This window comes from Pogoniulus pusillus, chromosome 14 (assembly GCF_015220805.1).
Source record: "Pogoniulus pusillus isolate bPogPus1 chromosome 14, bPogPus1.pri, whole genome shotgun sequence".
NCBI classification, from domain to species: domain Eukaryota; kingdom Metazoa; phylum Chordata; class Aves; order Piciformes; family Lybiidae; genus Pogoniulus; species Pogoniulus pusillus.
This window is the reverse complement of record NC_087277.1, coordinates 1,611,681-1,674,379: the sequence shown is the minus strand read 5'-3', so window position 1 is coordinate 1,674,379 and position 62,699 is coordinate 1,611,681. Positions and strand designations below refer to the sequence as shown.

The following is a 62,699-nucleotide window of genomic DNA, read 5'->3' as shown; positions in this document are numbered from 1 at the left end:
CTGCTTCACTCATAGGCTTGCTGAGATGTATGAAAGCAAGGACACAAGCACAGATAAGGCAGTTTTTATCTGTCAGAGTCGGTGTCTGTGTTTTCTCCCTGGGCTTCTGCTGCTCTGCCTGGATCTGTGTAACCCAACTAAGCATCCTGCTTCTAACCCTCCTTGCTGATCCTTCCAGCTCACCTTGCACATAAGGCAGGCTCTGGGGTAAGTAGAGGGGGTGGAAAGAAGGTGGAAGGGTGGTTGGGAGCCCCTCCTTGGGACTCTGGTTTCTGGAGGGCTGCTGTGTTTCTGCGTTACCTTTAACTTGTCTGTTGCAGTCTATAGCTGTAAATACTGTAACTATCTGCTTGAGCTAAGCTGTGAATATAAAGCTTCAGTCCTTAACTTCCAGCTGGCTTAGTCTAGTCTGGGTGAACTCTTTGGGGAGGTGGGGAGGTAACTCCCAAACCTTCACAGCTGTGCTTTCAAGTTGAAGTAGGAACAAGAGTAGTTATGAGCTGTTTATTCTTGTCAATCCATTCAGGCATTTACAACAGGGAGAATGAACTACATCCCTTCTACTCTCCCTAACCTGCAGCTTCTCCTGCTAATGTGAACCGTGCTGCCAGCAGCTGCCAGAGTCCTGCAGCCCACAGACCTTTGTGAGAGGCAATGGACAGCTTTGCTGCTAGCAGAGGCCATGCCATTTCCCCAGCAGCAGCTGTCTGCTGTGAGTGGCTGCCGTTCTTTCCACACTGCTGGAAACAGCTTTCATTTTCCAGAGGTACTGACTACAATTTGGTGTTGTTTAACTGATTTATTTTTTTCCCTCACTGTCACAGGAGACTCTAACCAACATAGATAGAGAATCACAGACTCAAGCAGGTTGGAAGAGACCTCCAAGATCATATCAATCATAGAACCAAGCAGTTTGGAGACCTCCAAGCTCAGCCAGCCCAACCTAGCACCCAGCCCTGCCCAACCAACCAGACCATGGCACTAAGTGCCCCAGCCAGGCTTGGCTTCAACACCTCCAGGCACAGCCACTCCACCACCTCCCTGGGCAGCCCATTCCAATGCCAATCACTCTCTCTGACAACAACTTCCTTCTCACATCCAGCCTGGATCTGTCCTGGCACAACTTGAGGTTGTGTCCCCTTCTTCTGTTGCTGGGAGCCTGGCAGCAGAGCCCAACCCCACCTGGCTACAGCCTCCTTTCGGGTAGCTGCAGGCAGCAATGAGCTCTGCCCTGAGCCTCCTCTGCTGCAGGCTGATCTATTTTCTTTAGTAGGGACCCAAATGGACAGCCCTCATTGAAGTTCTGGGGCACTCAATTCAAGTGAGATGTTGAGGTGCTGGAAGGTGTTTGGAGAAGGGCAGCAAGTCTGGGGAGGGGCCTGGAGCACAGCCCTGTGAGGAGAGGCTGAGGGAGCTGGGGGTGTGCAGCCTGCAGCAGAGGAGGCTCAGGGCAGAGCTCATTGCTGTCTGCAGCTGCCTGAAGGGAGGCTGTAGCCAGGTGGGGTTGGGCTCTTCTGCCAGGCAGCCAGCAACAGAAGAAGGGGACACAGCCTCAAGCTGTGGCAGGGGAGGTCTAGGCTGGATGTTGTTAGGAAGTTGTTGTCAGAGAGAGTGATTGGCATTGGAATGGGCTGCCCAGGGAGGTGGTGGAGTCACTGTGCCTGGAGGTGGATCCAGAGCTGGATACAGGACTCCAGGTGGGGTCTCAGCAGAGCAGAGGGGCAGAATCCCCTCCCTGGTCCTGCTGGCCACACTTCTGCTGCTGCAGCCCAGGCTCTGCTTGGCTTTCTGGGCTGCAAGTGCACACTGCTGGCTCAGGTTGAGCTTCTCATCCATCAGCACTTACTTGGAGGATATGTATTTAGTCCATGAGCCACACTCTGAGGACGTCAGCCACAGAAGCATTCTGATTCCATGAAGAGAAGAGGTGGGAACCAGTCCTGTACTTTGGCTCTTGATCAGCTCCAAACACAGGAATGTACAATGCAAGGAGTAATAAACAGACACTTAAAATTTTGTCTTTATTTTCTCTTTTTTGAGGTCCTAATCTTCACTATGCAGATCAAATGAGAGTACAAAACACTCCTGCTAGTCTAGTTTGGCTAGAGCAACATCTGTCCTTATTCCCAAATAAAACCAAGCCTGTTTTGGTTGGTTGCTTGCTTTTTTTTTCCAAACACCAGCTCTGTGCACACATTGTAGAGCTCATTCGTCTCATAAGGCATGAAAATCAGATGTCAGGTCAAACATGAAAACATTTTACACTTGGGTGTCAGAATTCAAACCCACAAAGTAAAAGGGCTGGCCAAAACCAGACCCTCCCCATGCCTGAAGTGCAGAACAGAAGTGCAACACTAAACACACCACAATGTCCACAGGCAGGACGTGCACAAACGACTAGAGGTGTGAAGGAGCAGAGGAGGAAGATCAAAGCCCCCTGGTTTGGAGGTGACCTCATTCACTGAGCTCACAAGAATGCCTGTTTAACCCAGCACTCATCTCTTGCTGCACAGCCATTCTCTTGCCCTGCTTTCTGTTGTTCAGGGCAAACCGACCTGTCAGGCAGTAAAATTTCCTGTCTCCCAGCCAGTGTCCTGCAGGAATGGTGAAGGGATGAAGCACACCGAGGCAGCATAAGGAATACTGGAGTGGAAAGCTGCAGAAGGTCTCTTTGCCTGATGGTGCTAACCGCCAGTTCTCCCTCTTCTTCGTCATCCAGCAGCTGCGTTCTTTTGAGTGATTCCAGTTCTCATCTAGTGGAAGGAAAATGTGCTTGACATGAAGGCAGGCAGAGGAACAGTCCCACCTGTACACTGCACTGGAATCATGGAAGCAGGAGAAAGGGACTTTGCCCCCGTGGGACAGCACACAAACTCACCAGCTGCCAGCAGGCCCCCCAGCAGAAGGCAGGTTGTGTCAGCAGAGCTGCAGAGAGCCTTGGGTGCAGCCCAGGGACACCCAACAAACTAAGTGCAGTAATATCTTTGGGGGAGAGAAAGTCAAATGTCAAAACTCCTGTCACATAAGAGAAGAGATGTCCACAGGTCCCTTAGTTAAAAGCCTTCTAAGGTGGTTATTTTATTTGCTGTATTCAGAGCTGGTTATATTTGAGAGATGCTAAGCAGAGAACAGACTCAAGGAAGGCCACCTGGAGTGAGGGTGTCCAGATGGCTCTTTCAGCTTCCTTCTTCCTCTAAAGCATCTATTTTTAGGACTTTAAACTGTCTTAAGCACTACAGACTCCATTCTGCCACCTTTTATTACCCAGAGTGGTGTGATTATTTTATAAACCACTTCTTTCTGTGGAGGCTGTCTCTAGCAGAAGCAAAGCACTCAGAACCTGCACCTGGCGAGGAATAACCTCCTGCATCAGCACAGGTTAGGGGCTGACCTGCTGGAAAGAGCTCTGTGAAGAAGGACCTGGGAGTGCTGGTGGACAGGAGGTCCACTGTGAGCCAGCAAAGTGCCCTCATGGCCAAGAAGGACAACACTGTTCTGGAGTGCACTAAGAAGAGTGCAGCCAGCAGGTCAAGGAAGCTTCTCCTCATCCCCTACCATGTCCTGGTGAAGCCATACCTGGAATGTTGTGTCCAGCTCTGGGCTCCCCAGCACAAGAAGGAAAGGGAAGTATTGGAGAGAGTCAAATAGAGGGCTGTGAGGATGATTAGGGGATTGGAGCACCTCTGTTACAAGCACAGTCTGAGAGACCCAAGACTTTCTGGCTTGGGAAAGAGAAGACTGTGAGCAGGACAAGGGAGGTTCTTCTGCCCCTGTACTCAGCACTGCTCAGGCCACACCTTGAGTGCTGTGTCCAGTTCTGGGCTCCTCCATTGAAGAGAGATGTTGAGGTGCTGGAAAGTGTTTGGAGAAGGGCAGCAAGGCTGGGGAGGGGCCTGGAGCACAGCCTTGTGAGGAGAGGCTGAGGGAGCTGGGGGTGTGCAGCCTGCAGCAGAGGAGGCTCAGGGCAGAGCTCATTGCTGCCTGCAGCTGCCTGCAGGGAGGCTGTAGCCAGGTGGGGTTGGGCTCTGCTGCCAGGCAAGCAGCAACAGAAGAAGGAGACACAGCCTCAAGCTGTGCCAGGGGAGGTCTAGGCTGGATGTTAGGAGGAAGTTGTTGGCAGAGAGAGTGATTGGCATTGGAATGGGCTGCCCAGGGAGGTGGTGGAGTGGCCGTGGCTGGAGGTGTTGAAGCCAAGCCTGGCTGGGGCACTTAGTGCCATGGTTGCTTGGCCAGGGCTGGGTGCTAGGCTGGGCTGGCTGAGCTTGGAGGTCTCCTCCAACCTGGCTGATTCTATTCCAAGCTGCACAAAATACAGATCTCATCAATGCACAGAAATATCTGAAGGGTGGAGTCATGAGGGTGGGGCAAAGGTTGCAAACTACAGCACAGAAAGGGTTTGCTGAAACTTAAGGAGAAACTTCTTTACTCAGATGGTGACAGAGCCCTGGAGCAGGCTGCCCAGGGAGGTTGTGCAGTCTCCTTCTCTGGAGGCTTTCCAAACCCTCCTGGATGCATTTCTGCACAGCCTGATGTAGGCATACCTGCATCAGCAGGGTGGCTGGGCTACAGCATCTCCAGAGGTCTCCTCCAACCCCTACCACTCTGATTCTGAATGGAACTCTATGTGCAGAGGCAGGATCCACATCTCCACAACTTAGTGCCATGGTCTAGTTGATTGGTTAGGGCTGGGTGCTAGGTTGGACTGGATGATCTTGGAGGTCTCTTCCAACCTGGTTGATTCTATTCTATGAACATGCCCTTAGTTTTACCAAGGTCATTTGCAGCTTATGCACCAAGAACTAAGAAGCCACCCAAGACACCTAACAAATAAGAATACTACAGGTGTTACACAAGAAGGGTTTACAAAGTTCCTTGTAGCTAGACAGGTTTTGTAGCACAGAAGCTGGGTCTCTCTGAATGCCCTAAAGTTAAGTTTCAGGATATGAAGAGGTTTGTGAGACCCTGAAGGAGCTCAGGAAAGTTATCAGGAGCAGACAGAGAGGTCACGCAGGGCAGTCAGGCTTCTACCCACAGCTACCACCCTGCTGTGGGATGTGGTCAACTTAAGCAAGGTCTGTAGCACTGCCCAGATAATTGGGTACCAGGAGCACCTCTTGGCAATCATCCTGTCACATCTCGTACTCTGAACAGCAGCCTCAGAAACTGCCTCCCTGCTGGCATGCAGCTTGGGGCTGCTTCCCTCAGGGGTGTGCTGCACAGCGTCACATGCTTGCTTTTGTGGTGTGACCCAAGCCAGCAGCACACCACTATGAACTCATTCCTCTGCTAGTCAGCAATCACACTGCCAGAGCTCCTCTGCTCTTGCTTCTGCTCATCCTAATGTGCTAGCCACCCAGGGCAACAGCTTCTTACAGGAAGAACCTTCCCTTTTGCCTGCCTTCCAAATCCACTCGACCCTTTCACAGCAGCACTAATCACTTTCTGTGGTGAGTATAATCGACCCTCTCTGCCAGTGCATCCTCGGAAACAGGAGCAGGTAACAGGCCTGGCACACATCTGCAGTGCTTGACCTTCTGCTTTGCACAAGTGACGTGGAAGCCTGGCAGCCTGATGGCAGTGATGCAGTCCATGGCCAGCACAGTGGCTCCCCATCCCTGCACTGATATTGCTCAGCTGCTGCAGCCACTCACTGGCTGGCGTCGGACTGAGTCAGTCCCTTCCTGTCCTGCAGAGCTGCTGGCAGGAAGCCCCAAGCTGGCAGCACATACACAGCCTGCTGCTGTCCTGCCCCCACACCACTGCTTCCACTGGTGTCCAGTCCTCCTATGGAAACCTGCAGCACAGGCTCACAGATGTCAGGGGTTGGAAGGGACCCAAATAGATCATCCAGCCCAGCCCCCTGCCACAGCAGGACCACACAGACTAGCTCAGGTCATAGAGGAATGCATCCAGACAGGCCTGGAAAGGCTCCAGAGAAGGTGTGCTAGTTTGAAGCAAGCTGGAATGTTTTGGTAGAAGAACTAGATAACGGGCAGTGAAATGAAAAACAATTGTGTCTACTTCTCTCACAGTCATGCTGAGAACTCTGGGAAGAAGAAAGACTTTTTCTCCATTTTGTTTCTCACTCTTGCTTTTGCCTTAGACCTGGTCACATCTCATTAACCCTGCTCCTACTAACCTTGCTCCCTAACCTCTTGGCTGCACCTCTCTTCTTCCTGAGAACTGGGGTAAGGTTGAGAGGGCCGGGGGGAGGTGTTGGGGTGGTTTGAGAGCCCCTCCTGGGGACTCAGGTTTCTGGGAGGGGAGTTGTGCTTTTGTATTGTTTATCCTTTGTATATTTCTGTATATAATTGTATATAACTGTATAGATTGTAAATAGCTGCTTGTAAATTCTGCTAGCTGTAAATAAATTGCTTCATCTATATTCCCAGGGTCCGTCTGAGTTAGCTGGGGGCAAATACAAAGTGTGGGGGGGCGGGGTAACCCCCAAACCATCACAGAAGGAGACTCCACAGCCTCTCTGGGCAGCCTGTGCCAGGGCTCTGGGACCCTTCCAGTCAAGAAGTTGCCCCTTGTGTTGAGCTGGAGCCTCCTGTGCTGCAGCTTCCATCCATTGCTCCTTGTCCTATCCCAGGGAGCAGTGAGCAGCTCCTGACCCCCAGCCCTCAGATATTGATAAACATTGATTCAATCCCCTCTCAGTCTTCTCTTCTCCAGACTAAGCAGCCCCAGGTCCCTCAGCCTCTCCTCACCAGGCAGTGCTCCAGTCCCCTACTCATCCTCATAGCCTTCTGCTGGACTCTCTCCAGCAGATCCCTGTCCCTCAAATTGTGGACCCCAAAACTGAAGGCAGTACTAAAGATGAGGTCTCCCCAGGGCAGAGTAGAGAGGGAGGAGAACCTCCCTTGATCTGCTGGACACACTCTGCTTAATGCCACCCAGGACCCCACTGGCCTCTTGGCCCCCAGGGCACATTGCTGTGCCATGGATGTTCTCCCCCAGCACTGCCAGGTGCCTCTGCACAGGGCTGCTCTCCAGCAGTCACCTCCCAGCCTGGACTGCTGCAGTTTGTTATTCCTGCCCAGGTGCAGACAGGATGGAATCATTCTTGTAGCCCTCCACTGGACTCTTGCCTGCAGATGCCTGCCCCTCCTAACCTGGGGGACCACTCACCTGGTAACACTGACCTGCAGAAAGCTTAGCACAAATTCTCTGCCCCCTTGGGGGACATCCAAACACAAATATCCCTCACACATCTGCTACTTGAGCTGACTCCAGCTTTCATGGAATCAGAGAACAACCAGGTTGGAAGAGAGCTCCAAGCTCATCCAGCCCAACCTAGCACCCAGCCCTGGCCAATCAACCAGACCATGGCACTAAGTGCCCCAGCCAGGCTTGGCTTCAACACCTCCATGTTTATCACAAATATGTAGCTTAGAGGAGTGTAGTAAAAAGGAAGGTGAAAGATAGAAGAGGTAAATTTACTTCCCTCTCACCAGACACAGGTGAGTATCCTCAGAGGGCATTTTTAAAGTAATTCAGTTAAAGTTGGGAAGAAAATCCAAGTATGAACTGTAAAATTCTTTTTACACATAGGCAAATAAAGTGGCCTGGAGAAGAGGAGGCTCAGGGCAGAGCTCATTGCTGTCTGCAGCTGCCTGCAGGGAGGCTGTAGCCAGGTGGGGTTGGGCTCTGCTGCCAGGCAGCCAGCAACAGAAGAAGGGGACACAGTCTCAAGCTGTGCCAGGGCAGGTCTAGGCTGGATGTTAGGAGGAAGTTGTTGTCAGAGAGAGTGATTGGCATTGGAATGGGCTGCCCAGGGAGGTGGTGGAGTGGCTGTGCCTGGAGGTGTTGAAGCCAAGCCTGGCTGGGGCACTTAGTGCCATGGTCTGGTTGGTTGGCCAGAGCTGGGTGCTAGGTTGGGCTGGATGAGCTTGGAGCTCTCTTCCAACCTGCCTGATTCTGTGAATCTAACACAACCAAGCAGCCAGAACCCTCACTGCCAGCTCAGACCAACAACTTCATGATCAGTATGAAAGCCTCTGGGGTCGAGATCCAATTTCTGTCTATGCAGAAAAACAAAAGTAAGTAATTAAAGGAGTAATACATCAAAAGGTTACCTTATGACTCAGCTGCATGTGACTGATGGATGTAACTCAGAAGAGATGCAGTGGCAGCCATCTCTGTGTCTCTCTGAGATCTCTGGCTTTCAGCACTCCAGGTGAGCTCTGTGGGTTCCAGCAGGCACATGCCAGGCCCTTTGTGACCAGAACCGCAGATTCCTTTGTTCCCTTCCTGGTTTCAGTTGCCATGAACTGTGTCTCTCATCATCCAGCCTCATCCCCTGTGGCAGGGGGTTGGAATCTTTGAGGTCCCTTCCCGTCTAAAGCATCCTATGACTCTATTCTACGCTGACGGCAGTGCCGAAGAGGACATCCACACGGAGGCAACACAGGGCTCAGCAAAAACCAAGCGGCAGGAACTGGGCTGCCTGTCTGCACAGTGCCACTGCTCCAGATGAAGGACTGCTGAGCCTCCTACAGCGTCTGCACATCCTGCTGGCTCCTGCGAGGCGCTCGGGAAGGCACTCAGCAGCTGCTGCCTGCCGTTTGCAGCGTGGGACGCTCGGAGACCAACCTGCCTTTAGCGGGCGATGGCATTTCCAGCGCAGCGAAGCCCTGCTGGCTCCCTTCTCTCCTCTGCTCTCCTTTGTCAATTGACACAGCTCTTTGCTTTCCTTCTGTCGCTTGGTCTGATGCCTTTGGTGACATTAATGGTGACTTCTTTGGTGATTTTCGGCGTGTCCCATTTACTCTGGGGAAGTTGTAAAGAGGGAGAGTGAGTGCCACGCCGACAGGACGAGAGGCATTAGCTATTGGCCCCTCTGGGTGGCACCCGACAGGGCGACTATTAGCTGCCAACGGATGGAGATGGCTCTGCTCAACAGCCAGAGTGCCCCCAAGCACTCCTCACGGAGCAGGCTGGTGCGCAGCCACATCTCATTCAGCACCGAGAGAAGGCTCTGCAGCTGCAGTGAAGGCTGCCGGCACCAGGAGGCTGCGGCTCAGCCCCTCCAGCTGTAATTAGCATCTCTGCAGGTCTCCATTCTACACGCAGAGCAGATCAATCTGCCTACGGTCCTGAACTGGAAACCAGAGGTTGCTTTGGGTGTCAGTGGGAATCACAGAGTGGTTTAGGTTGGAAGGGACCTCAAGGATCACAGTATCACAGTATCACAGTATCACAGTATCACCAAGGTTGGAAGAGACCTCACAGATCATCAAGTCCAACCCTTTACCACAGTGCCCAAGGCTAGACCATGGCACCAAGTGCCACATCCAACCTTGCCTTGAACTGCCAGTTCCAACCCCTGCCACAGGCAGGGACACCTCCCACTAAAACAGGTGGCTCGAGGCCTCATCCAACCTGGCCTTGAACACTTCCAGGGAGGTTGTGAAGCACAGAATCACCCAATGGGATCAAAGATCACAGATCTGTGCTCCACAACCTCCCTGGGCAACCTGTGCCAGTGTCTCACCACCCTCACTGCAAACAACTTCTTCCCAACATCCAGTTTCAATCTCCCCTCTGCCAGTTCAAACCCATTCCTCCTCATCCTGTCATTACCAGACCTTGTCAATAGTCCCTCCCCAGCCTTCCTATAGCCCCCTTCAGATCCTGCAAGGCCACTCCAAGCTCTCCTCCAAGCCTTCTCTTCTCCAGGCTGCACAGCCCCAACTCTCTCAGCCTGTGCTCAGAGCAGAGCTGCTGCAGCCCTCTGAGCATCTTGGTGGCCTCCTCTGCACTGCCTCCAACACTTCCACGTCCTGCTTGTGCTGGGGGCTGCAGAACTGCCCCCAGGACTGCAGGTGGGGTGTGAGGAGAGCAGAGCCAAGGGGCAGAATCCCCTCCCTTGCCCTGTGCCCACACTGCTCTTGCTGCAGCCCAGCACAGGGTTGTGTCTGGGCTGCACTCACCCTGCAGGCTCCTGTGGAGCTTTGCATCAGCCCAGACCCCCAGGGCCTGTTCCTCAGGGCTGCTCTCAGCCATTCCCCACCCAGCCTGCAGCTGTGCTTCAGATTGCCCTGACCCAGGTGCAGGACCTTACACTTGGCCTTGTTGAATGCCATGAGGCTGACCTGGGCACAGCTCTGCAGCCTCTGGATGGATCCCTGCCCTCTAGCAAGTCGACTGTGCCACACAGCTTGGTGCCATCTGCAAACCTGCAGAGGTGCACTGATTGCTCTGTCCATGGCACTGCCAAAGATGTCACACAGCACTGGTGCCAGCACTGACCCCCGAGGGAGCCACTTGGCACTGTCTCCAGGTGGACACTGTGCCCTTGCTCACCACTCTCTGCCTGCCACCATCCAGCCAATTCCTCACCCAGCAGTGCTGCACCCACCCAGCCTGTGTGCTTCCAGCTTGGTGACCAGGATGTGCTGTGGGACACGAGTGTGGGTGCTGAGTGTGACTAGTATGAGGCAGCATTTTCCCCTACTTTGTGTTTCTGAAGTGAAAATACAGATTCAAAACACCACTTAGTTTTTTGCCTGTGTGTAAGACCCAAGCACAACACATCTGCAAGGCCAATGTTTCCAAATACCCAAAAGAGTCAACCTGTCTGAGGTGTGCAAGTGCAGCTCTAATGCAAACTCACCCTCCTCCATAGCCTGGGTTGCCTGCTGGTTGCCATAAGCAACGCACTGAGCTGCACATTGGACTGGATAGGGCCAGCAAAGGACACACAGCAATGGGCTGACAGAGACACAGCTGAGTGAAGTGGGCTTAATGATTGCATTTCCAGTGCTTGAGGGGCAGTTTGTGGTGTGAAAGTGCTCAGCAAATCAGGCATCATTTACATGGTGACAATGCCAGCTGGAATAACACCTGGTGGACTTCCACTGGAGTGAGTGGAGGGCACATACCCACCTGAGAGCAGAGCCTGCTGCTTCCTTGATCACAGAATCATAGAATCAAGCAGGTTGGAAGAGAGCTCCAAGCTCAGCCAGCCCAACCTAGCACCCAGCCCTGGCCAATCAACCAGACCATGGCACTACCTGCAGGGAGGCTGTAGCCAGGTGGGGTTGGGCTCTGCTGCCAGGCACCCAGCAACAGAACAAGGGGACACAGCCTCAAGTTGTGCCAGGGCAGGTCTAGGATGGATGGAGGAGGAAGTTGTTGTCAGAGAGAGTGATTGGCATTGGAATGGGCTGCCCAGGGAGGTGATGGAGTCTCTGTGGCTGGAGGTGTTGAAGCCAAGCCTGGCTGGGGCACTTAGTGCCATGGTCTGGTTGGTTGGGCAGGGCTGGGTGCTAGGTTGGGCTGGCTGAGCTCAGCTGGATTGTTTCTATGCTTCTTTGACTGGGGAAGTCTGGGCTTTGGTCTAGCCCCAGAGCCTTGGGTGTTCATACTACACTGCACAATGCTTCCACCACATGCATGACAGATAGGGGAGGGGGAGAAGAGTGGAAGAACTGACCCAAAGCCCTACTGAAGTTATTGAGAAGGCTCCCATTGGCTTTTTCAGGCTTCAGTGGCCCAGGGCTCACGCAGCGCACAGCACTTCAGCACAACAGCAATTAAGGAAAAAGCCATTCCCTTTCAGATAATTAATCTAAACAGCTTGCACAATGCAGGCCACAGCTGGACTGGGATGGAAAAAAAGGAAGCCTGGGGTTTTTTGGTGTTTTTTGCTGTAACAAATGTGTGTGTTGCTCTGACTGCTGAATAAAACATCATTTCAGTGGCCATTCGAGCATGAGGCTTTGACAAGGGCTCAATTATGCCCTGGCTGTGGTGCAGCCATTTCCTCTGAGCCCAAAGCATTAAATACAGTTTGACTGCAGTGAGGAAGATTGTCACAAAAATGAGTTTGGCCTGGTTGAAGCTGGTGCCTGCTGAGCACCAGGGAACATAACTGTGCCCTTACCTCGTCTGTCCTGAAGCCATTCTGTCTCTGTGTCATAGCTGCCGTGCCAGGGGCCACAGGGGCTGCACATGGAGGGCCACAGCTCTTCCTCTTCTCAATGGTCAGAGTTCCAGCTGTGGCTGATGCTGTGGTTACACCTGTCTGGGCTGACTTCCCATCCTCCAGAAGACCTGGCAGGGACACATGAAAGGATGCAGTTTTCAGAGGTGGCAGTGAGAATCACAGAGCTATTCTGTTTGGAAAAGCCCTTTAAGCTCATCAAGGACAACCATCAGCCCAACACCACCCTGGCCATTAAACCACCTCTCAAAGGGCCATGGCCACCTGTCTTCTTAACACCTCTGGGCATGGCAACTCCACCACCTCCCTGGGCAGCCTGTTCAAACCCCTGATCACTCTTGCAGTAAAGAAATGTTTCCTAATCTCCAGTCTAAACTTGCCCTGACACAATTTCAGGCCATTTCCTCTCCTTCTATCACTTGATTGTAGGGAGAAGTGCCTGACCTCTGCCTCCCCGCAGCCTCCTCTCAAGCGGTTGTAGAGAGCAGCAGCATCTCCTGTCAGCCTCCTCTTCTCCAGTTAGTACCAAGGAGCAGTCTGTAACTGGTGCTGGCTGCCCTCTGCTTCCCCAGGTCTGTGTGGAAGGTGTGGGGTGGTTCTAGAGTGAGAGCAGGCTGCCTCTTTTCATCACCCTTCTACTCACACTTCCCATTGCTTGGCCTTTCTCCTAGAGCCCACTGCCCTGTGAAACACTTGGTCAGAAAGCATGGAAAAGCAGTGGATGAGTGCAGCACACCAGGAGCCCTTTTTGTCACCTGCACATCACCACTGGCTTCTCCAACAGCACAGCTGCTTGCCAAGACCCAGATAGGTTGCCCTTAGAATCACAGAATCAGGTAGGTTGGAAGAGACCTCCAAGCTCAGCCAGCCCAACCTAGCACCCAGCCCTGCCCAACCAACCAGACCATGGCACTCAGTGCCCCAGCCAGGCTTGGCTTCAACACCTCCAGCCACAGAGACTCCACCACCTCCCTGGGCAGCCCATTCCAATGCCAATCACTCTCTCTGACAACAACTTCCTCCTAACAGCCAGCCTAGACCTGCCCTGGCACAGCTTGAGACTGTGTCCCCTTGTTCTGTTGCTGCTTGCCTGGCAGCAGAGCCCAACCCCACCTGGCTACAGCCTCCCTGCAGGCAGCTGCAGACAGCAATGAGCTCTGCCCTGAGCCTCCTCTTCTCTAGGCTAAACAGCCCCTTCAACCTGTTCCAGTTCTGGGAAACAAAGAGGTTAGAGGTGAGCATCACAGATGAGCCTGACCTGGATGGACAGCCTGCTCTCTTCATGGTCTTGAACATCTTTTTCACCAGAAGTCAAGGCAACATGTTGAGGGAGAACAAATTTCACACTGTTTCGACCAGCAGTGACCAAAGGAAGATGAATTTGCTGTCTGCTGAAGCTGTGTGGCTAAGTACAGGATGCTGGCCAGCCTAAAGCAATTTTCTCAGCTGATTTCATTAACAACAATCAGTTCTCATTTACAGGAGTGCAGAGCACTAAACACTGGCTTGAAAATCCAAATACAAAGAGAAAATGGGATGCACAGGATCAGAATTGTCAGGGCTGGAAGGGATCTCAAGGATCACTCGAGGATTAGTGTGGGCAGCAGGACAAGGGAGGTTCTTCTGCCCCTGTGCTCAGCACTGCTCAGGCCACTCCTTGAGTGCTGGGTCCAGTTCTGGGCTCCTCCATTGCAGAGATGCTGAGGTGCTGGAAGGTGTTTGGAGAAGGGCAGCAAGGCTGGGGAGGGGCCTGGAGCACAGCCCTGTGAGGAGAGGCTGAGGGAGCTGGGGGTGTGCAGCCTGCAGCAGAGGAGGCTCAGGGCAGAGCTCATTGCTGTCTGCAGCTGCCTGCAGGGAGGCTGTAGCCAGGTGGGGTTGGGCTCTGCTGCCAGGCACCCAGCAACAGAAGAAGGGGACACAGCCTCAAGCTGTGCCAGGGCAGGTCTAGGCTGGATGTTAGGAGGAAGTTGTTGGCAGAGAGAGTGGCACTGGAATGGGCTGCCCAGGGAGGTGGTGGAGTTGCTGTGCCTGGAGGTGTTGAAGCCAAGCCTGGCTGGGGCACTTAGTGCCATGGTCTGGTTGGTTGGCCAGGGCTGGGTGCTAGGTTGGGCTGGCTGAGCTTGGAGCTCTCTTCCAGCCTGCTTGGTTCTGTGAATCAGGTGGGAATCCAAGCAGAGTATGAAAGATACTGAAAAAAAGAGGCAAAGACTCAAGGTATTTGTAAGAGGAGCTGCTTTGTCAGTGGACAGCAACGTCAGAGGCAGCAATCAAAGGCAACAGCTGAAACTGATAAAGCTTCACCCAAACATTCAAGCTCTCAGCACTGAAAACATCTCAAAGCTGTGTCAAGATTTCAGCCCAAGCCGAAGCGAGTTGCTGCATTTTCCTGAGCAGTCAGAAGATGGTGTTAGAGTTTGCCATAGGCAGCTTAACTTGCAGTGGTGCCAGTAAGTCATCTGCTCTGTGATCCAAGGCATTTCTAGCTGAAACGTGAAAGTGCTACACCAGGGCTTATCTTGAAATGAACAAACAGAACCCCGATGAGAACAAAACCAAACAAAAATTCCCAAACAAAACAACAACAAAACCCAAACACCCACACAAAATCCAGACAGCAACATCGAAACCACAAAACAAAAATCATAGAACCAAGCAGGCTGGAAGAGAGCTCCAAGCTCAGCCAGCCCAACCTAGCACCCAGCCCTGGCCAACCAACCAGACCATGGCACTAAGTGCCCCAGCCAGGCTTGGCTTCAACACCTCCAGCCACAAAGACTCCACCACCTCCCTGGGCAGCCCATTCCAATGCCAATCACTCTCTCTGACAACAACTTCCTCCTAACATCCAGCCTAGACCTCCCCTGGCACAGCTTGAGGCTATGTCCCCTTCTTCTGTTGCTGGCTGCCCAGCAGCAGAGCCCAACCCCACCTGGCTACAGCCTCCCTGCAGGCAGCTGCAGACAGCAATGAGCTCTGCCCTGAGCCTCCTCTGCTGCAGGCTGCACACCCCCAGCTCCCTCAGCCTCTCCTCACAGGGCTGTGCTCCAGGCCCCTCCCCAGCCTTGCTGCCCTGCTCTGGACACCTTCCAGCACCTCAACATCTCACTTGAATTGAGTGCCCCAGAACTGAACCCAAACAAAGCAAACTTCAAACCTCAGTTTTTGGAAGCTGCCTTTGTTTTGCTAGAGAGCAAACCCAGTGCCCTCCTGTGTACAGATAGCCCAACTCCCTCCACCCCTCTCCTGCATCTCCTGGGTGCCCACACCCATCTGCAGTGCCAGATGAGAAGCAGATATTACTGGGTGTGAAGCCTAAAAGTCACAGAATCACAGAAACATCCAAGTTGGAAAAGCCCCTTGGGGTTGAAGTCCAAGCCACATCCCTCCTCTGCAAGGTGCACCCTAAACCACATCCCCAAGCACCGCATCCAAACGACCTTTAAACACAGCCAGGGTTGGTGACTCCACCACCTCCCTGGGCACCTGATTCCAAAGCCTGACCACTCTTGCTGTGAAAATGTTTTTCCTAATGCTCAGTCCAAACCTGCCCTAGTGCAGCTTGAGGCCATTCCCTCTTGTTCTAACTCCCTGTGAGAAGAGACCAGCACCAACCTCTGCACAACCTCCCTTCAGGTAGCTGTTGACAGCCGTGAGGTCTGCCCTCAGCCTCTTCTGTTTCAAACTAACCATCCCCAGTTAGCATCCTCCAGTCTCTTCATAAGATTTATTGTCCAGACCCTCCTTCCTTGCCCTCCTCTGCCCTGGCTCCAGCACCTCCACACCTCTCTTGCAATGAGGTCTGCAAAACTGAATGCAGCACTCGAGAAGTGGCCTCACCAGAGCTGCGTCCAGAGGGACAATGCCCTCCCTGCTCCTGTTGGACACAGCACTTCTTACCCCAGCCAGGATGCCTTTGGCTTTCTTGGCCACCTGGGCACGCTGCTGGCTCACCTTCAGCTGCTTGTCCATTACAAGCCCCAGGTCCCTTTCTGCTGACAGCTTTCCAGCCACAGTGCCCCAGGCAGTGCGGCTCAGACAAAAGCAGCTGCCAGGAAAGGAGATGAAGAGGCTCTTAGCCACCTGAGTCACACATTGCAGGCTACCACTTCACCTTGCAGCAGAGCTGGGAGAGGAAGCTTGAGCACAGCTTTCAACAGGCAAAACGCTCGAGTCATTACAGGCTAATTCCATTGAACCCTGGCTATGAATGATGGATTTTTCCTTCTCTGGACTCATCCTGCTAAATTACTTGCCATCATGTGTCCCTTTGGCCATCTGGCCTCTGACTAAGCTGTCTGGTGAAACAGCTGTCAGCTGAGAAGCCACAATTGATCATTTATCAGGTTGTGTCCCATCTTTTAGCCTTGCAGGGAACAATTTTTCCTTACATCCACTTCTGGATCTCAATCCCGAAAATGCTATCTCTGGTTTGGCTTTTTGGTGGTGGTGCTGTCTTCTGTTAGTCTGCAGCCCAAGCAACCTCATCACATCCTACCTAGCTGGAGTGAGACTTCTTTTGGAATACCTCTCAGAAATTACTGAGGTGTCAGTGTCTGAGCCTTCCATCATCAGTCTGTTGTTATACATATCACAGAATCACAAACATTCAGGTTGGAGAAGACCCTCAGGATCACTGAGTCCAACTGATTGATAGGTAGGTAGGTAGATACAATAGAACCACAGAATCAAGCAGGTTGGAAGAGAGCTCCAAGCTCAGCCAGCCCAACCTAGCACCCAGCCCTGCCCAACCAACCAGACCATGGCACTAAGTGCCCCAGCCAGGCTTGGCTTCAACACCTCCAGGCACAAAGACTCCACCACCTCCCTGGGCAGCCCATTCCAATGCCAATCACTCTCTCTGACAACAACTTCCTCCTAACATCCAGCCTAGATCTGCCCTGGCACAGCTTGAGGCTGTGTCCCCTTGTTTAGCACAAGAATAAAGCTGATGCAAAGGCAGGGAAAGTGACATCATTAACCCAGGCTGTGAAGGCAAAACTGGAGTAACAAGCAAAGTGGTGTCGTGGGCTGGCAACTGGCACAGAGAACCAGGGTGAAAAGTGAACTAGGGGGGGGCAGCTTTGCACAGGGCAAGAGATAAGGGTATGGCTTCCTCGAGGCTTTGTGTGTGAGAAAGCTGATACATATTTACTTACTATGGAGAACAGGAGAAGGGACCAGGTAGCAACATTTAAGGTTCAGAGAATCAGTCAGGGTTGGAAGGGACCACAAGGATCATCCAGTTCCAACCCCCCTGCCATGGGCAGGGATAGCCTACCCTAGAGCAGGCTGCCCACAGCCTCAGCCAGCCTGGCCTTAAACACCTCCAGCCACGGCCACTCCACCACCTCCCTGGGAGGCCCATTCCAATGCCAATCACTCTCTCTGCCAACAACTTCCTCCAACATCCAGCCTAGACCTCCCCTGGCACAACTTGAGACTGTGTCCCCTTGTTCCGTTGCTGGTTGCCTGGCAGGAGAGCCCAACCCCACCTGGTTAGCCTTCAGTTATCAGGAGTAGGGGAAACTTCTCAAACCACAGCTGGCACCAAGGTAGCTCTGCCTAGATTTCTTTGCATAGACTTCATCTGGAAAGCAATATAGCAGTGAGACCTCTCTACAACTACCTGAAGGGAGGCTGTAGCCAGGTGGGTTTGGTCTCTGCTGCCAGGCACTCAGGGACAGAACAAGGGGACACAGCCTCAAGCTGTGCCAGAGGAGGTTCAGGCTGGATGTTAGGAGGAAGTTGTTGGCAGAGAGAGTGATTGGCATTGGAATGGGCTGCCCAGGGAGGTGGTGAAGCCACCATGGCTGGAGGTGTTTAAGAGGAGGCTGGATCAGGCACCTAGTACCATGGGTTAGTTGATTAGAAGGGTTAGGTGATAGAATCACTGAGTCCAACCTAGAGGTCTTTTCCAACCTGGTTAATTCTGTGGTTCTGAGCGCTCACACCAAGTGACCAGCAGGAACCAGTAGTGCTGCAGTAACTGGTGCTGCAGTAACTGGTGCTGCCAAGAAATCTGGAAGGACTCTGAAGCCCCACAGCACTGAAGTGAAGTTAATCCTACCCAAAAGGATTGGATCTCTGTGGAGGAAGAGATTCCCTGTGTTCTTGCCACTATATTCTCCTACCTGATAAATTCTGACCCAAAGATGCCCTAGATGTGACCCAGCCCTGTGCAGGCTTTGCTGTCAGTGGCTCTGCTGCAGGCTGACAAGCACATCCTTGTTCTGAGTGGGCTGATTAGTATGCTGGATGTGTGACTGTGCAACTGGCTGCAAACGAACCAGCAAGGTTTAATTTTCTGGTTCAGCAACATCTGCTTTTATTTATCATGGCTGGGATCTCATGAATAATGCCTAAGATGCTGGGCTAGAAACTGTCAGCATAAGAAGATGCTGCACTGTCCAAATGGGCTCAGCGAGCTCGCAGTAAAGACAACTGCACAATGTTATCACAGCACACAGTTGCTTCCAGAGCAAATATGCATCTGCTGGCATCACTGAGTTGCTTGGCTTTGATGCTGCAGGGCAGTGTTAAGCACAAAGTGCACTGCAATGCCTGCTTCTGGAGCTGCTTTCCTGGTTTGAAACGAGCTATGTTTGGGAAAGCTACGTTCTGCAGGGCTGAGTGCTGCCAGAGTCACACAGAGAGTCACAGAAGCACCCAGGTTGGAAGAGACCTCAGAGATCATCCAGTCCAACCCAGCACCCAGCCCTGTCCAGTCAACCAGACCATGGCACTAAGTGCCCCAGCCAGGCTTGGCTTCAACACCTCCAGCCACAAAGACTCCACCACCTCCCTGGGCAGCCCATTCCAATGCCAATCACTCTCTCTGACAACAACTTCCTCCTAACAGCCAGCCTGGATCTGTCCTGGCACAGCTTGAGGCTGTGTCCCCTTGTTCTGTTGCTGGCTGCCTGGCAGCAGAGCCCAACCCCACCTGGCTACAGCCTCCCTGCAGGCAGCAATGAGCTCTGCCCTGAGCCTCCTCTGCTGCAGGCTGCACACCCCCAGCTCCCTCAGACGCTATCCCACATAGCAGGAATCCCATCTAAAATGACCTGAGTGGGGGCTGTGACAAGCCTCACTCATTTCCTCCCAAGCAGTAGCCTCAGGGATGAGGCCAAGGCACGCAGGAAACCTGCAATAGCTTTTTTCTTTTTTCCCCCTTCTTTTTCTTTTCCCCTGACAAGAAAGAATTTAGAAACTTTCAGACACAGCAGAGCTGCTTTTAACAGAGCCCAGGATGAAGGATCCAGGGCCTGCTGCAGCAGGAAAACCTCACCAGCACCTGTTTCATATTTATTGAACCAGCAAATACAACAACACAACAAACTGGCTGCCTCCATGCTCAGAGCATGCAGAATGATTCATCTGAACTCCTAACATGATGCCAATCCTAGATACTGTGAGGCAAACCAAACATATCTGCCCCCTCCTACGAGCTCCCTATTGGCCACAGACCTTCTCTGGAGCATGTACAGAATGGATTAGGTTGGAGGAGGTGGAGTCCCTGTCCCTGGAGGTGTCCAAGCAAAGCCACTTAGTGCCATGGTCTGGTTGATTGGACAGGTCTGGGCGCTAGGTTGGGCTGGATGAGCTTAAAGATCTCTTCCAACCTGCTTGGTTCTATGATGGGAAGACAGGAAAGGTAAACATGAAAGAATTGTCATTGGGGTGCAAGGGAAGGACTCGATGGCAGAAAGACAGCAGAGGTTGATGGATTAAAATGACTTAGTAACTGGAATAGGGAAGAGAAATAGAAATTCCACTCTACTGTAGAGTAAGAACTGGCAATGTGTCGGGAAGCATTGAAGGCTGAGTACATTTTATGCCTGGGAAAACCATGAGACAGAAGGCATTAAGCTACCAGTGCCACATGATGAGCCAGAAACAGATCCCTCAATCCCCCACAGTGAGAAACCAACACACAAATAGCAACCTCTGCAGTGCTGTTCCTAACACTGTGCTTCAGAAGGGCAGGCAGTGCAGGGATCTGCTTCTCCCACGCAGCGACGCAGGCTGTGCACAGCAGAGCCCAGGAGAAATTCACCTGAGCAAAGGTACCCTCCATGCACAATACCCTGCACGGTGGTGCCTGAACGAGTCAGGTCAGCCTGCTTGCCACAAGTGCTTGCTTTTGGCTTATTTTCTGTCATGCTCTTTCCTTAGAACAGGCAGAAAGGCATTCCCATGGCAGGGAAGCACTGTGCAAGCAGGGAACCAAGCAGCAGGCTGCGGGCTCTCTCACCCATCCTTCCCACAACTCTACTCACCCTCTTTGAAGACAATCACTGAATTACTGAGGCTGGAACAGACTTCTGATGTCATCAAATCCAGCCTGTGACCTAACACCACCACGGGGACACTCAGATGGGCTTTACTTCTCCTTGAGGATTTGGTAAGGCAACATCACAGAAGCACAGCACCATGCAGGCTGGCAAAGCCCCTCAGGATCACCAAGCCCCACCTAGAAGCCTACTCTACAAGATTCACCTTAAACCAGAGCCCTAAGCACCACAGCCAAACCACCCTGAAACACAGCCAGGCTGGGTGACTCCACCACCTCCCTGGGCAGCTCACTCCAGTCCCTGACCACTCTCTCCATGGAAAACTTTTTCCTAATGTCCAATCTAAACCTCCCCAGCCTCAGTTTGAGGCCATTCCCCCACGTTCTGTCTCCAGTTGCCTCTGAGAACATCACTCCTTAAGTGTTAGCCTAATCTCCAGCAGAGGAATGGAAAGTGTTATCATCACTCTCACCACCCAGCTGAACACATGGGATTTTAAGAGGAGCAGGGAGTTTAATTTCAAGTTATCACACTGAAAAGCAGCAAAAATATTCAGGCAGATTAAGCAGAGATCCTTATGAGAAGCATCTAAATGGAGCACATGAAAGCTGATCTCAAACGACTCCTCAGTTGCCAGCAGCTGGAATTTGAAGCTTAAAGTTCCAGACAAGACATTAGACCTGAATTTTAACGAGTGGTTAGCTGCTGGTCTCTTTGACAAAGGCTTAGACAAGGTCTTTCACCCAACTCAAGTGTTCAGGCATGTTGCATTTGCAGTGGGGAAATGACTGTACTGGGGTCATGTAGCAAATCACTGCTAGACCACTGGACTCACTTGACATTAGCCATCAGCTAAGTGGGAATCAATCACAGACTAAAAGGCTTGGTGGAAATGTTAACATGATCAAGGGAGGGGATTCTGCCCTTTTACTCTGCTCTCCTGCAGTCCTGGGTGCAGTTCTGGAGCCCCCAGCACAAGCAGGACATGGAAGTGTTGGAGCCAGTCCAGAGGAGGCCACCAAGATGCTGAGAGGGCTGCAGCAGCTCTGCTCTGAGCACAGGCTGAGGGAGTTGGGGCTCTGCAGCCTGGAGAAGAGAAGGCTTGGAGGAGAGCTTGGAGTGGCCTTGCAGTAACTGAAGGGGGATTGTAGGAAGGCTGGGGAGGGACTATTGACAAGGTCTGGTAATGACAGGATGAGGAGGAATGGGTTTGAAGTGGCAGAGGGGAGACTGAAAGTGGATGTTAGGAAAGAGTTCTTTGCAGTAAGGGTGGTGAGACCCTGGCACAGGTTGCCCTGGGATCTTTGATCCCATTGGGTGATTCTGTGCTCCACAACCTCCCTGGAGGTGTTCAGGTTCAGATTGGATGAGGCCTTGAGTGACCTGTTCTATGGCAGAGGGCTGGAACTGGATGACCCTTAAGGTCTCTTCCAACCTAAACCATTATCTCTGTGTGTATATATATAAAACAGCTTTTGCAGTGCTTGGAGAGAATCTTAGAGGCAGAAAGTGCCATGAAGAGGCTGCTGAGAAAGGAGCAGGCAGGTGGGTGTAAGAGCACAGAGTTCCTGCCATACCCATAATAAGCACTCTGGCTCTTCACTGAAGAGAAATTTTTACTGGGTATTCCCCTGCAGTCCAGTTTGTGAGGCTCCATCTGCTGCACCAAGTTCTGCCTTTACACCTTGACTCTTGCTTATTCCTGGTGAGCTTTTAAACTTTGCATACAGCTGGTGAAGGGAAGAGCAGATGAGAGCAGCTGTGGTCCAAGACAGCACCAGTTCTCGTTGTCATGGCAACTGGTGTTCTCACAGCACTGCTCTCCAGCTCGGCTTCCCTCCAGTCCTCCTACTGCAAAGGACAGAAAAGCAATTGTCAAAGCCTTCCTATGGAAGGGTTACTACTGAAGCTCTGTGTGCTGCACACTGAGTCTGGAGCAGAGCCTAGCTGTAAAGATGAGCAAGGTCTACTGTGCTGCTTTGAGGCTCATTGGAATATTCTAAATGAGAGAAAGGGAAACAGTGGTGGTGTCTGCTGCACTCATAGACTTGCTGAGATGTACAAAACATAGATAAGACAGTGAGAGCCTCTATCTGTTGGAGTCGGTGTCTGTGCTTTTCTCCTTCTGCTGCTCTGCTTGGATCTGTAACCCAAACAGTCCTTCTGCTTCTAACTCTCCTTGCCAATCCTTCCAGCTCAATTTGCACATAAGGCAGACTCTGGCAGAAGGTAGAGGGGTGGGAAGAAGTTGGAAGGGTGGTTGGGAGCCCCTCCTGGGGACTCTGATTTCAGGTAGGGCTGTTGTGTTTCTGTATTACCTTTGTCTATAAATCAAGAGAGATGTTGAGGTGCTGGAAGGTGTTTGGAGAAGGGCAGCAAGGCTGGGGAGGGGCCTGGAGCACAGCCCTGTGAGGAGAGGCTGAGGGAGCTGGGGGTGTGCAGCCTGCAGCAGAGGAGGCTCAGGGCAGAGCTCATTGCTGCCTGCAGCTGCCTGCAGGGAGGCTGTAGCCAGGTGGGGTTGGGCTCTGCTGCCAGGCACCCAGCAACAGAACAAGGGGACACAGCCTCAAGCTGTGCCAGGGCAGGTCTAGGCTGGATGTTAGGAGGAAGTTGTTGGCAGAGAGAGTGATTGGCATTGGAATGGGCTGCCCAGGGAGGTGGTGGAGTCTCTGTGGCTGGAGGTGTTGAAGCCAAGCCTGGCTGGGGCACTTAGTGCCATGGTCTGGTTGGTTGGCCAGGGCTGGGTGCTAGGTTGGGCTGGCTGAGCTTGGAGCTCTCTTCCAGCCTGGCTGATTCTATGATAACTGTAACTATCTGCTTGTATGTTGTGCTAAGCTGTGAATACAGCTTCATTCCTTAACTTCCAGCCACCTGAGTCTTGTCTGGGTGAATTCATTGGCAGAGGGGGTTAGGGGGGTGGGTAACTCCCAAACCATCACATCTATAAAACTTCCTACAAGCTGCCAGCAAGCACAAAGTGGTAGAGCAGCAACAGTTGCCACTCATTTAACCCAAGTGAAAGGAGCAGGACAGTCATAAATGCACAAGTGAATCTAAGGGAGCTATGCAAGATAAGCTGTTAGCCAGCTGCACTGCTGGACAGGGATGAGCTCTCTGCAGAGTTCCTCTCGTTCCCTTTATCTGCCAAACAACTCAGCTGTACTCCCTTCCCACAGCTCCTTTGCCAATGTCTTCACTTGGGGATGAACCAACTCTAAATTGGGGATTTTATCCCAGGCAGATCACTGACTGCAGGTACATTTGCTGATGGCTCCAGCAAGTTTGCCTCCCAGGTGGGGAATCAGAGGAGTCTGGATGATAATGTTCCTCTTTAATGTGCTCCAAGAGAAAAGATGTTGAGCAGAAACAGTGCAAAGCAGAGGGGAGTAAAAGCATTTGTCTTTGAAGCCTCAGCTGATGCTGCGAGTCGAGTAACGCCAATGTCTCGTTAGTTGAAGCACTGAAGGAAGAGGTCCCCCGGCAATCCATGTGCAGCTTTTCAGTTCTGATGCAAGAGGATTCTTTCACTTGGCAGCCACAGCGTTTGCATTTCTTTGCACTGCATGCCAAAAATGGGATCTTACTCTGCTGGCCACTGCTGGAAAGCAGTAAAGAGAGGTCCTGTCCTAAGGGGTTTGGCTGAGAGGTCTCTCTGATCAGACGGCAACAGGCTGCTCTCTTTACCCCGAGGCACTTTCAATTATCACAAGGAAGAAGCAGCTGAATAGAGCAGCTAACAGCCACTGGGGAATGGAAAGAAGTAGCAAGCACAGAACATCAGCGGCCGGACGGGCCCCGCAGAGATCGTCAGCTCCAACCACCCTGCCAGACCAGGATGACCCAGGGTAGTTCACACAGGAATGGACCCAGGCAGCTTTTGAGAGTCTCCAGAGAAGGAGGCTCCACCACCAGGGCTCTGCCTCCCTCACTGGGCAGACATTTCTCCTCGTGTTGAGGTGACAGCATCTCTGGTCCAGTTTGTATCCATTGTGCCCTGGCTTATTGCCGTGCACCACTGGAAAGAGCTTGGCCCCCTCCACCTGACGCTCACCTCTCAGATATTTAGACACCGATCAGTCTTCTCCACACTAAACAGCCCCAGGGCTTTCGGTCTCTCTTCCCAGGGGGAGGTGCTCAATCCTCCAGTCATCTTCATGGCTCTCCACTGGGCTCTCTCCAGCAGCTCCCTGTCTCTCTTGAACTAGGGAGCCCAAAACTGGCCAGAGTATTGCAGGTGTGGTCTCACTAGGGCAGAACAGGAGGAGAGAAGAACCTGCCTTAGACCTGCTGGCCAGACTTTGAGATGAGTTAAAAGCCTGCTTTTAAAATTCAATTAACAATAAGCTAATTTTGGTTACAGCTGACACTGGACAGGCTTCTGAGAGCACTTCTCCAGTACTGGTTTCTGGTGGGAAATTGTGCAGCTTAAGTTACAAGCCTCAACACACACACACATGTAGATACACCAGCAAGTTATCCCCGTGGAGCACAGCAGGCTAAGCAAAGCTGAGAGTGATTGGCATTGGAATGGGCTGCCCAGGGAGGTGGTGGAGTGGCTGTGGCTGGAGGTGTTGTTGCCAAGCCTGGCTGGGGCACTTAGTGCCATGGTCTGGTGGATTGGCCAGGGCTGGGTGCTAGGTTGGGCTGGATGAGCTTGGAGCTCTCTTCCAACCTGGCTGACTCTATGATCCTAAGGTGTTCCAAACCACCTGACAGCTTCTCTGCAGTCACCGTTAGTGCAGCCTCTGCCCTGCAGCTCGCCTGTAACCCATGGTGACTGCCCCAGGCACTCACCAGCCCCTGCAGGTTCTTGCTCCCCAGAGAGCCATGCTTTGTGCCAACACTTCCACTTAGCTGAAGCTGAGTCTCCAAAGAGAAAGCAGTTTGTGCAGAGGGCTGCAAGGCTCAAGGAAGGGTTACAAGGCAGAAATGTAGTCCATTCTTTTCCCCAGCTACAGCCTATGTGGGAGCTGAACCCTGCCAGAAGTTCTTTGCTCACACAGCAGTGGAGGTTCTCAAGAGAGGCTGCTCTATTGCATGGGCTCATTGTGAGTCTTTCCTCTCTTCCTCCCTCGTGGAAGCCACTCATCCTGTGAGCAATGAGTGTGCTTATAGCCTAGAAAAGGTCTCTCAATTTCACCACACACAGTGCTTCAGGGACCTGCTCATCCCTGCTCTGTTCCTCTTCAGCTTTATCAATCTACCCTGTTTGTCATTGCCAGAGCCTTAGCAGTGCACTGCCAAGTTGCTACTGCCTCCATCTGTGGTTGTCTGTCTTACAGATCACAGAATGGCAGGGGTTGGAAGGGACCTCTGGAGATCACCAGGTCCAACCACAACCTATCATGTGGAAAGGACCTCTGGAGATCACCAGGTCCAACCACAACCTAACATCTCCCTGTACACAACTGTTAGGGACATGGTCTAAGCTGCTCATCCAAACATCTTGAAACACCTCCAGGAATGATGATTGCACCACCTCCCTGGGCAGTCTACTCCAGTTCCCAATGACCCTTTTAGTGAAGAAATTATTCCCAATATCCAATCTAAACCTCCCATGGTGCAACCTGAGGCCATTCCCTCTCATTCTATCAACTGTTACCTTATATTATATATGTCAGGCTGCAAAGAACAGGGAGATTGCAACACTGGGAGGAGATGTAACAAGGCCAAGTGCAGAGTTCTACACTTGGGGAACAACAAGGCCAAGCAGCACTACAGGCTGGGGCCAGAGTGGCTGAGAGCAGCCAGGCAGAGAGGGAGCTGGGGGTGCTGGGAGAGAGGAGCTGAAGTGGAGGCAGCAGTGCCCAGGTGGGCAGCAGAGCCAATGGCATCCTGGGCTGGCTCAGGAGCAGTGTGGGCACCTTGAGTGCTGTGTCCAGTTCTGGGCTCCTCCATTGCAGAGAGATGTTGAGGTGCTGGAAGGTGTTTGGAGAAGGGCAGCAGGGCTGGGGAGGGGCCTGGAGCACAGCCCTGTGAGGAGAGGCTGAGGGAGCTGGGGGGGTGCAGCCTGCAGCAGAGGAGGCTTAGGGCAGAGCTCATTGCTGCCTGCAGCTGCCTGCAGGGAGGCTGTAGCCAGGTGGGGTTGGGCTCTTCTGCCAGGCAACCAGGGACAGAAGAAGGGGACACAGCCTCAAGCTGTGCCAGGGCAGGTCTAGGCTGGATGTTAGGAGGAAGTTGTTGGCAGAGAGAGTGATTGGTGGTGGAATCTTTGTGCCTGGAGGTGTTGAAGCCAAGGCTGGCTGGGGCACTTAGTGCCATGGTCTGGTTGGTTGGGCAGGGCTGGGTGCTAGGTTGGGCTGGCTGAGCTTGGAGCTCTCTTCCAGCCTGCTTGGTTCTGTGATTCTTCATTTAAATGGATGTAAAAAAAATGAAGTAGGGAAGTGAAGAAATCTTCTAATAAAGATTCCTCTGAAGGGGGAAGGGAGGAGGAGTGAAGGGAAAATGAAAAATCCTGACTTTTTTTCACTTAGTAATATTTTAGCTTTCAAAAGACTTCAACAAAAGCACAAACCTTTGGCTGCACAAGCAGGTATCCCTCCAGCGAGACCAGCTAAATGTGCTGGCTGGCAAAAAGGGAAGGATATGAAAGTCTGGGATGAGGTGAGGTTAATACAGAGTACTGACTAACTCTTTCCTCACTAACACTGCACACCCCACACACTCCTCCATCCCCGAGTGATTCACCACTCGTTCCACTGTGATGCTGAACGTTTGGGGCTGTTTTTATCCCCCACCTAGTTGACACATGGTGGCAATCACAGCCACCTGCTACTGCTTTTGGCTTTTTCCTGGAAGTGTCCCTTCATCCTGCCTCCACTTCTCTGTCTTCACACAATGTCACCACGTTATTCCAAAGAACCACCTCACCCTCTTCTCCCCAGCCACCTGCAGCTGGCTCCCCCCTTCCCTGGCTGCCTCTTCCCTTTCTGCATCCCACCCCCAGTGATGCCAGCCTCACATCCTGTCTCCTCGTTATCCCCCTTCTGCTCTTATCCCCTCCCTTGCTTTTCCTGGCTGCCTCTCCCCCATTTCTCACAGTAAAAGCAGGTGTTCCCCTTCATGTCCAAAGCCCATACGTGACCTCATTTGCCCTCCAGTTGCTGTTTCCTCTCCCTTTCATCTGTAGATTCATTGAACTCCTAGTCCCTGGAGTACCTCTCTCTTTACTCCTTTCCTTCACATTCTCAAGCCTTGCTCTACAACAGCTCTCAGTGAAGCACTTGATGACTTTCAGACACCAACCCGGGTGAGTGAGTCTCACCCTTCCTGAAGCCCAGGCAGTGCTTCCCCTGTTCCTGTTAGTCTGTCTTCTCCTCAGTCCCTTCCTCTCTGATCTCTTCTGCAAGGTTTTCTTGGAGAGCTTCTCTCACTTTAACTAGCCTCTACTGTATGCAAGTGCCATCCTCTTCTCCTTATCTCTGGTATTCTCTGCTGTGAACACAAATTCCATTACCACATATTTCTGGGAGGAATATTTCCTGATCTACCTCTTTATCACCTCATATTTAATACCCAGCCTTGGGCTTCTGCCTAGGATGTTTAGGCACCAAATCAAAGCAAGCATGGCTAAGACAGCGCTAAGTGTGGATACAGAGGTATCACTCACTGTGTTCAGCCTTCGTTGCTGGAGACAAGACTGTCACCTGCCACTCAAGCTTACAGAGCAGCAGCACCTTGAGCCTCTTTGAGTTCCTTCTATGATCTTCCTCAATGCAGCATTTCATACACTAACTCACCTTCAAACTCTTGTAATTTTACACATGCATGCCACAAAGTCTTTCTTTAGCCTCCAGGAGTACAATACAACTCTTTAGGACTTCTCCCACCAGGCTGTATTTCCGTCATAGAATCAACCAAGCTCATCCAGCCCAACCTAGCACTCAGCCCTGGCCAATTAACCAGACCCTGGCACTAAGTGCCCCAGCCAGGCTTTTCTTGAGAGCCATCACCACTCCATTCCAGGCAGCCTGTGGTGCCCCACCTTTGGCAAGCTTTCACTCCTACACTTCCACCATTTCTTCCTGGTGCTTTGTAGCTTGCAATAAAAGACTGCAAAGCTCCCTCTACTCCTCTGAACCTGCCTATAGGCAATTACTGCTTTATACATGTGCAAGTTGTAAACCGTCTGAGGCTGCGACCGTGTTCACGTTGTGTTAGTGCAACGTCATGCACGACAGCTTCTGGACCTAGGCTGACAGCTTTAGATACCACCACAGCACCCACTTCTGAAAACGTTCTAAAGCTCACAAGGCCTCAGAGCCCCTCACCCCCCACCCACCTCCCTGCCTTTCCCTGTGTCTGTCCCTGCTGGAATCGCTGAGCTGCGCAGCCGAGCGAGAGCGCAGCACTGGGTCAGGAACGGGGGCGCCCGGAGGTGCGGGTCAGCTGCTGTGCAGCCACCGCCTGGTGAGATTCCTATCGTGCATCATCCTCACCTGCGGGAGAGCTGAAGAAGGCTGGCGCAGCGCTGCCGCCTCTCTTTTTTAAGCTTAACTTGAAGCCTAAACGACTTTGTTTAGCCAGAACAAAGGCCACGTACCCCACAGGCAAAGAGGCTCCGAGAACAAGTTCTCTGCCCTCCCGACGACGCTGTCACACAGCCGGTAACGTTCCCGTGCCGGCAGAGCGGCGGGCGCAGAGCCCGGCACACGCCGCACGCCAGGTGCGCGGCAGCCGCTCCCCTTCCCCCGCAGCTGCGGAGCGCAGCCGCCGCACTCACCGTGGCGCGGGGCGCCCTGCTCCCGGCCGCCGGCCTCGGCGCTGCCGCCCTCCTGCGGCGAGCCCTCGGAGTCCGTGTTGGTCAGCCAGGTGGATTCGGTCTCCCTCGTCCAGCTCTCGTAGTAGCGGGGCTCGATCGCGTCGGCCCTGCTGCCCCCGCAGCCCATGGCGGGGCCCCGCTCACAGCCGCAGCCACTGCCGCCGCCCGGGCAGCATCGCGCCCCGGCCACGGCCCCGCCGCGGGCCCCGCTCACGCCCTCCCGCGCATCCTGCTCTCTGCGGCTTCGCTGTCCGGCTCCCCCTCGTCCCCGGCGCTGTTATCTTCAGCAACCCTCCCCCGCTCCTCGCTGACCCCTCCCCTTCTCCTCCCATCCCCTTCCCCTCCTCTCTCCCGTCCCAGCGCCCCGCAGCCAGTCCCGCTCCGTGCTCCTGCTGCCGGCGCAGCCCCGCAGAGGCATTGTGCTTCCCCAAGCAGATGTCTGCTAAGATGTTTCTCAGTTAATGACTGACTGCTGAAGATTTGGCCCCACATGGACTACTGTGTCCAGTTCTGGAACCCCTGATACCAGAAGGGTGTGGACGTGCTGGAGTGTGTCCAGAGCAGGGCCACTGGGCTGAGCAGAGGCTGCAGCAGCTCTGCTGTGAGCACAGACTGAAAGAGTTGGGGCTGTCCAGGCTGGAGCAGAGGAGGCTCCCAGGTGACCTTCTTGTGGCCTTCCAGGATCTGAAGGGGGCTACAAAAAAGCTGGGGAGGGACTTTTTAGGCTATCAGAGATTGACAGGACTGGGGGAATGGAGCAAAGCTGGAGATGGGGAGAGTGAGGCTGGAGGTAAGGAGGAAGTTGTTGAGCAGGAGAGTGGTGAGAGGCTGGAATGGGTTGCCCAGGGAGGTGGTTGAGGCCCCATGGCTGGAGGTGTTTGAGGCCAGGCTGGCTGAGGCTGTGTGCAGCCTGCTCTAGGGTAGGGTGTCCCTGGGCATGGCAGGGGGGGTGGAACTGGCTGCTCCTTGTGGTCCCTTCCAGCCCTGCCTGATTCTATGATTCTATTCTATATCACTTAATTTTTTCAGACAGGGAATTTGTGGGTAGCACTCCCCAGAGGAAAGGGCTACTAAGTTTATCACTAAGAGGATGCAAATCAACCGCTGCTGCCTTGCAGAAGCTGGCACTGGCACCAAACACAACGTCCCCGGAGACCTCAGACCACAAACTGAGTTGCAGCACTGTGCTGTGATGGATTTATTCTCATTTTCCCAAGTCTCTGCAGAGCTCCTCCACATAAAATCTGTTTACCATGTGCTCTGTTCCAAGACTACATTCTGTCCCTCATTAAGAAGGTAAATCATAAAGCCTAGTTATGAAATCAGTCCTCCGTGTAACTCAGTATCACACTGAGCAAACATCATTTAAGATGTTCCTGGCAGAGCAAGTCTGAAACTCTGTGGCCCTAATAACTAAATCTTAATTAAATAGCATTGACTCTTTAGTTTTAGCTGCATTCTCTCTGCAGGTGTTCCAAGATGAGGCAGGTAATCCATTTGCTCTGTTGTACACTAGACGCAAGAATGACCTAAAGCAGCAGCGCAGGGAGATCTAAATTCAATCAAGTAGGCAGAGACTCTATTAGCTGTGTTCTGCATTAGGAAAGCTCTGCAAGTTGGGGAGCTGCTAGTTCTACATGGAGTGTCCCTCTACAGGGTCAGAGAGTCACAGAACGTCAGAGGGCGGAAAGGACCTCCAGAGATCATCCACTCCACCCCCCCTGCCAGAGCAGGATCACTCAGGGTAGTCACAGAATGTCAGAGGCTGGAAGGGACCTCCAGAGATCATCCACTCCACCCCCCCTGCCAGAGCAGCATCACTCAGGGTAGTCACAGAATCACAGAACATTAGAGGCTGGAAGGGACCTCCAGAGATCATCCACTCCACCCCCCCCTGCCAAGGCAGGATCACCTAGAGCAGATCACACAGGAACATAGCCAGGGGGGTTGGAAAGGCTCCAGAGAAGGAGACTCCACAACCTCTCTGGGCAGCCTGCTCCAGAGCTCTGCCACCCTCACTGTGCAGAAGTTTCTCCTCACGCTGAGGTAAAACCTTCTCTGTTCCAGTTTGTGTCCATTGTTACCTTATTACTGCAGACCATCACAAAGAGCTTGGCCCCCTCCACTTGACACCCACCCCCCAGACATGTACAGGCATTGATCAGGTCCCTCTCAGCCTTCTCCAGACTGCACACCCCCAGGTGTCTTTAGTCAGCTGTAAACCTGAACAAAATACCATATTTGGCTCTCAGACTTTGTTTCTGTTCCCTACAGTGCCCAGAGGATTAAAAATAAGGAGAAGAAAACTGGCAGGGTGTGATTAAATTTGCTATCAGTGTGTTAGGTGAGGATTCAGCTAGGAGCAACCATGCTCCATTTTTAAAGCATGTTTTGTCAATCAATAAGTACAACATCCTAGAAGAGGAAGCAAAGAGCATCTCCACTCAATTCAAGTTCCATATTTGAACTTCTCTGAGCTTCAGCACAAGCCTTTCCTGGCAGATGCCTCTGCCACCTGAGCTCCAGAGCTTCTGCTGGCTCTGGTAAACAAGATGTTGAAAACTGACCTCAGCACAGTCATGCTGAATCCATGGAACAGAATCAGAATGGTTTAGGTTGGAAGAGACCTCAAGGATCAGCCAGTTCCAACCCCCTGCCATAGGCAGGGACACCTCCCACTAGAACAGGTTGCTCAAGGCCTCATCCAACTTGGCCTTGAACACCTCCAGGGAGGTTGTGGAGCACAGAATCACCCAATGGGATCTTTGATCACAGATCTGTGCTCCACAACCTCCCTAGGCAGCCTGTGCCAGTGTCTCACCACCCTCACTGCAAACAACTCTTTCCTAACAGCTAGTTGGAATCTCCCCTCTGCCAGTTCAAACCCATTCCTCCTCATCCTGTCATTACCAGACCTTGTCAATTGTCCCTCCACAGCCTTCCTGGAGCCCCCTTCAGATCCTGCAAGGCCACTCCAAGGTCTCCTCCAAGCCTTCTGCTCTCCAGGCTGCACAGCCCCAACTCAGCCTGTGCTCACAGCAGAGCTGCTGCAGCCCTCTCAGCATCTTGGTGGCCTCCTCTGCACTGCCTCCAACACTTCCATGTCCTGCTTGTGCTGGGGGCTGCAGAACTGCCCCCAGGACTGCAGGTGGGGTGTGAGGAGAGCAGAGCCAAGGGGCAGAATCCCCTCCCTTGCCCTGTGCCCACACTGCTTTTGCTGCAGCCCAGCACAGGGTTGTGTCTGGGCTGCACTCACCCTGCAGGCTCCTGTGGAGCTTTGCATCAGCCCAGACCCCCAGGGCCTGTTCCTCAGGGCTGCTCTCAGCCATTCCCCATCTCATCCTTTATAAACATTAACCCCAGAAGAGCTTCTCCTCCTGCCCATGCCCTCTTTTATTCTGTCTAAACACTGCAGAGTCTACAGCAGCCTCTTCCTAAGACTCCTCCAAAGTTTGACCTCCACCTTACGATGTGGTTAGCCCTCGGGAGAAGCAAAGCAGCGGCGCAGCACCGCCGCCAGCTCCCAGCGCCCTTCCACGCCCAGATGTGAAATGCAGCTGTAAATATTTTGAGGTTTTAGCTCCTTTAGGTTGGTACACAGCGTCTGAGTCACCAGCTGCTGCACGGTGCCTGTGCTTGCTGTTGTGTGTCAGTGCGAGAGGAGCAAGCAGATGATACAGTTATTATGCAAAATCACTTCTTCCACCCACCCTCCTGACTCACCTCCTCCTCACCGCGCACCGCTGCCACCGGGCTCCACGCAGACCTCTGGCATCCACGCCCCTCGCAGCAGGCCCTTCCTTCCCTTCCCTCCCTCCTTCCTTCCCTTCCCTCCCTGCTTGCTTCCTTCCCTTCCCTCCCTGCTTCCTTCCCTTCCCTCCCTCCCTCCTTCCTTCCCTTCCCTCCCTCCCTCCTTCCTTCCCTCCCTCCCTCCTTCCTTCCCTCCCTCCCTCCTTCCTTCCCTCCCTCCCTCCTTCCCTTCCCTCCCTCCTTCCTTCTTACCTTCTCTCTTTCCTTCCCTTCCCTCCCTCCTTCCCTTCCCTCCTTGCTTCCTTCCCTTCCCTCCCTTCTTCCCTTCCATCCCTCCCTCCCTCCTTCCTTCCTCCCTCCCTTCTCTCCTTCCCTCCCTCCTCCACTCCCTCCCTCTTTCCTTCTTCCTTCCCTCCTCCCTCCTCTCACCTTCCTTCCCTCCCTCCCTTCCCTCCCTCTCTACTCCCTCTTTTCCCTTCCTTCCTTCCTTCCTTCCTTCCTTCCTTCCTTCCTTCCTTCCTTCCTTCCTTCCTTCCTTCCTTCCTTCCTTCCTTCCTTCCTTCCTTCCTTCCTTCCTTCCTTCCTTCCTTCCTTCCTTCCTTCCTTCCTCCCTTCCTCCCTCCCTTCCTCCCTTCCTCCCTTCCTTCTCTCCTTCCTTCCCTCCCTCCTCTCCTTCCCTCCCTTCCCTGAAAATGCAGCTACCCCTTTTCCTCCTGGCAGCAGAGCAGGGCTGGAGGCCACATCTGGCCAGTTGTGCTCCGCTCACCAGAAGCAAGAGGCTCTACTTACAGGTGGAGCAGAAGGGCCACGTGGCAAGGACTGCATCTTTCCTCTCCACTGAGTGATGGAGCTTTCCTCCTTCAGATAAGATGTTCCTGTCTCTGTGAAGAGCAGGTCCTTTACATCTGTAGCTGGAAGAGCTGACTCATCTGTGAATTAACACAGGTGGTGCTGACTGCCCCTTGCCAGGGAGTGTGTGCTGCTTTGAGGCTCATTGGGATAGTTTAACAAGAGAAACCAGATGCTAGGCTGTGAAAAGGAAGCAGTGGTGATGTCTGCTGCACTCATGGGCTTGCTGAGATGGATAAAAGCAAGGACACAAACACAGGTAAGACAGTGAGTCTCTATCTGTCAGAGTCAGTGTCTGTGCTTTCTCCCTGAGCTTTTGCTGCTCTGCTTGGATCTGTGTAACCCAACTTATCTTTCTGCTTCTAACCCCCCTTGCCAATCCTTCCAGCTCACCTTGCACGTAAGACAGACTCTGGGATAAGGTAGAGGGGTGGAAATAAGGTGGAAGGGTGGTTGGGAGCCACAGGAGAGCTGGGGAGGGACTACTGACAAGGTCTGTTAATGACAGGATGAGGAGGAATGGGTTTGAACTGGCAGAGGGGAGGTTTAAACTGGGTGTTAGGAAAGGGATCTTTGCAGTGAGGGTGGTGAGACACTGGCACAGGTTGCCCAGGGAGGTTGTGGAGTACAGAATCACCCAAGGTGTTGAAGCCAAGCCTGGCTGGGGCACTTAGTGCCATGGTCTGGTTGATTGGCCAGGGCTGGATGCTAGGTTGGGCTGGCTGAGCTTAGGGGTCTCTTCCAACCTGGTTGATTCTCTGAACTAGACAGGCACTTCTCATCAGCTGGCAGGCTGTGTCTCATCTCCTTCTTGACTGCTGATCACATTTTGAGCAAAGATCTGGGTGATGGTGATGGGGTGTCGATAACAGCAGAGGTAACAAAAATAGCCATGATGGCAATAGTAACAACAAACTGAGTAACAGGCACAAAAATAATGATAATAAGAATAAACAACCATATTATCATTGTTCAGGAGTGTTGTTATTAACAATAATAGTACTAATTACTCATTGTTGTTATTGTTTCAAAAGCTTCACCCTTAGGTAGGTATGAAAATCCATTTCAGTAGAGCAAGCTTCATTAATCAGAGTGATGGAGTGCCCTGAGCTCAAAGCTGTTCTAGCAGAGCCCTGTCTCTCTTGGATCAGGGAGCCCAAATCTGGACACAAGAACAGAGGGGCAGCCCTGCTGCCCACACTTTTCTTGATGCACCCCAGGATGCTTTGGCCCTCTTGGTCATAAGGACACATTGCTGCCCCGTGGAGAACTTGCTGCCCACCAGGACTCCAAGGTCTTTGTGCAGCTGCTCTCCAGTATCATAGAATTATTGAGGCTGGAAGAGACCTCTGAGACGATCAAGTCCAGCCTATGACCTAACACCAGCACATCAACTAGACCATGGAAGGGCAAGGCCTGACCTGTATGTCCTACTTGTCCTCTGTTATGGACAATATCAAGAAGCTCCTTGGCATTCTGAGGACAGGAGGAGAAAGCATTACAGATCCAATCTTCAGTTCACACTCAGCTCATCCGGCAAAGGCTGGGTGAGAGTTTCCGCCCCGACAGCTCAGCGAACGCAGCTCAAGTTCTCCCCCGCGAGGTCAAGCCCCAAGGCTGCATTTCGGAACACTGCCGAACCCAAACTCTCCCATGGAAAGCACCCAGGGACAGTTACATGGCTTGGGCTGCAAGGACCTTTTAAGGTCACCTAGCCCAACTCCCCTGCACTGTGCAGGGGCACCTTCAGCTAGAGCAGGTTGGTCAGAGCCCCATACAATCTGGCCCAGAGTGTTTCAAAGGATGGAGAATCTACCACCTCTGGGCAGCCAGGGCTGGTGTCTCACCCCCCTCAGCCTAAGTAATGTCTCCTCTCTATGTAGATAGTGTAAGAAAGGGACCTTAGTGAGCCTGTCCAGCACAGAGGCCAGAGGGGATCTTAGCGAGCCTGTGCAGGACAGTGGCCAGAGGGGACCTTAGTGAGCTCGCACAGGACACAGGCCAGAGGGGACCTTAGTGAGACTGCACAGGACAGAGGCTAGAGGGGATCTTAGCGAGCCTGTGCAGGACAGAGGCCAGAGGGGACCTTAGTGAGCTCGCACAGGACACAGGCCAGAGGGGACCTTAGTGAGACTGCACAGGACAGAGGCTAGAGGGGACCTTAGTGAGCCTGTGCAGGACAGAGGCCAGAGGGGACCTTAGTGAGCCTGTGCAGGACAGAGGCTAGAGGAGATCTTACTGAGCCTGTGCAGGACAGAGGCCAGAGGGGACCTTAGTGAGCTCGCACAGGACACAGGCCAGAGGGGACCTTAGTGAGACTGCACAGGACAGAGGCTAGAGGGGACCTTAGTGAGCCTGTGCAGGACAGAGGCCAGAGGGGACCTTAGTGAGCTTGCACAGGACACAGGCCAGAGGGGACCTTAGTGAGACTGCACAGGACAGAGGCTAGAGGGGACCTTAGTGAGCCTGTGCAGGACAGAGGCTAGAGGGGACCTTAGTGAGCCTGTGCAGGACAGAGGCCAGAGGGGACCTTAGTGAGTTTGCACTAGAGGGAGGCTAAAGGGGCTCTTAGTGAGACTGCACAGGACAGAGGCTAGAGGGGACCTTAGTGAGCCTGTGCAGGACAGAGGCCAGAGGGGACCTTAGTGAGCTTGCGCAGGACACAGGCCAGAGGGGATCTTAGTGAGACTGCACAAGACAGAGGCTAAAGGGGATCTTAGTGAGCCTGCACAGGACAGAGGCCAGGGGGTACCTTAGTGAGCCTGCACTAGAGGGAGGCTAAAGGGGATCTTAGTGAGCCTGCACAGGACAGAGGCCAGGGGGTACCTTAGTGAGCCTGCACTAGAGGAAGGCTAAAGGGGATCTTAGTGAGCCTGCACAGGACAGAGGCCAGAGGGGATCTTAGTGAGCCTGCACAAGAGAGAGGCTAAAGGGGATCTTAGTGAGCCTGCACAGGACAGAGGAAGCCTTGGTGAGCTTACCCAGGACAGAAGCTAAACCCAGCACATATTCTAGAAGAATAATACTGGCTCCAGTAAGCAGGGATCAGCTCTGTAACACTGCCTGCTAAGGCTTCTTTCTGTAAAGTTCCAGCCTGAGTTTCAGGTTAGACAGAGGGACCTACACCTGCCTGTGGCAGAAGGAAGTGAGACACTTGCACAGATATGTTTTATTTTCTTCTCCTGTGTTTACAGGGCTTCAGTTGTAATTTTAAACCACTCAGAAAACACAATTTCATACCAATTTTACATACTTTACAGCACAGTTTAACAACATTAACACAACTGTAGCTACCAAACCAAACAGACAAAATGGCCATGAACATTTACACTATTCTTCTGTAAACAAGTTCTGTTTATAAACAATGGTACATGGAATTAACACAGACCATCCTATGAAAGAGGAATGAACTTTGTTTTTTCCCTTAAATAAATCACTCTGTTTATAAATACTTCAGTTCTCTCAATATACATTTACAGACAGAATTGATTAAAAGCAGATTACCTACACTCTTCCTTCAAAAGAAAATGCCTAGAGATGGACCACAGTGTGTTAAATTCACCTAACATAAGAAGCAAGCAGATGATTAGTAGAGTGTTAAAGGATTACCTAACTCCAGCCTCACTTCTGTTTACACCGACACTGAGCAGGTTGTCACGTTAGGGAATTGGTTTTTCACTTGAACTCCAGCAAATTGCAATCAATCTTGTAGTACACATATGGGTAGTACTCCTGCTGGCTGAGGTTTAAGCCAGGAATATCCATAGTTGCCTGCAAGCAAAGTTTTGAAACCAGTTATACTCTCACCCTTCAGAAGCAGACCAAACATTCCCACGTTGTAGAGCAAACAGGCAAGGCTTGGACCTTCCTTTTGCACATTCAAGTGATTGCTTCCCCCCCCAGACAAAGTTTCAACTTTGACAAATTAGTAACAGCATTTTCCAAGATGAAACAATTTGGGCTTGGTTTTAGTTCAGAATCTCAGTAGCAGCCTGTCAATAATTCACAGCTGCTGCTAACCAGACTGCCACTAACTGGAAGAAGTACTGCAGTTGTGTTTTGCTGGTTCCAAGTGTGTGAAAGGGTGGTGACTGATCCAGGCAGCCACATCAAGTGCAGCATCTTTACTTCTCACCTTTAACTGTCTCACATCCCCTTTCCTCACAAAAGACTTAGAGATACTTTAGGAAAAGCCTCATCACCTTACATGTGACATTTGTAACCAATCAGTCTTTGTCACTCAGCTAAACCCATCCTGTGGCCCATGGTTAGTTAATATTTAACTAGGGCAAACACTGCTTTTCTGTCCAAGTCATCAAATTAAAAGCCTCCCAGCAAACCAGTTTGAAAACAGGCAAATGAGACCTCTACAGGTGGAAAGGATGACTCCATCTTGCCATTAATTCAGCCTCCTTCAGCAAAGGACAACTACTTTAAAGATAGTCATGGAATCCCCCCAGAAAGTAAGTTGTTTCATTATGAAGGTCACTGGGGCCAGTTTGTGTGTTCCATCTGGGCTCAACAAGAAGGTATGAAATTATTCAAGTTCCTTAAACTGAATTTAAGATCCCAGTTGACTTTGATAATGTGCCAAGTGCAGTCTGTGGCTTATCTTTCCATCAGCAGCAGGGGAGGATTTGGTGAGAAGAAGTTACATGAGGCTATTGTATGGAGAGAATTCTGTGCTGAGAGAGAATGAAGATGATGATGAGGAGGAGGTTTCTATTAACTTTTAATAAAGCCAACAGATTTTCTTTTGTTCAAGCAGACTAAGCAAACCTAATATTGAAGGGGAGTAGCAGTTACAAAACTACTTACATCGATGATAGCTGCTGCACTGCTGTCAAGGTGCTTGTATAAGTCGTACAAAACCTCCCTCAGCTTCTTCATTGTTTTCTTATTAGGCTGAAGCAGCATTGCCTGGAAGTTAACTGGCAAACCATACCTGAGGAAGGCAAACAGGAAAGGGTGAAAATCCTGAAATAAACTTCATCTTTCAAGGCAGAATGTGCCTTTGAGAAAGAATCCTGTTGTGTTGCAGAGCAAATCCTGCTGACCTTCATTTTTGCCAGGGTCTTCTCTTTCTGCAATTCACCAGCAAAGGAGAATTCCTTTCTTCAGGTTTAAACTAACAAACCACAAGTCTGAATGCTTCTAAAAATCCTTTAAAATCCCTGACTGCTTAGAACAATTCTCAAAAGGTACCTGAAGGCTGGGACTAACACCTGAAACTTCCAATTAGTTTACTTAGAGGGCTTTGCTTATTGCCATGAATGTAATCTCTACTCAATCCTCCTTTCTAGGTGTGTGGAAGCATTTGCCAGTACTCAAGTCAAGCTCAGCTTCCTTCCTTAAGCTGATATTCAAAATGACCCTGCAGCAGCTACAAAATGCAATGCAGTGTGAATTTTATTCTTCCTCCTCTGATTGTCTCCTTGAGGATGACATCAAAAAGGCTAAAAAAAAAACCTTTTCCATTTTCTGACTAGAGCAGAAGTCCTTTCAACTGCCCCCAAAAAACCCATCCAGGTCCTTCCTGCTGCAGAACAACTACAGCTGTTCTTCAGTTCATTTAGTGACTTTATTTCTGGATAGGTATGAAGAAGGCACTCAGTGCCATGGTCTGGTTGATAGGATAGGGCTGGGTGCTAGGTTGGACTGGATGAGCTTGGAGGTCTCTTCCAGCCTGCTTGATTCTATGATTCTAAGAAAAAAAGATTTTTTTTTTTTATAGTTGGAATATTGAATGGTTGAATACTGAAAAGTTTAGACTACAGAAGTCTTTGAAATGCATGTTTTGAAGGAAGAGTATCCATTCCAAGGTGGTAAAATGGATCACTCAAAGTCTGAATACCACTCGTTCTGAACTGCTCACATGCCTCACTTAAACAGAAGCTCTAGGAAGCTCTACTCACAAGGAGCTCATAACCTTATGGTGGCCTTCCAGTATCTGAAAGGGGCTGTAGGAAGGCTGGGGAGGGACTATTGACAAGGTCTGGTAATGACAGGATGAGGAGGAATGGGTTTGAACTGGCAGAGGGAAGGTTGAAAGTGGATGTTAGGAAAGGGTTCTTTGCAGTGAGGGTGGTGAGACACTGGCACAGGTTGCTCAGGGAGGTTTTCAAGGCCAGGTTGGATGAGGCCTTGAGTGATCTGTTCTAGTGGGAGGTGTCCCTGCCTATGGCAGGGGGTAGGAACTGGATGAGCTTTAAGCTCGCTTCCAACCTAAACCATTCTGTAAGTCAAGTATCAGCCTTGCTGCAATTGACAGTGTACCTGCACTTCCTGAACTACTGGTGGTTAGACTAGCCAAAGGGCAAGGCACACCTTTATCTACCTCAAATACTCCACAGCTGGCAACAAGAGCTGCTGCCATCAGCTATTCTTACCATCCTGCCACTAGTGCCCTCCTTCCTGGAAGGGTGGCATTCACTCACCTCAGGCTGGCTAATTCCAAGCTAGATATAAATGCTTACAAAGTCTATACAAAAGCACCACTCAGGTCTGCCTCATTACAAGAAAGCTGGGGAGGGACTTTTTATGATGTCAGGTAGTGATAGGACTGGGGGGAATGGAACAAAGCTGGAAATGGGGAGATTCAGAATGGAGGTTAGGAAGAAATTGTTCAGCATGAGACTGGTGAGAGCCTGGAAGGGGTTGCTCAGGGAGGTGTGGTGGAAGCCTCATTCCTGGAGGTGTTTAAGGCCAGGCTGGATGAGGCTGTGGCCAGCCTGGTGTAGTGTGAGGTGTCCCTGCCCCTGGCAGGGGGGTTGGAGCTGGACGCTCTTTGTGGTCCCTTCCAACCCTGAGTGATTCTGTGGTTACCTTAAAACAGACTCAACAAACACTCGTAGTGCTTTCACGTGAATCCATGCAATAAAAGCTTCACTGAAATTAACTTTCAGCCACCGAACCAGAGGCCCCTGTGAAAGAGAAGAGGAAAAAAAAAACACTTTAAACTTCAGTACAAAAAGACTCAGCCTATTAAGTTCACTTTAAGCTTCAGTACAAAAAGACTCAGCCTATTAAGCATGTCTGAGCAGACACTCAATATCCATACCATGATAGGAAGGACAACTTAAAGGCAGAGTTCACTGTGGACATAATGGCTCAAGGGTGTTTCAACAGCAAGTAAAGAGAAACTGAACAAGGCCTGGTGCTGTCTCTTCAGTACACCACCTCAGCTGCTGTGGGCTAAGTAGATTAAAGACTTTCTTAGTAACATCTTATTATTTCCTTCAAATACTTGCCAGTTTCCAAACTTCTCAGCAGTTGGTTCAGCGTGCTGAGGAGCACATGTGTGGAGGAAGCTCAGTTCTCCCTGAGCAGCCTGGCTGGGTAGTAGGATGACTACACCACGGCACCCTGCAACGCTTCCTCAGCATCCCAAGTCTGTGAAATGGTTCTGCAGCAATAACAGCTCTAGAGGGGCCTCTTGTTCCTATAATGCCTGCTCCACCCACAAACTGCTTACAAACTTCACACTTACAAACTGCTTCTTCTTGTCAGTTGACAGCCTGTTCATTTCTTCTTTGTCTGCTTTCATCTCTTCCTCGTTATACTGGAAGTCACGGACCAAAAACCTGTGTTTGGAAGTGAATAAAACCAAAAGTGGCTCTCTAGAGATCCTTCACAACACAAGAGGCAGCACACACACACACCAGAAGACTTACTTGTATTCTCTGGCTTTGTGCTTGAAGTCATCCACTGCCTTCCTGAACAAGGTGACATTACACAGGTAACTATCTTGATCCTCAAAGAGTACACTGCACAGAAGGAAGTGTCGGCAGTAAGAAGGTGCAAGGCACACAGATCTGACCTAGAGCAGCTGAAATTGTACTTGATCACCCAAGGGTAGATTCCAAATTAAAAAAACACCTCATACAGAGAGGAATTGAGCCTTCAGCAGCTGCTCTTACTGCTCCCTTCATCAAGGATGGCAGTTTACAGTCCACATTCAGACACCTCACTGCTCAGATTCTTCATACATGTCTGGGTGTTTGTTCAAGTTTAAATCATCCTACAGCAAAAGGAGCTGCAGATGCCTTAACACTGAGAGCTGTGGGCCAGAGAATTCTTTTAAAGGAAGTGGATTTAAAACAGAAAAGGATACAGATTAAAAAGACAAAAGGTGGGCAGGAAAAAGCGTTTCTTAGGCTGTAAAGGTGAGCCTTAGGATTACTGGTTTACAGTTCAAGGCAATACTGCTTGTTCTGAGACTTCAGCTTGAGACTGAGGTTTAGACTGCTCCTCAGTGTCAAGCTGTCTTCAACACAAACATTACCCAACAGGTTAACAAGTCATCTCTTCCTGAGCTATTCCTCAATCCTTGTTTCCCACTGATCAAATAAATCATTAGCAGATCTCCCACCAGGCTTAAGCTGATCCAATTCAAACGTGACAATAGGCAGAACGAGTTCAGAATTTATCACTGGCACAGAGCTGCTAACATGGGATCTGGCTGATCACAGCTGCCCTCTGCCAGTTGAACACAGCACTGCTTTGTGCTACAGGCTGACTCGATTTTCAGTGTGGTTACAACACAGCTAAAAGTGGCTTAACAGCATTAGCAAACCCTGGCCTCAGTCTTACCCACCAGCTTGGTAGTGTTAGCACAAGAGAGACAAGTTACTTTCTTTGCACACGAGAAAATCACCTACACTTCCAATTCCTCATTCTCAAACAGCATAAGTAACTTGTTCCAAGTCCTCTGAATAGAGGCACAAAGCTCACAGGCTAGGAGCTACTACATGCCACTGAACTCCACCATGCTTTAAGGGGAATGTGCCTGCACTAGATCAGCTTTTCAGTTCCTTTGCCACAGAAGTCAACTTGATAACTTTGATAAACCTGCAGTTAGAGATCCTTTGAATTCTTCCTCAAATAAAGCATTGACAATGGCTTCAAAACAAAGAAGAGTAGATTTAGATTGGATGTTAGGAACAAGTTCTATACTTGTGGAACACTGGAACAGGTTGTCCAGGGAGGTGGTTGAGGCCTCATACCTTGAGATAGTCGAGGTGAGGCTTGACAGGGCTCTGGGCAACCTGATCTAGTTGAGGGTGCCCCTGCCTGACTGCAGAGGGGGTTGGACTTCCCTTATACTCAGCACTGCTCAGGCCACACCTTGAGTGCTGTGTCCAGTTCTGGGGCACTCAATTCAAGAGAGATGTTGAGGTGCTGGAAAGTGTTTGGAGAAGGGCAGCAAGGCTGGGGAGGGGCCTGGAGCACAGCCCTGTGAGGAGAGGCTGAGGGAGCTGGGGGTGTGCAGCCTGCAGCAGAGGAGGCTCAGGGCAGAGCTCATTGCTGCCTGCTGCTGCCTGAAGGGAGGCTGTAGCCAGGTGGGGTTGGGCTCTGCTGCCAGGCACCCAGCAACAGAAGAAGGGGACACAGCCTCAAGCTGTGCCAGGGCAGGTCTAGGCTGGATGTTAGGAGGAAGTTGTTGGCAGAGAGAGTGGCACTGGAATGGGCTGCCCAGGGAGGTGGTGGAGTGGCTGTGCCTGGAGGTGTTGAAGCCAAGCCTGGCTGGGGCACTTAGTGCCATGGTCTGGTTGACTGGCCAGGGCTGGGTGCTAGGTTGGGCTGGCTGAGCTTGGAGCTCTCTTCCAACCTGGCTGATTCTATGATTCTATGACTGGATGAGCTCTGGAGGCCACCTCCAACCCAGACCATCCTATGATTCTCTGATTACAACAACTTCCAGCTCAGTTAAGCTGGTGTTTGACCAGCCTTTAGAATCCCAAGCTAGGACAGCTAAAGAGCACTTAACAAACCAGAAGAGGTGCAACAGTGAGATTCAGCAGTGCACAACTTACTTGCTGGAACGTGGGACAACCATCTCTGCTAGTGTCTCATATTGCTTAACCCAGTCATTATAATTTGACCTAGAGAACACACAAAGTTATGGTTAGACTTCCAGCACTGTAGTAAGAAACCTCAGAGGAAGCTTTTCCAACATGAGTTAAGAGCTTTCACTCATCACAGCTTTCAACACAGGTGGAGGCAGTCAGAAGTACACAAGAGAGCAGGGACAGTTCTCCTCATGCTGCTTTTGAGACTACTGCTAAACAAACTCTAACAATAGCAAAAGGAACATTTTAGCTTCAGCCCTCACCTAAGATTACAAGTGCAATCTCTTTTAAATCAAGGACCTGGGAAATTGGTCATCATTAAGTACAAATCTCAAATGGATTTAACTGCCAAGGTCAAGCAGAAACTCCTTGTGGCCCCCTGCTCCGAGTCCCAGCTCTGCAATACTTCTACACAATCACAAATGGGTTCCCCAGAGTTCTGCACTTGGAATTCTGGCAGCCTTCTTTCTGTAGTTGGTGGGTAAAAAGGTTCCACCCTTTGGACACCAAAACCAAGTCAAAGGCAAGAGAAAAATGAACAGCTGAGAGATGCCAACCACCTGTGTTTTACTAAAGACACTGCAAAGCTGGTTCACCTTCACCAGATTTTCACATGTGATGGAGAGTACTGATTCCAGTGACACTTGGTCTGCTATCTTTAGAAGTTCACTCTCCTTGTTCCCAGCTCCAGAAAAATCAGTGTGGTGCCATTCTCTCACTTTAAAGACTATATCTATATCACCACTGTCCTTGGCCTGAGGAAGAGGAAGGGGTTTTGTTGTTTGAAACATTTCAGACAGGAGCAACCTGTTCCCTCCCAGTAAAGTTTGCCATGACAGGAGCAGCCTTCCACTGGTACATACTTAGAGAAGTAAAAAGGCAGCATTCTGGTGATCTGAAGAAGTGCTTCACCCATGAAGTGGTGAAAAGCCTGAATGAGGCACTTAGTGCCAAGGTGTAGTTGACTGGACAGGACTGGGTGCTAGGTTGGACTGGATGAGCTTGGAGGTCTCTTCCACCCTGGTTGATTCTACAATTCTATTCTATGAAAGCCAGGCCAGTCCTAACCAGGATGACTCAACCTTTAAGCCTTCTAGTGAAAACATGCCCTGTTTGCACTCACTACTTACTGCTTTCATAAGGATACCTTCTGCAATGTGCCCAGTCACGGCTAACATTAGATAAGAGACGTAAACCTAATCTCTAGCTTCTTAAAGGCATTTCTGAGCACTCAGCATTCCTTATGATGAGTTCTTGTGAACAGTGGAATATAGGCATGCAGCCTGATTTGCCTCTGCTAAGCAACCATAAGTTTGCTTTAGGTCATGCAGCAAATTCAGATGTCCTTTCTTACAGCAGTATAAGGCTGTGGGATCTATTATTTGATTTAGATTTCATCTTTTATTCTGCTGTTAGGGCAAACAATAAACTTACTTGGGTACAATCACTAATAACGTGACCAAATATTCTGAATCAAGTACAAAGTCCTCTTTCTTTACAATATCAGCAAGACTTCTGGTCAGCAAGCTTCCCCTGCAGGCAAACAGAGACATGGCTAAGGATTCAATTCACTCAGACAACAGAGAGCTGGCAGTATGACATCTGCAAAAAGCTATTTATTGACCATTCACTATTAGCAAGGAAAATGTCCTTCTCTGCATTTGCTATCTTGCTGAAGTCATCACAAGCTTTTATCAGCAGCTCCACCACTCTGCATCATTTCCACGTCACACACTTCAGAAGCCAACTTCTCCTTTGAGAATTGATTTGAAAACACAACAACTGCTCAAACCATAACTGTGGAGCCTCAGAGTTACAACTAGCCTAGCACAGCCCTGCAGATGGAGCCTCATCCTAGGAGGGAGTTCTTCACAGAGAGCGTGATTTGCCATTGGAATGGGCTGCCCAGGGAGGTGGTGGAGTCACCATCCCTGGAGGTGTTCAAGAAAAGCCTGGCTGGGGCACTTAGTGCCATGCTCTGGTTGATTGGCCAGGGCTGGGTGCTAGGTTGGACTGGATGAGCTTGGAGGTCTCTTCCAACCTGGTTGATTCTATGATTCAGTCAAGATGTAAAGCAGCAAATAGCCACGGTTCTGAACCAGCCAGCAGGCTTCCACCAGTAACTGCAATGCCAGAGCTGGGTTGATTTAACCAACTGTATTTGTACAGAACTACTGCACCTCAAGTGGGTTTCAGACAATCCTCACATGTGCATGACAAGAGAGAATGCAGCCCCTGTTTAATTTATCATCAGCTGTCTCTGCTGGTTAATTCTGAGGGAACAAACTCAGTAACACTGACACACTTCAAGCATCAATGAAAGGGAAATACCTCCCTGTTTAGACAGCCCCAGGAGGAGCAGTGTTCCACTGCACTTCAATGGCAAGCTCCTCCAAAAGCCTTGGTGCCCTTCATAATTGCTTATCAATCAAGTCAGCTATTACCAGCAAATTGGGTGCTAAGAGATGTTCTTTTATGACAGCTGCTGTTCAAGACTGATAACCAGCTAAAACCGATGTGTGCCTCTTTGCTTGCTACTAAGTTTTCATACCTAGGCAACCTTCCATGCTACATTAGCAAAACCCAATGTGACTCACGCATTCTTTCTTTCCAGATTCTGAAGGTTCCCTTTCAGATTATTGTATGCTGAGGCTCTTGCTTTCAGATCATTGTCAATCTGGTTTACTCCCTTGAAGAGAAAAAGAAAAGGAACAGCATCTAAAAAAATAGAAGGGTTTTTAAATCCTTTCCTTTCAAAGCTTAGGTCTGCCAACAAGAAAAGAATGAAAAATACACCAGTGAAAATGTTTATTTCTCCAGTGCTTGACAAGCTTCATTCCATATGGAGAACAATCTAAGTTAGGATTCCTCAAAGGGAAAATTCAGCCAAGGGAAGTGACACATCCTCTTCTGGTATCAGCTGGACATGTTACTGCATCCAGCTGATCATTAGTCCATCACCCTGGCACTGCCACCCTCCATCGCAGCTGACAGGAGGGAGAATTACAAAGTTCACTTTCAATCATTGGAAGTCTACTTTGAATCCTTTAAGTTTACCTTCCTACTGTGGTGCAAGTACACTTGTGAACATTGGGTGTCATTTCCTCCAGCCATTACCTAACTTCTCATTCTACTCTTCCCTTGTTAGTTTCAGTGACAAGAATGATAGGGTTTAAGCAGTAACAAACCAATGACTAATAATGCCAAAGCATTAATGCTTTGCATCATCTGTAACTTATAAGCAGACTCTGTTGCATTCTATCTGCCTATTGCATTTGCAACTTGCCTTGAGGCCTTGAACTGCCTTGGTCACTCAAGGACAGAATATCAACTAAATGCATCATCTGTCTGATATCAAATAGTAGTATTTACAGTTCTAAATATCATCACAATTAATTAACGTCTTCCCCCCCTCCCCAAACAGAGCTGCATCCCATTCTGTATGTCTGCAAAGGCAAATACAATAAACTGTATCAGCATCTCCCTACACAAACTCATCTTTCATCCTGCTGTTTTGCAATGGGAATGGTTTAGAACTATACAGAACATTCTGGTTTGTAAAGACTTTGATTCAGTTCAAACTTAAGAGGTGTTCTGCAATGTCTGAAGTTGCACAGGCTCAGTTCCAGGGTAGACAGGTAAATAGTATCCCAGATTGAACTTATTTCAGACAATAAATCTACCTGTTGAACTAGAGAGAGAGTACATTATATGTTTAACACCACTGGCAGCCTTCATATCAAAAAGTTCCAACTGTTTCATTGCTTAGACTCAGGCCCTGATGTTTGGCTTGCTATTGCTGCTCAAATAATCCACATTCCCCAAATCCATCTTCCAGGATGAATTAGAATGATTCCCAAAGATTAATCCCCACCCAGCTAACTTGCCAGCACACAGAAGAATTCAAAGGTTCACTACTACTGTCCTCAAAGTGACATGAAGTTATCAAAACCAGACAGACAGGCTTGATCACAAAGTTGTGTGCATAAATACCTCCCTCAGGAAAGCTTTAGCAAACAAATCACCTTACCTTTGCAATGATCTCTGAAATGTTCTTCAAGGATTGCTTGATTGGATATTTGGCCATGTCCCACTGGAACCTTGTTATGTAGGTGACCAAGTCAACTAGAATGTCAAAGCACTTTGTTAAGACAGACAATAAAGAGGCTTCTGTATCGTGCTCCGTGGGGGATTGCTGTAGCAAGAGTACTGTACCAGACTGAACTTTGACAGGTGTGAACCTTGCTGCTTAAGAAATCTTAGAACCAACAACCAAGCTGTAAGTTATCCATGGCCTCCACCTGTGGATATTGGTTTCTCCACCTCTGTAGACTCTAAATGGGATTTATTACTAAGTCAGCTGGAGAAGTACAGGCAAGATCAACTATTTCTGGCTTTGTGTGAAAAACATGTGGGAGAAAGGCTAAGAACAACTTTGCAGCTGCCTTCAGGGTAATCCAGCCATATTGGCCTGTCCTGCATCAACGCAGGCTGTGGTGGATTCCATGAAATGGCTCTGAAAACAAAACATCAACTTGGCTACCAGAGCAACTCCTTACTGCTATAAAATGGGCAAATACCTCCTTCAGACAACTGCTCTTACAAAAACATTCTATCACAAGTTTGGAGCCACTGAGTGTGCCAACAGAGCTTACCTACTCAGATGATAAAGTAATAGGAACAAAGTTTAGCGATCAGTAGCTTTTATGTTCCACCAGAGATCAGCGATGACACATTACAGCCCTACAGGATCAAAAGCCTTCTGTATTTAGCATGCAGATCTAATTTCTTGGCTTTCTGGCTCCTATAATCTGCTTTAGAGCAAGTGACTCACAGAAAAAAGTACTTCCAGATCTGGACTAGGCATCAGAGTGTCATACAGAGAAGCAGAGTTCAGTATGTGTCAGGTTCACTGCCTTTAAGATGCACATATCATGGTTAATAATTTACCTCCATTGGCCAGAAGATTCTCCTGAACTTTATCTTTACTGTCTTCTAGAACATCAGCCATATACTGGGCCACTTTCTTTACAACCCTGAAAAAGAAAAGATAAAGATATGAAATACCATTTCTAGAATGACCTGCAACTGCCTGAGATTGGATCAAAAAAGCAAGTGCTGACTGCTTTACATGAGCACAAACTGGTATCAGCATCTCAATTCTTGAATACTTTACTTAAATGCTCTTCTGCTGCTGATACTCAGCAATAACCAACAAGGTGAGGCTACTCCCTCACCTTCAGACAACAGGGGTTGGCTTGAGGTGATCATTTCCCTGTATTCCAAGCTCTTTTTGAAGTCTGTGGTACTTGGAAAATCCTGACCCCTTCCTAATAATAGATAGTGAGGTACAAGTCACCAAGCATCCTGGCCTGTATCAGCCACGGCATGGCCAGCAGGAGCAGGGCACTGACTGCCCCTGTACTCAGCACTAATGAGACCACACTTCAGGTACTGCCTCCAGTTTTGGGCACTGCAGTATAAGAAAGACATTAAGGTGCTGGAGTTGGTACAGAAGCACAACGAGGCTGGTGACTGGTTTGGAGAGCAGGTCTCATGAGGAGGGGCTAAGGGAGCTGGGATTGTTTAGCCTGAATAAGCAGCAGCAGCAGGAGACCTTATTGCTCTCTACCTGAAAGAAGGCTGCAGTGAGGCCAGTGTTGGCCTCTTCCCCCAAGTAAATAATGGCAAGACAAGAAATAAAGGCTTCAAGCTGTATCAGGGGAAGTTTAGGTTGGATTTTAGGCAAAACTCCTTTACTGAATGAGTGGTGCAGCATTGGAACAGGCTGCCCAGAGAGGTGATGGATTCACCATCCGCAGAGGCATTAAAAACTTACTAGATATGGCACTTAGGCACATGGCCTGGTGGTCATGGGGGTGTTAGGTAGGAGGTTGGACTGGATCTTATAGATCAAACCAGATGTTAGGGAAGGGCTCTTTACAGTGAGGGTGGTGAGACACTGGCACAGGCTGCCCAGGGAGGTTTTGGAGCACAGAATCACCCAATGTGATCAAAGATCACATTGGGTGATTCTGTGCTCCACAACCTCCCTGGAGGTGTTCAATACTAGGTTAGAGCAACTTGTTCTAGTGGGAGGTGTCCCTGCCTATGGCAGGGGGTTGGAACTGGCTGAGCTTTGAGGTCCCTTCCATCCTAAATCATTCTATGATCTTTTCCAACGTGAATGCCTCTGTGGATAACTCAAATCAAACACAAGGCAACCAAAACAATAAAACACCAACTGAAGAGCTATGGAGAAACCCTAGGGCAAAACTCTCATGAGGGCTGACACTCAAGACCTGCCTTCCAAATAGTTTCCTTTCCTGTTTAGAAACAACTACTTAACACTTCTCTTCTTCAAACAGAAGATGGTTCCACGAGTTCTGGTCATGTGAAACTGTTACCTGTGCTCAAAACTGATTCCAAAGGATCCCCTGCATCTTTAAAAGGAATAGGTTTTGCATTTTAATACTAATGCTGTTTAATCTCTGTGCATTAGGAAGCAAAGTGGTTGCCTTCTACAAGTCTGCAAACAGTCTGAAGTTTAGCATTGTAGAATTGCTTTGTTTTGCACAGTTTTTACTCCATCATCACTTCCTGCAGCTGTCAGCCTCAATGCTTACAGCTCTCCAGGATCTGGCAGCACACAGCACTACTACAAGGAGATCCATCCTTCCTCAGTGCATAACACAGAATCATAGAATCAACCAGGTTGGAAGAGAGCTCCAAGCTCACCCAGCCCAACCTAGCACCCAGCCCTAGCCAGTCAACCAGACCATGGCACTAAGTGCCCCAGCCAGGCTTGGCTTCAACACCTCCAGGCACAGTGACTCCACCACCTCCCTGGGCAGCCCATTCCAGTGCCAATCACTCTCTCTGCCAACAACTCCCTCCTAACATCCAGCCTATGCTTCCCCCAGCACAACTTGAGGTTGTGTCCCCTTGTTCTCTTGCTGGTTGTCTGGGAGAAGAGACATCTCACTATGCCACAGGAAGCTCAGAGATTTTTCTCAAGAGGAGCTTAACTCTCTGAAATCTTAACTTGCTGCCTGTCTGCAGAGGATCACTATGAAACAAGAAGGCAGCAGAAATGATCTGTGCATTACTAGGACTCAGCAAACCATCACCACCATTGTTCTAACGTTTTGCATGCCAGTAAAAAGAAACCATTACCCCTCCACAAACGCATCCAGTTTAGCCAGCTCATCTGACAAGCCAACCAAAACATCCAGTGTGCCAACCTAGAAGGCAAGACAAAATGCATTAGCAGTTGGATATAAACACAGACAGCAACACAAGCTAAACTGCAAGTCAGTAGCACCTAAACAGCTACATATCTGACCAGCAAATAGCAATAAAAGCTGAATCTCCTGGAGAGGTACTTATTAGAAGTACACAAAGCATTGCACTCTAAGTCTTTGGTCAGTTGATCTGCAAAAATAAACCCAACCCACCATTCAGAGCTTCTTTTGCTCAAGACCCCTCCCTAAAGCACCTCTGTGTCAGATCTAACTCACTCTGATTTGGTGCAGGTTCAGTCCTGCATTCCAGCCATCCAAAGTACCACAGCATTGCCAGGGTTGGAAGGGACCTCAAGGATCATCTAGTTCCAACCCCCTGCCATGAGCAGGGACACTTTCCACTAGATCAGGTTGCCCAGAGTCACATCCACCCAGGCCTTAAAAACTTACAGGGATGGTGCTTCCACCACCTCTCTGGGCAACCTGTGCCAGTGTCTCACCACCTTTATGGTGAAGAAGCTACCTGAAGGGAGGTTGTAGCCAGGTGGGGTTGGTCTCTTCTCCCAAACAACCAGCAATAGAACCTGCCAGGGCAGGTCTAGGCTGGATGTGAGGAGGAAGTTGTTGGCAGAGAGAGTGATTGGCATTGGAATGGGCTGCCCAGGGAGGTGGTGGAGTCATTGTGCCTGGAGGTGTTCAAGCAAAGCCTGGCAGAGGCACTTAGTGCCATGGTCTGGTTGACTGGCTAGGGCTGGGTGATAGGTTGGACTGGATGAGCTTGGAGGTCTCTTCCAACCTGGTTGATTCTATGATTCCACAACATCTAATCTAAACCTCCCCTAGCTTGGATCCATCCCCAAAGCCTTATTACTACCTCACACCCTAAAAAGTGCCTCAACAGCTTTCTTGTAGGCCCCTTCAGACACATTCACACTACGAACTGGCTGCCTTCCCCAAAAGTCATTTGCTTCAGTGTTGGATTTGCTACTTCAGATCAAATCTAGAGTTTCTACAATCAGGTCTCTCAGAGTGGATGGCAACCAGAATATTGACACCTCTGAAGACACAAGAGCAGTGCAACAGCCAGACCAAGAGGAGCCTGGACTCTCCCCATCTGAAGCAGTGAAATAGCTAGCTTGTCTACCACGGGTGGGTGCCACAGTGAAGGTGTCCTTTCAGAGATGCCCAGTGACAGGACAAGGAACAACAGGTACAAGGTGGAACACAGGAGCTTCCACCCCAACGCCAGCAGACACTTCCTTAGCATGAGGGTAACAGAGCACTGGAACAGGCTGCCCAGAGAGGCTGTGGAGTCTCCTTCACCGGAGACATTCAAAACCCACCTGGACGTGTTCCTGTATGACCTTCTCTAGGTGATCCTGCTCTGGCAGGGGGTTGGACTAGGTGATCTCTGGAGATCCCTTCCAGCCCCTAACATTTTGTGATTCTATCAAGTCAAGATGCTATCATTTTTAGTCTATCTTCTTTATTGTATACATTTATGGCCCAGCTTTACACAACTCCTGTTCTCTTTAGCACTGAAGCAGACAGGAGCACAACCACAACCACGTGCTTTCTGTGTCCCATCTTCTGAGCTACATGCAGGGCAATGAAGCTGATGCTCTGACTACAACATTTTCTATAGCACACACTGGCAGGCCACACTGGAATGCTCTGCTGGAGACAACTCTAACAGAACAATGTTACTTCTGGCCAGAGAAAAAGCAGTAATTGGTTTGGTCAAGGCCTGTATTTGAAATTGAGCCTTTACTTTGTCTCTCAGCCAGAAAAAACAGAAGTGAAAAAAAAAAACCAACCACAGCAACTAAACAAAAAAATCCAAACTGAGGCAAAGCAGAAAACCATCAAAGGAAACTGGATCATCTGCATGCTCAGATCACAGGTATCCATTTTGCTTTCAGTTATCTTCTCCAATCCACTGCCAGCAGTGTGAGCTCAAGGCTACTAACCCTGGGAAAACTGCTGTGCTAGGTGAAAGAATGCAGCTGGCTCAACCTTTAACTCTGGAAGAGTGATCACAGCATGGTTTAGGTTGGAAGGGACTTCAAAGCTCAGCCAGTTCTAACCCCCTGCCATAGGCAGGGACACCTCCCACTAGAACAGGTGGCTCGAGGCCTCATCCAACCTGGCCTTGAACACCTCCAGGGAGGTTGTGGAGCACAGAATCACCCAATAGGATCAAAGATCACATTGGGTGATTCTGTGCTCCACAACCTCCCTGGGCAACCTGTGCCAGTGTCTCACCACCCTCACTGCAAAGAACTTCTTCCCAACATCCAGTTTGAATCTCCCCTCTGTCACTTCATACCCTTCCTCCTCCTCCTGTCATTCTAAGACCTTGTCAATAGTCCCTCCCCAGCCTTCCTGTAGGTCCCCTTCAGACACTGGAAGGCCACTCCAAGGTCTCTTCAAACCCTTCTCTTCTCCAGGCTGCAGAGCCCCAACTCTTGTAGCCTGTCCTCAGAATGATGTTTAAATTGGAGTTTAAATGAAAGAAGACAACTGTCCACAATTTTAGATCCATACAAAAAACATCATCCAAAGGAATCAGTTGTTCTGTCTCCAGTCTGCAAGCATTCCCCATGCACAGCCTCAGCCTAAAGAAACAAAGATGATGCAAGCCAAACATACTTCTTACATGACACGAGGCTTACCTACCTTCAAGTCTGGAATATTGAACTTTGAATTGGTAGAAAGGTTGTTGTGCTTGGTGGTGGCTGCGTGTAGTTTCTCCCATGTCTGTTGGCAGGTTTTTTCCCCAGGAGCAGAAATCAGCCAAAACTCAGTCATTTTGGTGTCTTTATCTTGATGCTTTCTGCTTCTGAAGATAGAGGCACGATGCTAGCAGAAGCAAAGCCAGGCAGAGAGAGGAAAGAAAGAACATCTGCCATTAGTTCTGCATTCAAAGCCTTGCCAGAAGGAAAACATCTCATTGCATTTGACTAAAGAGATTTCTCCTGAGTGATTCCAAACCCAGATTTTTTTCCTATCTATCAAATCACACTTGCACAGTTGGAAAGTCTTTTTAAACAGCCCATCCTGCAAGCTGAAGTGGGTTGAGTTGGCAACATTAGCATCTTCCAACTGCAACTGCACAGAAAGATGAGAAGCAAACAATCTAACCACAAATAAACCCAGTGAGACAGGACCCAAAACATATTTTCACAGCTGGGTGTATGTCCCAGCATCAACAGAGCAGACAACTTCTTCTGAACACATAAGAAGAAACAAAATGAAACAAAAATGTCACTATTTTGGGTGTTCAATTCACTTTTCAGATTAGGACAATGCTTTAAAGTAAGGAAATGCATAACATTACTGAAATGAGATAAGCTTTGGTTCACTCTTCAAGCAAAGAAGGTTCCCCTGGCAACTAAAATTGTCAACACAAAGAAGAACACTTTCTAATCTTGGCATCTCTGCTGTCACTGCAGACCTTCAACAACGTTTCACTTACTGGTAGCAGCCAAATGAGTATTGCTACTAGACATAAATGATGTGGAGCTGCTTTGCAAAGGAGCTCAGGTAGTTCAGACATCCCAGTGTCACCAAGAACAAGCTAATTGAGGCTTACTGGACTTTTTAGTAAGAGAGTGACGAATAAAATCAAAGCACAGCTTGAGGAAGTCTAAGTAACAAACATTGGTATTTGCAGTGTCATCTGTAGCAGCTACATTTCAGCAGCAGCACAGACTGGAGCACTCTGGCTTTGAGAGAGGAAAATCAAACACTGCATTTGTAAGAATGGACACAGAAGCTCTGGGCAAGCTTTGCCCAAAACAACACACCTTCACCTGTGCAATCACTCTAGGGCAAACACATCCTGAAGGGTGTTGATGGCAGAGATGAAGGCCTGTTAGCTGATTCTTCCCTTCAGCTACTCAGGAAGCCTAAAGCTGGAGACAGTTTACCAGCCAGTAAATCAGTATCATGAAGCACATCTTGTCACTAGCACAACTGCCATCCTCCTGCAATTATGGGGCCTTGTTTACAACCAGAGATGAGGATATCCAGTTAAAGGCTCTTGATGCTGCACACTCCCTACGTCTGGCACTGCATTACTGGGTAACAGCACAGCAGGGCTAGGATCTCAAACACAGCAGTGCCAAGCTGGGTACAGCCATTTCAGAAATGAGAATACTTTCAAGACCAGACACATGTCCCACTCCACACTAGTTTGTCTGACATGACCCAGCCCACTGCTGGGCACTCTCCTGTGCTGGGGCCATACACCTGCACAGCTGCTTCTATTCAACAGCAGCAAGTCAAGCACTTGGAAGTGATCTGTGCTCTCCTCCCAGTGCACTTCTCCCCTAACTCTGCTCTAATCAGACCCCACCTGCAGTCCTCTGTGAAGTTCTGGAGCCCCCAACACAAGAAGGACAGGGAACTATGGGAGCCAGTCCAGAGGAGAGCCATGAAGATGCTCAGAGGGCTGCAGCAGCTCTGCTGTGAGGACAGGCTGAGAGAGTTGGGGCTCTGCAGCCTGGAGAAGAGAAGGCTTGGAGGAGACCTTGGAGTGGCCTTCCAGTATCTGAAGGGGACTACAGGAAGGCTGGAGAGGGACTATTGACAAGGTCTGGTAATGACAGAATGAAGAAGAATGGGTTTGAACTTGGCAGAGGGGAGATTGAAGCTGGATGTTAGGAAAGGGTTCTTTGCAGTGAGGGTGGTGAGACGCTGGCACAGGTTGCCCAGGGAGGTTGTGGAGCACAGAATCACCCAAGATCAAAGATCACATTGGGTGATTCTGTGCTCCACGATCTCCCTGGAGGTGTTCAAAGCCAGGCTGGATGAGGCCTTGAGCAACCTGTTCAAGTGGGAGGTGTCCCTGCCTATGGCAGGAGGTTGGAACTGGCTGAGCTTTGAAGTCCCTTCCAACCTAACCCATTCTATGATTCTATGATAACAAGTTGCTGAAGTAGGCTGGAAGGATGGAAAATGAGCTCTTTGCTTCTGGAAATAGTGCAGGTGAGAAAAGGGGCCCTATCTCTGAGAAGGATGGGTGAAAAGATGAAGTTTACTTCCTCCCTCATGCTGTGGCCTTGACTGTTGGGGGAAAGCCTGCAAGAGCATAATCAGAGAAGGGTACTGATGGTTTTGGTCTTGAGAAGTATCATGAGCCATTAAATCAACAGCAGCCATCACCATGTTACAGAGCTGCTTTGTTTAGGGAAGCACCAAAGGGATTCTCTTACATTAATGGGCCTCCAGGACAGGTCTACTAATTACCAGCAACTTGGAAGAAAACAAAATTCCTTCTTAGACTACTCTGATGCATTACTATCCTTAATGCACATCAAACTTGGTTAATACACTGCACTTGATGTTCTTCTACACTCCACTGAGCTGTGGACCTATAAAAGACACAGCCAAGAATCATAGAATCAACCAGGTTGGAAGAGACCTCCCAGATCATCCAGTCCAAAGTAGCACCCAGCCCTATTCAGTCAACCAGACCATGGCACTAAGTGCCTCTGCCAGGCTTTTCTTGAACACAGGGGCATTGTAGCCAGGTGGGGGTTGGCCTCTTCTCCCAGGCACCCAGCAATAGAACAAGGGGACACAGTCTCAAGTTGTGCCAGGGTAGGTATAGGCTGGATGTTAGGAAGAAGTTCTTCACAGAGAGAGTGATTTCCCATTGGAATGGGCTGCCCAGGGAGGTGGTGGAGGCACCGTCCCTGGGGGTGTTCAAGAAAAGACTGGATGAGGCACTTAGTGCCATGGTCTGGTTGACTGGCTAGGGCTGGGTGATAGGTTGGACTCGATGATCTTGGAGGTCTCTTCCAACCTGGTTGATTCTATGATTCTATGATTCTATGAATTACCTCTAGGGATAGTGACTCCACCACCTCCCTGGGCAGCCCATTCCAATGCCAATCACTCTCTCTGTGAAGAACTTCCTCCTAACATCCAGCCTATACTTCCCCTGGCACAACTTGAGACTGTGTCCCCTTGTTCTATTGATGGTTGCCTGGCAGAAGAGGCCACCCCCCCCCCGGCTACAGCCTCCCTTCAGGTAGTTACAATAAGCTTACAATAAACTTCATCCACGCAGGAGGACATCACTGCAGCCCACACAGGCACTCAAAGTGTTTCAGCTTTACATGTTTTTTTGTTTGGAGTTGAGCAGCTCAGGACAAGCTTTGGGATAAATGTTGGATAAATACACAGCAGCAGCATGCAAACACCCAAGAGGACAGGAGCCACAGTGTAGAAATCCAGAATCCCCTCCAGTAAGACAAATGGGACATTGTATTCTCTTACTAAAACACAAGCAGCCCTTAAACAGTTTAAAGTTTCCAGAGATCATATCATGTAAGGAAACACTTACACATTTACAATGACACAGGCTCATGCCCTGCACTACAGAGTGGGAAAATCAGCTCACCACTAAAAATCTACACTGCTTTGCCCATGGGAGAAAAAACAGTAATAATAATGTAACCAATCTATTGCAAAGGGTTCAGTCAATAAAGGTCTCCACTCTTTCCAACTAAGTTCAGCTCTTCAGACTCCAGGAGGTTATAAACAAAGTCAGACTTGCAGCAAATCTTCTCTATGTTTAGATTCCAATAAACTACTTCATTATTCCTTAACATCAGAGGCTAAAATGGATTTTTCACCTGAATTAGTAGGGTTTTTTCTACTGCTGAAAGCAAAGAGGCACAGGTTGAACTCAGGCACTGTTAAGCTAGAGGACTTCTCTCCCACACCATTTCTGCTTTCCTGAAGTTCTGTTCCATTTCTAACAGCCATGCAAAGCAAGACAACTCCCTCACTTCAGGTACCTACTCAGTGGATGTATTGCCAAACACATACGAGGGGAAAAAGCTTGGCAGAACAGTTTTAAATGTTTGCTTTGAAGTCTGCTTGATGCGAAGGAGAAAGGAGTTTGGAATCAGAACTATGGGGAATAAGAAACAAGAAATGAAGAAAGGAGGAAGTTGTTCAGCATGAGGGTGGTGAGAGCCTGGAGGGGGTTGCCCAGGGAGGTGGTTGAGGCCCCATGGCTCGAGGTGTTTCAGGCCAGGCTGGCTGAGGCTGTGTGCAGCCTGCTCTAGGGTAGGGTGTCCCTGGGCATGGCAGGGGAGCTGGAGCTGGCTGCTCCTTGTGGTCCCTTCCAACCCTGACTGATTCTGTGATTCTATAAATCTGTTAGAGCACTCTTTTCCCACTGTAGATGCAACAACTGGGCAGCATCCCAGAGTTTCCTTGACATGTTCTCATTAGCATTCCCACAACATGGGAATCTTCCATGGGCTGCTACAAAGAGATTTAAGTAATACACACACTGCCAAGATGTTCTGCTAGCCAAGCTAGCACAACTCCTCTACCAAATGCTTGAAATGCTCTGTCCCTTGAAGCTTTGCTCTAGAACACCTGGGTTTGAACTCTGCTCCACTGTCCAACAGAAGTTTAGTATCTTTACAGAGTATTTTGCATCACTACACACAGTTTACACTGTTCAATTTGCACCATTAGAGAAGACTAATTTCCAAACGACCTTTCATGCAGTATACTCCACCACAAGCAATGAAACTGCTGAACAGCAGTTTTAATGCTGTGCCTAGAAAACCCTGCAGAGATGTCAGCACACAATCTCCACTAAGACACTCTGCATTGTATCCTTCATAACCAGCAAGGCTGGAAAAGGCCAACTGGGTTTTCTCCCTGCTCAGCCCCACGGGAAAGCTCCATTTACAAAGTGATTTCGAAGTTTCACAGCATGCAGGACTAAGTCCCCACGCTGTTGTTTCTTCAAGCTGGCTCTCAGCAGTCACTCCTGACGCTGGGGGTTGGCCTTCCCGGCCTTCGCTGCCTCCACGTTTCGCAAGCAGCAGCGGCCACAGTGCGGAAGCCACAGCTACGCCCGGAAGACTTCACAACGGAGAGCTTACGGGCCCTGTGCAAAGGCCGACCGGGGCTGGCACACGGGACGGGGAGAGGGCATAGAGGACGGGGAGCTGGCTTTATTCTCCCCAGAGCCGCTGATCTGGATGGCGGGGATTAGATGACAGTACTCACAACGCGGGCAGGCAGCAGCTGCCCCTGCCGCCACCGGCGCCGGCTGCCGGGACCGCACTTTCGCTTCGCACTTCGCAAGGTAAAAGCCCACCGCAGCTCGTACCTCGTTGTCGCGGGAGGCCAGAGAGCAGCGCCAAGGCAGCCCCGACACCCGGCAGCCCACAGCGCTACGCCGAGGCCTGTCGGAGCTCCGTGAGAGACGCGGCGGCGGGCAGGCCCCGCGGTACCGACGGGCCCGGCCAGCGATGCCCTTCAGGCCAGGCCCCGCGCGCGGCCCACCGCCGGGCTAGGCCGGAGCGCTGAGCCAGGCGCCCTGAGCGCGTCGCGACCCGAACCGTCCCAGCCCTGCTCCTGACCCTCCCGCTCCGCGGCCCGGGCCCGCTCCCGCGGCCGGTACCTGTCACTGCTCCATCCCCCGCCGGCAGCCGCAGCCGCCGCACGCCCGCCAGCGGGTCACGTGAACCGCGGGTCAGCTGACGCCGCCGCAGCGCCGCTCACGGGACGCGGAGGGGAGGAGCCTGCGACGCAGCGGCGCAGGGACGCGCGCGGCCACAACGGGGCGCTCGCGGCCCCGGGGCGTCGAGCTCGAGACCCGCCTCGGCTCGGCTCGGCTCGGCTCGGCTCGGCTCGGCTCGGCTCTGCCCGCCTCTGCCCGGCTCGGCTCGGCTCGGCTCGGCTCGGCTCGGCTCGGCTCGGCTCGGCTCGGCTCGGCTCGGCTCGGCTCGGCTCCGCTCTGCCCTGCCCTGCCCGGCTCGGCTCGGCTCTGCCCGGCCCGGCTCTGCCCGGCCCGGCTCGGCTCGGCTCGGCTCGGCTCGGCTCGGCTCGGCTCGGCTCGGCTCGGCTCGGCTCCGCTCGGCTCGGCTCCGCTCGGCTCGGCTCCGCTCGGCTCCGCTCGGTTCGTAGAATCACAGAATCAAGCAGGTTGGAAGAGAGCTCCAAGCTCAGCCAGCCCAACCTAGCACCCAGCCCTGCCCAACCAACCAGACCATGGCACTAAGTGCCCCAGCCAGGCTTGGCTTCAACACCTCCAGGCACAGCCACTCCACCACCTCCCTGGGCAGCCCATTCCAATGCCAATCACTCTCTCTGCCAACAACTTCCTCCTAACATCCAGCCTAGACCTGCCCTGGCACAGCTTGAGACTGTGTCCCCTTGTCCTGTTGCTGCTTGCCTGGGAGAGCCCAACCCCACCTGGCTACAGCCTCCCTGCAGGCAGCTGCAGACAGCAATGAGCTCTGCCCTGAGCCTCCTCTGCTGCACCCAGCACACCCCCAGCTCCCTCAGCCTCTCCTCACAGGGCTGTGCTCCAGGCCCCTCCCCAGCCTTGCTGCCCTTCTCCAAACACCTTCCAGCACCTCAACATCTCTCTGCAATGGAGGAGCCCAGAACTGGACACAGCACTCCAGGGGTGTCCTGAGCAGTGCTGAGCACAGGGGCAGAAGAACCTCCCTTGTCCTGCTGCCCACACTGCTCCTGAGCCAGCCCAGGATGCCATTGGCTCTGCTGCCCACCTGGGCACTGCTGCCTCCTCTTCAGCTCCTCTCTGCCAACACCCCCAGCTCCCTCTCTGCCTGGCTGCTCTCAGCCACTCTGTCGCCAGCCTGTAGCACTGCTTGGGGTTGTTGTGGCCAAAGTGCAGAACCCTGCCCTTGGCCTTGTTCAGTCTCATCCCCTTGGCCTCTGCCCACCCATCCAGCCTGGCCAGGTCCCTCTGCAGGGCTCTGCTACCCTCCAACAGCTCCACAGCTGCTCCTAGCTTGGTGTCCTCTGCAAACTTACTGATGCTGGACTCAATGCCCTGCTCCAGATCATCAATAAAGACACTGAACAGGACGGGGCCCAGCACTGACCCCTGGGGGACTCGACTCGGCTACCACATCACCTACTGCTCTCAACGCAGCCAGGGCTCGCCTGCAGCAGCGCCTCCGTCACGGCCACCCTCAGCCTCGCCACGGAGCCCAGACGAGCTCCCTGCGGCCGCCACGGGCGTCTCAGACCGGCGGGCACCCGCAGACACCGGCAGCCTCCTGCAGCCCCCTGCAGCCCAAGGGCTTGGCCAGCACTGCTCAGCTCAGGGCTAATTTTGGTCTGGAGAACACAGCGGCGCTGGAAAGTGGCACAGTGTGCCAGGGATCAGAACCAGCAGCTGTCGGTGCGAAGGACACAGCAAAGACAACATACATGCAGGTCAAGAGGGGGGAAAGATTGACCTGGCCAGCCCAAGCCAGGTGTGCAGCCACCATAAAGGGTACCCAGGAGAGCACTGCCGAGAGTGGCATTGAAAAGCAGAGCTGCTGCACTGTGGGTGGGTAGATGGCAGATTAAACAGACATGCTCAGCAGTGGTTTTATCAGCTCGCCTGATACTTGCCTGACGTGGCTCCATCTGCTCTGGCAGGGGTATTTTTGTTAAGGCTTGGAAGCCTGAAAGAAATAGTATGAACTAGGGTGGGGTTTTTTTTGATGGCTTGAGAAATTTGGTTTCACAGTATCACAGTATCATCAGGGCTGGAAGAGACCTCACAGATCATCAAGTCCAACCCTTTAGCACAGAGCTCAAGGCCAGACCATGGCACCAAGTGCCACGTCCAGTCCTGCCTTGAACAGCTCCAGGGACGGCGACTCCACCACCTCCCCGGGCAGCCCATTCCAGTGTCCAATGACTCTCTCAGGGAAGAACTTTCTCCTCACCTCCAGCCTAAACCTCCCCTGGCACAGCCTGAGGCTGTGTCCTCTTGTTCTGGCGCTGGCCACCTGAGAGAAGAGAGCAACCTCCTCCTGGCCACAACCTCCCCTCAGGTAGTTGTAGACAGCAATAAGGTCACCCCTGAGCCTCCTCTTCTCCAGGCTAACCAATCCCAGCTCCCTCAGCCTCTCCTCGTAGGGCTGTGCTCAAGGCCTCTCCCCAGCCTCGTTGCCCTTCTCTGGACACGCTCAAGCATCTCAATGTCCCTCCTAAACTGGGGGGCCCAGAACTGAACACAGTACACAAGGTGAGGTCTAACCAGTGCAGAGTACAGGGGCAGAATTGAAGTTCATAGGATGACAGGCTCACAGAATGTCAGGGGTTGGAAGGGACCCAAAGAGGTCATCCAGTCCAACACCCCTGCCACAGCAGGACCACACAATCTAGCTCAGGCATCCTAATGGGCCTGGCAAGGCTCCAGAGAAGGAGACTCCACAACCTCTCTGGGCAGCCTGTGCCAGTGTTCTGTCACCTTTACAGTCAAGAAGTTGCCCCTTGTGTTGAGCTGAAACCTCCTGTGCTGCAGCTTCCATCCATTGCTCCTTGTCCTATCCCAGGGAGCAGTGAGCAGAGCCTGTCCCCTACTCCTGACCCCCAGCCCTCAGAGAGTTATAAACATTGATTGAATCCCCTCTCAGTCTTCTCTTCTCCAGACTAAACAGCCCCAGGTCGCTTCAGGCTCTCCTCATCTGGCAGTGCTCCAGTCCCCTCATCATCCTCAGCACCCTCTCCAGCAGATCTCTGTCCCACTTCAGCTGGGGAGCCCAAAACCGAATGCAGAAGTTTTGTCTGGGGAGAGGAAAATGTGTCTTTTTACACTTCAGTGTTTTCTGTTCTATATGTTCTCTGCTGAAAATGTCTCTCTTTAAATCATTGCACAGAAATCTCCTTCTACAACCCAAAGAAGACTCTGGAGCAGCTCTCCACGTAGGCTTGTGTTCAGCTTTGGAATACCTAAATGACTTGGGTTTATTCAGGAAAACTCTTAGGCACAGGCTAAAATCGACCTGAGCCTGCACCAGAGTTCACAGAGCTATTTGCAGATAAATCTGCTGAGGATTGTGAGCTCTCACCTCAAAGTTAGGCAAGAGGTGTCAGGGGCAGGGTTGCCCTTAGACCTGACCTCTTGCTAGCTGCATTAAGCGGTTGGTCTTCTAGATTTGGAGAGTGAAAAGCAGAAGATGTGAGGAGAGTTATGGAAAT

The 62,699-nt window shown here is 50.8% G+C and overlaps 2 protein-coding genes across 2 annotated transcripts; both read right to left on the bottom strand.

Annotated features, from left to right (window-relative positions):
• Positions 1–2,002: 2,002 nt before the first annotated feature.
• Positions 2,003–29,263, bottom strand: BAALC (BAALC binder of MAP3K1 and KLF4). Its single transcript, XM_064154062.1, has 4 exons — positions 28,970–29,263; positions 11,894–12,063; positions 8,082–8,775; positions 2,003–2,753 (listed from the first exon to the last, which is right to left on the bottom strand). Exons 1-3 carry the CDS (start codon positions 29,133–29,135, stop codon positions 8,674–8,676), a joined length of 438 nt encoding a protein of 145 aa, XP_064010132.1. The 5' UTR covers positions 29,136–29,263; the 3' UTR covers positions 2,003–2,753; positions 8,082–8,673.
• Positions 29,264–36,761: 7,498 nt separating this feature from the next.
• On the bottom strand, positions 36,762–59,253 carry ATP6V1C1 (ATPase H+ transporting V1 subunit C1). The gene is made up of 13 exons (XM_064154061.1): positions 59,149–59,253; positions 53,382–53,564; positions 50,635–50,702; positions 48,409–48,494; positions 47,489–47,583; positions 46,056–46,147; positions 44,893–44,991; positions 43,423–43,491; positions 41,281–41,373; positions 41,097–41,190; positions 40,433–40,530; positions 38,426–38,552; positions 36,762–37,378 (listed from the first exon to the last, which is right to left on the bottom strand). Exons 2-13 carry the CDS (start codon positions 53,511–53,513, stop codon positions 37,283–37,285), a joined length of 1,149 nt encoding a protein of 382 aa, XP_064010131.1. The 5' UTR covers positions 53,514–53,564; positions 59,149–59,253; the 3' UTR covers positions 36,762–37,282.
• Positions 59,254–62,699: the final 3,446 nt, after the last annotated feature.

Excerpts from the sequence above, each read along its gene's own strand:
- BAALC (XM_064154062.1), bottom strand. The coding sequence starts at position 29,135 with ATGGGCTGCGGGGGCAGCAGGGCCGACGCGATCGAGCCCCGCTACTAC. Across the intron at positions 12,064-28,969 it reads GCAGGGCGCCCCGCGCCACG|GTCTTCTGGAGGATGGGAAG; the intron begins GTGAGTGCGGCG and ends TGTCCCTGCCAG. Across the intron at positions 8,776-11,893 it reads ATGGCTTCAGGACAGACGAG|AGTAAATGGGACACGCCGAA; the intron begins GTAAGGGCACAG and ends CAACTTCCCCAG.
- ATP6V1C1 (XM_064154061.1), bottom strand. The coding sequence starts at position 53,513 with ATGACTGAGTTTTGGCTGATTTCTGCTCCTGGGGAAAAAACCTGCCAA. Across the intron at positions 50,703-53,381 it reads TCAATATTCCAGACTTGAAG|GTTGGCACACTGGATGTTTT; the intron begins GTAGGTAAGCCT and ends CTTGCCTTCTAG. Across the intron at positions 47,584-48,408 it reads GAATCTTCTGGCCAATGGAG|TTGACTTGGTCACCTACATA; the intron begins GTAAATTATTAA and ends TTGACATTCTAG.